General features: G+C 43.3%; 5 protein-coding genes and 2 long non-coding RNA genes across 7 annotated transcripts; 6 read left to right on the top strand and 1 right to left on the bottom strand.

Moving 5' to 3' along the window:
- Positions 1–3,231: 3,231 nt before the first annotated feature.
- LOC121845759 (zinc finger protein 177-like) lies at positions 3,232–6,587 on the bottom strand. Its single transcript, XM_042317648.1, has 4 exons — positions 6,230–6,587; positions 5,836–5,922; positions 4,145–5,803; positions 3,232–3,300 (listed from the first exon to the last, which is right to left on the bottom strand). The coding sequence occupies exons 3-4, from the start codon at positions 5,435–5,437 to the stop codon at positions 3,232–3,234; spliced, it is 1,362 nt and encodes a 453-aa protein (XP_042173582.1). The 5' UTR covers positions 5,438–5,803; positions 5,836–5,922; positions 6,230–6,587.
- Positions 6,588–8,234: 1,647 nt separating this feature from the next.
- Positions 8,235–11,906, top strand: LOC121845755 (oocyte zinc finger protein XlCOF19-like). Its single transcript, XM_042317644.1, has 2 exons — positions 8,235–9,098; positions 11,667–11,906. The coding sequence occupies exons 1-2, from the start codon at positions 8,297–8,299 to the stop codon at positions 11,768–11,770; spliced, it is 906 nt and encodes a 301-aa protein (XP_042173578.1). The 5' UTR covers positions 8,235–8,296; the 3' UTR covers positions 11,771–11,906.
- A 6,335-nt stretch (positions 11,907–18,241) lies between these two features.
- LOC121845758 (zinc finger protein 345-like) lies at positions 18,242–25,437 on the top strand. The gene is made up of 6 exons (XM_042317647.1): positions 18,242–18,509; positions 21,436–22,018; positions 22,102–22,612; positions 22,917–23,121; positions 24,286–24,564; positions 25,229–25,437. Exons 1-6 carry the CDS (start codon positions 18,242–18,244, stop codon positions 25,435–25,437), a joined length of 2,055 nt encoding a protein of 684 aa, XP_042173581.1.
- A 1,154-nt stretch (positions 25,438–26,591) lies between these two features.
- On the top strand, positions 26,592–27,283 carry LOC121845757 (zinc finger protein 350-like). The gene has a single exon (XM_042317646.1). The coding sequence runs from the start codon at positions 26,729–26,731 to the stop codon at positions 27,281–27,283; it is 555 nt and encodes a 184-aa protein (XP_042173580.1). The 5' UTR covers positions 26,592–26,728.
- Positions 27,284–32,653: 5,370 nt separating this feature from the next.
- LOC121845756 (zinc finger protein 239-like) lies at positions 32,654–39,596 on the top strand. Its single transcript, XM_042317645.1, has 3 exons — positions 32,654–33,151; positions 36,673–36,841; positions 38,728–39,596. The coding sequence occupies exons 1-3, from the start codon at positions 33,140–33,142 to the stop codon at positions 39,594–39,596; spliced, it is 1,050 nt and encodes a 349-aa protein (XP_042173579.1). The 5' UTR covers positions 32,654–33,139.
- A 6,201-nt stretch (positions 39,597–45,797) lies between these two features.
- LOC121845751 lies at positions 45,798–52,239 on the top strand. The gene is made up of 4 exons (XR_006082760.1): positions 45,798–46,417; positions 46,803–46,953; positions 51,390–51,811; positions 51,959–52,239. It is a non-coding gene; the product is annotated as an uncharacterized LOC121845751 (long non-coding RNA).
- An 880-nt stretch (positions 52,240–53,119) lies between these two features.
- Positions 53,120–55,174, top strand: LOC121845752. Its single transcript, XR_006082761.1, has 2 exons — positions 53,120–53,929; positions 54,433–55,174. It is a non-coding gene; the product is annotated as an uncharacterized LOC121845752 (long non-coding RNA).
- Positions 55,175–60,948: the final 5,774 nt, after the last annotated feature.

Here is a 60,948-nt window from a genome sequence, read left to right as displayed (position 1 = left end):
TCCCTGTATATTGATCGGATCGGGTACTCCCTGTATATAGCTCCACATTGATCTGGTACTCCCTGTATATTGATCGGGTACTCCCTGTATATTGATCGGGTACTCCTGTATATTGATCTGGTACTTGATCCTGTATATTCCACATTGATCGGGTACTCCCTGTATATAGCTCCACATTGATCTGGTACTCCCTGTATAAACTCCAGCTTGATCTATTATTCCTGTTATCTATTAATTTTTTATATTTATTTTTTATTTTTTACTCTGCATTGTTGGGAAAGGTTTGTAATTAATCATTTCATCTGTACTCCCTGTATTGATCTGTCAAGTTGTATTCGGCACAAGTGATAAATAAAATTAGATTTTCACAAAATAATTCCAGCATCCAAACAGCCACAATTTGAAGAATATAAAGAGTTACTCAGTTGTGGTCATTAGGCCCAGGACACCTGTCGCCTGAATTGATGCATCCACTGTTGTACGTGCCGCGTTGGCAACATTTTAGTGTTCTCGGAATTACAATGCAATTTTGAGGGTTTACTGCCAGTTTTCAAGTCAAATCACTCATTTTCATGCAGCTGACATGCGGTATTGATAAATAATGGTGTAATTTTCTCTAGTTTTCTTGGCATTTCTTAGAAATGATTGTGATTGGTTCACATTTACCCGGTACGGTGTACCCCCAACTATGTATTTTCCAGGTCGCACACCGGCTAACTTTGACCCCTGCCTAGGACCCTTATTTATGCATAAAACTAATTACTCAAAGAATTAGAAAAATAATTACCCCAACAACATATCATTGTCACCATTTTATTTCCACCAGTTGAGGTTCGGCCATGAATTTTAAACACTTTTTTAAATGAACAACATATCCAAATATCAACTGTGAATACAGAAAACTCTGGAGATTAAATATGAACTTTGAGCAAAATAATTATTTTGAGACAGATGGACAAAATACCATTCTATTCCAAGCTCTATATATATACAGCATATCAATCCTCAATGACTGCAAACCTCAATAAAACCATAACAAATGAAAAGAAGTCCTTCAATTCATTTCCATCTAGTTATCTACAAGGGATTGGACAGGTTTAAGCTTACCATTCACTGAGTGCATGAGTAGGTTGGGTTTTGGGACAGACTGAGTCTAGGATCCTGTCCCAATACGTTAGAAATGCATCCTTCCTATCTGGGACCTAGTAACAGATGGGTTACCAGGTAACAGATGGGTTACCAGGTAACAGATGGGTTACCAGGTAACAGATGGGTTACCAGGTAACAGATGGGTTACCAGGTAACAGATGGGTTACCAGGTAACAGATGGGTTACCAGGTAACAGATGGGTTACCAGGTAACAGGACACCGGACAACTTGGTACGGTGTAAACCAGGTTACCATTGAATCTGTGATGGGTAGGGATAAGGGACATGCTGATTGGGTGGTAGGTAGGGATTAGGAGTCTTGGGACAGAGACAGGCAGAGTTTGCCTGTGTGTCTCCTGATGTTTCTTCAGACTGCTCAACTGGGCGAAGGCTTTATCACACAAGCGGCACTGGAACGGTTTCTCTCCTGTGTGGGTCCGCCGGTGGTTTTTCAGGACATTCCCGTCAGCGAAACACCTCCCCGCAGTCAGGGCATTGGTACGGCTTCTCTCCAGTGTGGATTCGCAGATGAAGATTGCAGTGACTCTTACTTGTGAATCTCTTGTCACAGTAAGTACAGCAGTAAGGTTTCTCACCCGCATGAATCCGGAGATGAAGTTTTAAACTCCCTGCCAGAGAAAACTCTTCCCACACTGAGGGCAAAGGTAAGGCCCTCTCCAGTGTGTATCCGCTGATGAACCAGTAAGTTACTTTTAGTGGAGAAGGTCTTGTCGCATCGGGAGCAGTGAACCCGGCTAGAGTGGGTCCGTAGATGATCCTTCAGAAGAGCCTTGGATGAGAACTCCTCCCCGCAGTGGGGGCATGGAAGAGGGTCTTGGTGCCTGTGGATGGGACCCAGTGTCTCCCCCTTGTGGTTCTCCTGGTGATGCCGTTGTAACGTTTTTGTATGACGAAACTTCATCCCGCACACCAAGCAGTGGTAGGGTTTTTCCTCTGTGTGAGTTCTGATGTGTTTCTTTAAATTTCCACGATCATTGTAACTGTTTCCACACTGAGGGCAGGAGTACGGTTTCTCCCCAGTATGGATTCTCAGGTGTCTTTTAAGACTGGCAGCCACAGGGAATCCCCTTCCACATTCAGAGCACACATGTGGGTTCTTCAGAGGATCACTTGGCGGGTGTCGTGTTTTTTATGTGCGATTCCAGCCTTCCTGCAGTTATGAAGCTCTTTCTTACATTGACCACAGCGGTGAGGGTGATCTGTGTGAAAAACCTCCCGGTGATGTTCAAGGCTTTGTTTTCCAATGAACTGTTTCCCACATTCAGAGCAGAGGTAAGGTTTCACTGTGTGTTGTTTACCCATGTGACTTTTGATGTGTTTCTGTAAGTTTCCAGAATCACTGCAAGCCTTCCCACAATGATGGCAGACGTACGGTTTCTCCCCAGTATGAGTTCTCAGGTGTCTCTTAAGACTTCCAGCCTGATGGAAGCCCTTTCCACATTCAGAGCACACATGAGCTTTCTCTGCAGTCAAGTTCTCTCTCCTTCTCTGCAGGGACTGTATGTGTAGTTTTAGACTTCTTGCTGTGGTAAAATTCTTACCACAGTGATCACAGATATGAGAGCCATCTCCGGAGTGGGCTTGTTTGTATTCTTTAGCATTACGAACGCTCTTCTGATAGGCAAGTCTCTTCACAATGACCTCCTCTCCTGGGTGAGTTTTTCTGATGTGTCTCTTTAAGTTTCCAGAATCAGTACAAGCCTTCCCACAACGAGGACAGACGTACGGTTTCTCCCCCGTATGAGTTCTCAGGTGTCTCTTGAGACAGCCGGCCTGCGTGAATCTCTTTCCGCATTCAGAGCAGACGTGTGGTTTCTCTCCAGACAGACAAGGTAAATGTGTTTTCAGATTGGTAGCAGTGCCTAAATTCTTCCCACAGTGATCACAGATATGGGAGCCAGGCCTGTCTCCTGAGAGGGTTTTGTGTTGTTCAGCATTAGACCAGCTGTGGGGTTTCTCTCCCGTCTGTGTTGCCTTGTGTATTATATGGCTACTCTGCCCCGGTGTCTTCCTGCAGTCGACCAGCCGCACAGACACCCTCTTCAGACCGCACAATAAGGCGCTACCGGGAGAGGCACCGGGGACCGCTACCGGGACTCTGGGAGGGCAAAGGGGGCGGGGGAGGTTTGTCCTAGAAAATCATAAAAAATAGAAATGGAATGAATCAGGGCGGGAAACACTCTCCAGCCAGTCGAGTCATTATTGCAGAGAAAATCAACCATCTTTCCTTGATTCCTCTCATCTGTCGATTCCTCGGCATCCTTCTTAAAATATACTGGAGGATAAAGAGAAATAACCTAGAACCTTCTCCAATGCATTTACAGGAGGTGGTCCAGGAATCAACGATGAGAGGATTCAAGGAAAACTGAAACACACTTCAAGCAGAGGTCGCATTAACGCCGTTCTTCACGCATAAAAGGAAAGATAAAAACGCAGAAAAAAATATCTTGTTTTGCATTGTTTTTTGTTGTTGTAACTCCAAATCATGAATTTAAAAACGGACACATTTTTTGTGCTTCAAGTTGCACTTCTACCTTCGGATGAAATATCTTCGCTCTCTTCTTGACCAATTACATTCCAGCACTCTGACTGCTGTTTGCTTCAGTTCACTTACAATGCTTAAAGATGAACTTCAAAGCAAAAACATCAGGAAATGTATCTGGCTCCATTCTTTCTATGATGAACATTATAAATATGTTGGTCGTGCATCGTTTTGGTAAAATATACCTTGTTTTTTTTAGTGTAAGCTCATTTACTTGCGTGGCTGCTAGCCAAATAGCTTCAGTTGGCATCTGATGAAATGCATGTGAATTAAAACTGTATTTGCATGTCTATTGATCACTCTATTGAAGAAAGAACACTTAACTTTCAATATAAAAAGCAGGGGAAATGGTTTACAACACTTTATGGTCTGTGTTTTAAAAAAGAATGCTGATTTCTAAAAGCTAATGTTAAACAGGAATTTAAGTACTCACCTCTCTCACTCTCTGCTCTGGTGTGTGTCTCTCTGGAGACAACTCCACCTCCAGCCCATCACTAGCCATCCAATCCGTGTCCTCCTCGTCCCAGTCTACAGCGTCATCGGATTGGCTGGGACTCACGGGCTCCGCCTTCAGTCCGTTGCTAGGCAACCAATCCCTGTCCTTAACGTTGCAGTCTGCAGCATCATCGTCGTCGTCGTCATCAGCACCATCGTCATCGGATTGGCCGGGACTCATGGGTACAACGCTACCATTCTCCTGTATCCCTTTGAGGTCCTCTTTCAGTTGGAGTGACCAAGATGTCCCCTGCTCCTCCGATTTAATTGAATCCGTATTGTCCTGCATTTCCTCCACATTCTCTGTAGGGATGCTCCTCTGAGTGGCGAAACTCTCCACAACCATCTCCTCTACTGGGTGAGTTCTTCTCGTGTGTTTCCTCAAGTTTCCACAGTCACTGTAGTCCTTTCCACACTGGGGGCAGACGTACGGTTTCTCCCCAGTATGAGTTCTCAGGTGTCTCTTAAGACTGGCGGCCACAGGGAATGCCCTACCGCATTTAGAGCACACGTGTGGGTTCTTCCGAGGATCACTTGGCGGGTGTCGTGTTTTTATGTGTGATTCCAGCCTTCCTGCAGTTATGAAGCTCTTCTTACATTGACCACAGCGGTGAGGGTGGTCTGTGTGAAACACTAGCCGGTGATGTTTAAGACTTGATTTTCCAATGAACTGCTTCCCACAATCCGAGCAGTGGTGAGGTTTCACTGAGGGATTCACTGTGTGTTGTTTAACAGTGTGCGATCTGATGTGCCTCTTTAATTTACTCTGGTCTGGTGTGTTGCTAAGCAACCCAGCTCCTCCCTCTTCATTCCATTCTTCATCGCAGTCGACAGCATCATCATCATCATCACATTGGCTGGGATGCAAGGGCTCTGCTGTCAGTCCGTTGCTCGACAACCAATCCCTGCCCCCCTTGTGGTGTTCTTCATTGCGGTCTACATCATCTGATTGGCTGGGACTCATGAGTGCACTGCTACCCTCCTCCTGTGTCCTCCTGATGTCCTCTTTCAGTTGGACTAACCAAGACATTCCCTGCTCCTCTGATTTCATTGAATCCGTATTGTCCCACATTTCCTCCATGACTTTACGCCTTAATAAGCGATGATTCATCCCTTTAATTTCAGATCCATCTTTGCCATGACGTTCACACAGGTAGCGTAAATTGTCCTCAGTTAAATTCCATAAACTCTTTTCGATTTCATCCATCAACCCTTCCTTCTCTGAACTCATTTTGTCTCAGCAGAGTTAGAATGTTAAAAAAAAATGTTTTTAAATAAAAATAACAACTTGCTATTGAATGGAGCTGTCACTAGTGTGAGGTGTGTCTCTCTCCTGTGTATTCACAGGTCTCCTATATCTCCTGCCAAACTGGGAGCCTCGGGAAGTGCTGCATTATGAGTCTCTGTCAAAGACAAGTTATTTCAGGGTCCGATCTTCTTCCTGTCACCAGAACTGTGGAATCCCTTGTGAGGTCACCTGTGGAATCCCTTGTGAGGTCACCTGTGGAATCCCTTGTGAGGTCACCTGTGGAATCCCTTGTGAGGTCATCTGTGGAATCGCTTGTGAGGTCACCTGTGGAATCCCTTGTGAGGTCATCTGTGGAATCCCTTTGTCCCTTGTGAGGTCACCTGTGGAATCCCTTGTGAGGTCACCTGTGGAATCCCTTGTGAGGTCACCTGTGGATTCCCTTGTGAGGTCACCTGTGTAAATAGGACCTATGGTGTAAAACAAAAACATTTTATACAGGCGTGCATTATGTATAGTGACATTCTATATTTGTCAAGTCCGTGAAATGTTGACTTTTAATTTACTGTCACTATTTCATTTGAACTTAATAGAACAATATAATAAAACAAATATTAATGACAATAAAAATATTTTTGTAAGATATACATGAAATGTCAAGGTTCCCACGACGAGGGCTTGTATTTTGAAGCTAACTAACGTTAACTAGTGTAACACGAACATTAGGTACAACAGTAACTCATTGATTATATGTACAGTCACTCAGCCTTTATTTACCAAATAGAAAACTATCGTCGTTTTACTCCTTCGTCGACTCTGTTTGAGCAGAGCTTCAAATTAGTTCGCAGGAGCTATTAGCTAGACAACAGTACCAAGCTAAACATGTATCTGTCTGATGATGAAACGTCACCTAGCTAACAGTTATGTAACCGTAACGACTAGCTAACTACACCGTTTGGACAAAACCAATACCTAATGTTTTAATGACCTGATTTATTTAAACATTTCCCCATTCTCCCCTCACCGTTAACGCAATCAAAGAATGGCCATATCCAAACTATGTGGAATGGCGTCCAGTGACGGCATCAACTTCCGGGTTAGCTGCTGCCCCGGAAGTAGTTCTAGGCGGTTCTGTCAACATTGGCTAGCCTGCTTAGATAAACCTTACTCAAAAGCATTGTAGCTATATTTATTTACAAATATATCTTCACTATAATTGGCGTAGATTATTTCCATCCCGTGATAACGTAGATATGGAACTATTAAACCAGCCAGACGTGAAGTTACAAACGACAAGTTAAGCTAACATTATTAGCTAGCTAAGTACCGTTAGCTAGCTCAGTATGCTATGCTAACTTAGCCTGCTATCTATTTTTGCAAAACAGCTGTGATTTCTCTTTGCAAAGCAACATTTGAACTGATTGCTTGCTACAGCCAGAGAACCACATTTTCTCGGCTATTTTTTTGTTGTCGCTTCGGCTCACACAATGTATGAGGTGAGAAGTGAGCTTAAGCTAGCTAATTGCCCTGAAACTAAAGCATGTTTTGCTTGAGCCCAAAGCCATATATACAGCAGGTATAGATATAGCTGGTTAGCTAGTTATGTAAATACATAGCTCTGCTTTAGTAAACTCCATTGTCAATGTCTTGTTCAAGGTTAGCTTGTCATTTGTAGAAGTTGATATACATTTGTCAAGTAGTAAGGACTATTTTATCAAGTCAGTTCGTTATTAAGACCAAAACCAATGACATGACATCTTCTAGGCCTATCTCTGACTGTACTTTTTAAAATCAGGATTTTGATGAACCCCAGGCAAACCTACTGGTTCCTGACTGTGTCCATGGTGACCAGAGAACCAGCGGCCCAGAGATGGTTCCTAGGAGCCTTGACTACTTCAGTGACTTTCTAAGATTGAGAGGTAAGTCGGGTTGAGAGATTTCCGTTAACTTTAGTAGGTGGAGGATGAGGCAGACTGAATGTTGAAACGATCTGACTGTGTTGTTTAGGTACGGTTTTAACAAAACAGTGCAACACTTACACAAGCTGGGATGTACTCACCAGGAGCCTAATGGCCGAAACAGGGAAAGAGACTATAAGAAACACTTGTTTTAGTTTGTTTCAGTGTACACAAATGAATACACCCCTTTGGTTTCCACTCGAGCAATCCTGATCAGACTCTTCCTATATCCCCACAGGAGAGACAGGAGAGAGTTCCAGCCGTCACTCTGACAGTGAGGGGACAAGTTCAACCTCAGGGAACCTGAACAACAGGAGGACAATCACACAGACAAGAACACACACAGCTGCAGAGAGTGTGGAGAGGAGTTCCCTACCCAGCATTATCTAAGAAAACATCGTAGTAACACAACACACACAGGAGAGAAGAAGACCAGTCCCAAGCCCAGGAAGAGCTACAGCTGCCTGGACTGTGGGAAGGAGTTCCCATGTCCGTCTAAACTACAACGACACCTTCTGACTCACACAGGAGAGAGGCCCTGCTTCTGTTCTGACTGTGGGAAGAGTTTCACTCGGGAGGAACATCTGAAGACACACCAGCGGTTCCACTGTTCTAATGGGGAGGGCAGTCCCTCTATATCGGGAGATCCTGAACAGGCAAAGAACTGCTGCCTGGAATGTGGAAGAGAGTTCTCTAGCGCTTACAAACTACGCAGACACCTGCTGACACACACGGGAGAAAAACCTCACTCTTGCTCCGTGTGTGGGAAGAGTTATACTTATCTACACACCTTGAAATCACATGAGCTGAAACACACCGGGAGAAGTCTTACAAATGTTCCGTGTGTGAGAAGAGCTTCAACCAAAAGGGAAATTTGAACCAACACATGCTAGTGCACACTGGTGAGAAACCTTTCTCCTGCTCTGTCTGTGGCAAGTGCTTCACCCAGAAAGCCAACCTGACTGCCCACCAGCTCTCCCACACAGGAGAGAAGCCTTTCTCCTGTTCCGTCTGTAGGAAGGGCTTCACTCAGAAAGCATATCTTAAACAACACCAGAAACTGCACACTGGAGAGAAGCCGTACGCCTGCTCCGAGTGTGACAAGAGGTTCACCTTCTGTACATCCTTGAAAAGACACCAGCTGCAACACACAGGAGAGAAACCGGACTCGCTAAGTTGTAAAGAAATACACCAGCAATCGCACTGCAAAAAAGTCGAGGAGAGTCTCTCTGCATCAGCAGCAGAACCTGAACAACACCAGGAGAATCACAAAACTAAGACGTCGTCTCACTGCTGCTCAGAATGTGGGAAACATTTTAAAAATTCATCGTCTCTACAGACCCACATGAGAATCCACACGGGAAAGAAGCCATACCCCTGCCCCGACTGTGGGAAGAATTTTGCTACAAAAGGAAGTTTGAATTTGCACCAGAGGTCACACACAACAGAAGCAGAGAAACCCGTCCACTGTGAGAAGGAGAACACATCACAGGGGCAGCAGATGGTATCTGATAACTTACAGGACCTCTGTCAAACACTGGGGCTGAAGGCTAAAGTCGAAGAGGAGGAGGAAGAGGAGAAGGAAGAGGAGGAGGAGGATGGAGAAGGGCCGACGGATAATGCAGAGGAAGTTGGAGGGCTGATTAATTCTGATGGAGAAGAAGTTGACTGGGGTTCTGTTCAACATAGTAAGTGGAGGCAGAACTCTGTTCTTTAGTTGACTGGGGTTCTGTTCAACATAGTAAGTGGAGGTAGAACTCTGTTCTTTAGTTGACTGGGGTTCTGTTCAACATAGTAAGTGGAGGTAGAACGCTGACTGTTCTCCAGTTACACAGTAATAGTCTGACTCATTATCGAACCCGGTGGTTTTAAGGAACTCAGTCCGGCTTTAAACGTACTCTTGAAAGTTGTAATAGTAGAATGCACAAGGTCATTCCATACCATAGAGAGATATTTATAACTGGTCTGAAATGTCCTGGTCAACTAGCCCATGTCAGCTAACGTTTTTTTAGCTCATAGATTTTGATGCCATGTTTGAGTCACTCAGATATCACATGAATAGACATTAGACATGACTTCAAAACAGCAACATGTTCCCTGCTCATTAGACATGACTTCAAAACAGCAACATGTTCCCTGCTCATTAGACATGACTTCAAAACAGCAACATGTTCCCTGCTCATTAGACATGACTTCAAAACAGCAACATGTTCCCTGCTCATTAGACATGACTTCAAAACAGCAACATGTTCCCTGCTCATTAGACATGACTTCAAAACAGCAACATGTCCCCTGCTCATTAGACATGACTTCTATACAGCAACATGTTCCCTGCTCCCTGATGACAAAATGTGTAGAACTGCAGGAACTTTAAACCTGGAACATCCTCTCCACCAACCAGAGGCGTGTGAACGGTGTGGCATGAACAGTGCTGGTGCCCATAGAAATAGACCTGTATCTGATGCTGTCTGGACAGTAGTAGTGTGGCATGAACAGTGCTGGTGCCCATAGAAATAGACCTGTATCTGATGCTGTCTGGACAGTAGTAGTGTGGCATGAACAGTGCTGGTGCCCATAGAAATAGACCTGTATCTGATGCTGTCTGGACAGTAGTAGTGTGGCATGAACAGTGCTGGTGCCCATAGAAATAGACCTGTATCTGATGCTGTCTGGACAGTAGTAGTGTGGCATGAACAGTGCTGGTGCCCATAGAAATAGACCTGTATCTGATGCTGTCTGGACAGTAGTAGTGTGGCATGAACAGTGCTGGTGCCCATAGAAATAGACATGGCGTGGGGGGGGCTGAGTCTAACAGAGACCCCTGGTCTAACCCATAATACCAACCTATCTCTACAGGAGAGGGTCCTGGTAGTCTCATTATAACCCATACTACCAACCTATCTCTACTGGAGTCCTGGTAGTCTCATTATAACCCATAATACCAACCTCTCTCTACAGGAGTCCTGGTAGTCTCATTATAACCCATAATACCAACCTCTCTCTACAGGAGTCCTGGTAGTCTCATTATAACCCATAACACCAACCTATCTCTACTGGAGTCCTGGTAGTCTCATTATAACCCATAATACCAACCTCTCTCTACAGGAGTCCTGGTAGTCTCATTATAACCCATAATACCAACCTCTCTCTACAGGAGAGAGTCCTGGTAGTCTCATTATAACCCATAATACCAACCTATCTCTACAGGAGTCCTGGTAGTCTCATTATAACCCATAATACCAACCTATCTCTACAGGAGTCCTGGTAGTCTCATTATAACCCATAATACCAACCTCTCTCTACAGGAGTCCTGGTAGTCTCATTATAACCCATAATACCAACCTCTCTCTACAGGAGTCCTGGTAGTCTCATTATAACCCATAATACCAACCTCTCTCTACAGGAGTCCTGGTAGTCTCATTATAACCCATAATACCAACCTATCTCTCTACATGAGTCCTGGTAGTCTCAGTATAACCCATAATACCAACCTCTCTCTACAGGAGAGAGTCCTGGTAGTCTCATTATAACCCATAATACCAACCTCTCTCTACAGGAGAGTCCTGGTAGTCTCATTATAACCCATAATACCAACCTCTCTCTACAGGAGTCCTGGTAGTCTCATTATAACCCATAATACCAACCTATCTCTACAGGTGAGAGTCCTGGTAGTCTCATTATAACCCATAATACAGGAGTCAATAACCCATAATACCAACCTATCTCTACAGGAGAGAGTCCTGGTAGTCTCATTATAACCCATAATACCAACCTCTCTCTACAGGTGAGAGTCCTGGGTAGTCTCATTATAACCCATAATACCAACCTTTCTCTACAGGAGTCCTGGTAGTCTCATTATAACCTATAATACCAACCTCTCTCTATGGGAGTCCTGGTAGTCTCATTATAACCCATAATACCAACCCCTCTCTACAGGTGAGTCCTGGTAGTCTCATTATAACCCATAATACCAACCTCTCTCTACAGGTGAGAGTCCTGTCCGTCTCATTATAACCCATAATACCAACCTCTCTCTACAGGAGAGAGTCCTGTCCGTGGCTCTGTCTCATTATAACCCATAATACCAACCTCTCTCTACAGGAGTCCTGGTAGTCTCATTATAACCCATAATACCAACATATCTCTACAGGTGAGAGTCCTGGTAGTCTCATTATAACCTATAATACCAACCTCTCTCTACAGGTGAGAGTCTTGGTAGTCTCATTATAACCCATAATACCAACCTCTCTCTACAGGTGAGAGTCCTGTCCGTGGCTCTGGTAGTCTCATTATAACCCATAATACCAACCTCTCTCTACAGGTGAGAGTCCTGTCCGTGGCTCTGGTAGTCTCATTATAACCCATAATACCAACCTCTCTCTACAGGTGAGAGTCCTGTCCGTGGCTCTGGTAGTCTCATTATAACCCATAATACCAACCTCTCTCTACAGGTGAGAGTCCTGTCCGTGGCTCTGGTAGTCTCATTATAACCCATAATACCAACCTCCAACAGGTGGAAGAGAGTCCAAACATTTTAATAGGAGATAGTCTCATTATAACCATAATTATAGACCTCACTGTTCAGGTGAACCCTGTTTTTGTTCCAACATGGTTTCTCATTATAACCCATAATACCAACCTCTCTTTCTACTGAGGATCCTGTCAATCGTGGCTCTGGTAGTCTCATTATAACCAAAGAATACCAACCTCACTCTAACAGGTGATGAACATTCATCTCATTATAACCCATAATACCAACCTCTCTCTACAGGAAGAGAAGTCCTGAAGTGAAGAGTGGTAGGTCTCAAGATAACCCATAATACCAACCTCTCTCTACAGGTGAGAGTCTTGGTAGTCTCATTATAACTGTTGAACCTTCTCTACAGGTAGAACAAGCTTCCTGGGATAGTCTCAAATGGTAGTCTCAGTTATAACCCATAATACCAACCTCTCTCTACAGGTGAGAGTCCTGTCCGTCTAGGTAGATCTCATTATAACCCATAATACCAGATGTTATTGGTCACATGGTTAGAGTCCTGTTAGTCTCATTATAACCCATGTTAACCTGGTCACACAGGTTAGAGAGTCCTTGGTCACATGGTTAGTCTCATTTATAACCCATGGTACCAATGTCTTGGTCACAGGTTAGAGTCCTGTTATTGGTCACTGGTAGTCTCATTATAACCATAATACCAATGTTATCTCTACAGGTTAGAGATGTCCTGGTCACATGGTAGTCTCATTATAACCTATTGGTCACATACTACAGGTTAGAGTTATTGGTCACATGGTAGCTCATTATAACCACATAATACCAACCTTATTGGTCACAGGTTAGCAGATGTTATGGTCACATGGTTGGTAGTCTTATTATAACCCACAATACCAACCTTATTGGTCACAGGTGAGATGTCCTGGTCCGTGGCTCTGGTAGTGAAGGAGGGTCACATTACATCAAACACCAACAAGGTGGGAGAGAATAATAACAAACATTTTAATAGGAGATATTGGTACCATTATAAACATTATTATTATAGATTTCACTGTTCTATTGAACCCGTTTTGTTCCAACATGGTTTCCATGATGTTATTGGTACTAGAACATGGTTAGCTGATTTATTGGTCACAGGATCCTGGGGCTCAATCATGGTTAGCTGATGTTATTGGTGACCAAAGACATGAGTTAGGACATCACTCAAAGACCTGGTTAACATTCATATTGGTCACAGGGGAGGAAGAAGATGTTATTGGAAGAAGAACATGGTTAGCAGATGTTAGGTGGAAGATAAGAAGGTTGAAGATGAGGTCAGGAGGAAGGGTGGAAGAGATTGTTGATCTGTTCACATACTGGTAGAACAAGCTTCCTGGGATACATGGTCATCTTGGTAAATCAAAGTCAAATCACATGTTATTGGTCACATACACAGGGTTAGCAGATGTTATTGGTCACATACACATGGTTAGCTAATGTTATTGGTCACATGGTTAGCAGATGTTATTGGTCACATACACATGGTTAGCAGATGTTATTGGTCACATGGTTAGCAGATGTTATTGGTCACATACACATGGTTAGCAGATGTTATTGGTCACATACACATGGTTAGCAGATGTTATTGGTCACATACACATGGTTATCAGATGTTATTGGTCACATGGTTATCAGATGTTATTGGTCACATACACACGGTTAACAGATGTTATTGGTCACATACACATGGTTATCAGATGTTATTGGTCACATGGTTAGCAGATGTTATTGGTCACATACACATGGTTAGCAGATGTTATTGGTCACATGGTTAGCAGATGTTATTGGTCACATACACATGGTTAGCTGATGTTATTGGTCACATGGTTAGCAGATGTTATTGGTCACATACACATGGTTAGCAGATGTTATTGGTCACATGGTTAGCAGATGTTATTGGTCACATGGTTAGCTGATGTTATTGGTCACATACACATGGTTAGCAGATGTTATTGTTCACATACACATGGTTAGCAGATGGTCACATACACATGGTTAGCTGATGTTATTGGTCACATGGTTAGCAGATGTTATTGGTCACATGGTTAGCAGATGTTATTGGTCACATGGTTAGCAGATGTTATTGGTCACATGGTTAGCAGATGTTATTGGTCACATGGTTAGCTGATGTTATTGGTCACATGGTTAGCTGATGTTATTGGTCACATGGTTAGCTGATGTTATTGGTCACATGTTATTCACACATGGTCACATGGTTAGCAGATGTTATTGGTCACATGGTTAGCAGATGTTATTGGTCACATGGTTAGCTGATGTTATTGGTCACATGGTTAGCTGATGTTATTGGTCACATGGTTAGCAGATGTTATTGGTCACATGGTTAGCAGATGTTATTGGTCACATACACATGGTTAGCAGATGTTATTGGTCACATACACATGGTTAGCAGATGTTATTGGTCACATGGTTAGCTGATGTTATTGGTCACATGGTTAGCAGATGTTATTGGTCACATACACATGGTTAGCAGATGTTATTGGTCACATGGTTAACAGATGTTATTGGTCACATACACATGGTGAACAGATGTTATTGGTCACATACACATGTTCAGCGATGTTATTGCAGGTGATGTGAAATGCTTGTGTTTCTAGCTCCCAACAGTGCAGTAGTATATAACAAGTCATATCTAACAATACACACAATCTAAAGGAATGAAATTAAGAATATATATATATTTGGACAGCAATGTCAGAGCGGCATAGACTAAGATACAGTAGGATAGAATACAGTATATACATATGAGATGAGTAATGCATAGACTAATATACAGTAGATAGAATACAGTATATACATATGAGATGAGTAATGCATAGACTAAGATACAGTAGGATAGAATACAGTATATACATATGAGATGAGTAATGTATAGACTAAGATACAGTAGGATAGAATACAGTAGATACATATGAGATGAGTAATGCATAGACTAAGATACAGTAGGATAGAATACAGTATATACATATGAGATGAGTAATGTATAGACTAAGATACAGTAGGATAGAATACAGTATATACATATGAGATGAGTAATGCATAGACTAAGATACAGTAGAATAGATAGAATACAGTATATACATATGAGATGAGTAATGCATAGACTAAGATACAGTAGAATAGGATACAGTATATACATATGAGATGAGTAATGCATAGACTAAGATACAGTAGAATAGAATACAGTAGAATATACATATGAGATGAGTAATGCATAGACTAAGATACACAGTAGAATAGGATACAGTATATACATATGAGATGAGTAATGCATAGACTAAGATACAGTAGAATAGGATACAGTATATACATATGAGATGAGTAATGCATAGACTAAGATATAGAATAGAGTATATACAGTGCTTTGCGAAAGTATTCGGCCCCCTTGAACTTTGCGACCTTTTGCCACATTTCAGGCTTCAAACATAAAGATATAAAACTGTATTTTTTTGTGAAGAATCAACAACAAGTGGGACACAATCATGAAGTGGAACGACATTTATTGGATATTTCAAACTTTTTTAACATATCAAAAACTGAAAAATTGGGCGTGCAAAATTATTCAGCCCCCTTAAGTTAATACTTTGTAGCGCCACCTTTTGCTGCGATTACAGCTGTAAGTCGCTTGGGGTATGTCTCTATCAGTTTTGCACATCGAGAGACTGAAATCTTTTCCCATTCCTCCTTGCAAAACAGCTCGAGCTCAGTGAGGTTGGATGGAGAGCATTTGTGAACAGCAGTTTTCAGTTCTTTCCACAGATTCTCGATTGGATTCACGTCTGGACTTTGACTTGGCCATTCTAACACCTGGATATGTTTATTTTTGAACCATTCCATTGTAGATTTTGCTTTATGTTTTGGATCATTGTCTTGTTGGAAGACAAATCTCCGTCCCAGTCTCAGGTCTTTTGCAGACTCCATCAGGTTTTCTTCCAGAATGGTCCTGTATTTGGCTCCATCCATCTTCCCATCAATTTTAACCATCTTCCCTGTCCCTGCTGAAGGAAAGCAGGCCCAAACCATGATGCTGCCACCACCATGTTTGACAGTGGGGATGGTGTGGTCAGGGTGATGAGCTGTGTTGCTTTTACACCAAACATAACGTTTTGCATTGTTGCCAAAAAGTTCAATTTCGGTTTCATCTGACCAGAGCACCTTCTTCCATATGTTTGGTGTGTCTCCCAGGTGGCTTGTGGCAAACTTTAAATGACACTTTTTATGGATATCTATAAGAAATGGCTTTCTTCTTGCCACTCTACCATAAAGGCCAGATTTGTGCAATATACGACTGATTGTTGTCCTATGGACAGAGTCTCCCACCTCAGCTGTAGATCTCTGCAGTTCATCCAGAGTGATCATGGGCCTCTTGGCTGCATCTCTGATCAGTCTTCTCCGCAGTATGAGCTGAAAGTTTAGAGGGACGGCCAGGTCCTGGTAGATTTGCAGTGGTCTGATACTCCTTCCATTTCAATATTATCGCTTGCACAGTGCTCCTTGGGATGTTTAAAGCTTGGGAAATCTTTTTGTATCCAAATCCGACTTTAAACTTCTTCACAACAGTATCTCGGATCTGCCTGGTGTGTTCCTTGTTCTTCATGATGCTCTCTGCGCTTTTAACGGACCTCTGAGACTATCACAGTGCAGGTGCATTTATACGGAGACTTGATTACACACAGGTGGATTGTATTTATCATCATTAGTCATTTAGGTCAACATTGGATCATTCAGAGATCCTCACTGAACTTCTGGAGAGAGTTTGCTGCACTGAAAGTAAAGGGGCTGAATAATTTTGCACGCCCAATTTTTCAGTTTTTGATTTGTTAAAAAAGTTTGAAATTTCCAATAAATGTCGTTCCACTTCATGATTGTGTCCCACTTGTTGTTGATTCCTCACAAAAAAATACAGTTTTATATCTTTATGTTTGAAGCCTGAAATGTGGCAAAAGGTCGCAAAGTTCAAGGGGGCCGAATACTTTCGCAAGGCACTGTACATATGAGATGAGTAATGTAAGATATGTAAACATATCCTGTTTACAAGTGGTGACAGAAAGGTGAGTTAAAGAACGTGTTCATCCCAAATGGCACCTTAGGGAATGCGTGGCCACTGTTTTCACACAATAGCATGTACGCTACATGCCACGGTAGTTAGGGAACTCTACTCATACTGATGAGTCCTACCTCCTGCCACGGTAAGTGAGGGAACTCTACCCATACTGATGAGTCCTACCTCCTGCCACGGTATTGAGGGAACTCTACCCGTACTAATGAGTCCTACCTCCTGCCACGGTAGTGAGGGAACTCTACCCATACTGATGAGTCCTACCTCCTGCCACGGTAGTGAGGGAACTCTACCCATACTGACCCACTGAACTCTCTTCTCTCCACAGGAATGAGTCCTAATTCCTGCCACGGTAGTGAGGGTACTCTACCGATACTGATGATTCCTACCTCCTGCCACGGTAATGAGGGAACTCTACCCATACTGATGAGTCCTACCTCCTGCCATGGTAGTGAGGGAACTCTACCCATACTGACCCTCTGAACTCTCTTCTCTCCACAGGAATGAGTCCTAATTCCTGCCACGGTAGTGAGGGAACTCTACCCATACTGACCCACTGAACTCTCTTCTCTCCACAGGAATGAGTCCTAATTCCTGCCACGGTAGTGAGGGAACTCTACCCATACTGACCCACTGAACTCTCTTCTCTCCACAGGAATGAGTCCTAATTCCTGCCACGGTAGTGAGGGAACTCTACCCATACTGACCCACTGAACTCTCTTCTCTCCACAGGAATGAGTCCTAATTCCTGCCACGGTAGTGAGGGAACTCTACCCATACTGACCCACTGAACTCTCTTCTCTCCACAGGAATGAGTCCTAATTCCTGCCACGGTAGTGAGGAACTCTACCCATACTGACCCACTGAACTCTCTTCTCTCCACAGGAATGAGTCCTAATTCCTGCCACGGTAGTGAGGGAACTCTACCCATACTGACCCACTGAACTCTCTTCTCTCCACAGGAATGAGTCCTAATTCCTGCCACGGTAGTGAGGGAACTCTACCCATACTGACCCACTGAACTCTCTTCTCTCCACAGGAATGAGTCCTAATTCCTGCCACGGTAGTGAGGGAACTACCTCAACACCAGGAGCGGTGGAACGACAACACCGGGAGAAAGAGAAGACACGGGCGACCAAACGGAAGAAGAGTCCAGAACAAAAGCAACCGAAGAAAAAGAGAAACCGAAGAAGGAAAAGAATCCGAAGCAGAAGAAAGCCAAGATGACGCACCGCTGCTTTAAATGTGGAGAGGGATTCTCCCGCGTCTACGACATGCTCTTACACCAGACCATTCATATAGATGGAACGACCATGTTCAAAACCAAGAAGGTTCACCGCTGCTCAACGTGTGGATACGAAGCATCCGATGCACATAAACTGATGATGCACGAGCGGATACACACGGGAGAGAAGCCTTTCCAGTGCTCTGTGTGCGGGAAGAGATTCGCTCAGAAAGGAAACCTGAAAATACACCAGAGTGTGCACAAAGGTGAGAAGTCGTACATCTGACCAGTTGACACAACTCTGGAAATACCTTTGTCCTCTTTAAAAGGTGGGAAGTCGTACATATGACCAGTTGACCCAACTCTGGAAATACCTTTGTCCTCTTTGAAGGGATACTTTGGGATTTGGTAATGAGGCCCTTTATCTACGTCCCCAAACTCTTGGATCCCATGTTTATGTTTCTGCTAGCAGTTTGAAGGAAGTTGCTGACTAGCGGCAGCACAATTGACTTGCCTAGCAGAAGGTGTGACTAAAAAGGTGTCAGGCAGAAGGTGTGACTAAAGAGGTGTCAAACAGAAGGTGTGACAAAAGAGAAGAGGTGTCAAGCAGAAGGTGTGACTAAAGAGAAGAAGTGTCAGGCAGAAGGTGTGACTAAAGAGGTGTCAGTGTGGGCAGAAGGTGTGACTAAAGAGATGTCAGACAGAAGGTGTGACTAAAGAGGTGTCAGGCAGAAGGTGTGACTAAAGAGGTGTCAGGCAGAAGGTGTGACTAAAGAGGTGTCAGGCAGAAGGTGTGACTAAAGAGAAGAGGTGTCAGGGTAGACAGAAGGTGTGACTAAAGAGGTGTCAGTGTAGACAGAGGGTGTGACTAAAGAGGTGTCATGCAGAAGGTGTGACTAAAGAGGTGTCAGTGTGGGCAGAAGGTGTGACTAAAGAGGTGTCAGGCAGAAGGTGTGACTAAAGAGGTGTCAGACAGAAGGTGTGACTAAAGAGGTGTCAGGCAGAAGGTGTGACTAAAAGGTGTCAGGCAAAAGGTGTGACTAAAGAGGTGTCAGGCAGAAGGTGTGACTAAAGAGAAGAGGTGTCAAGCAGAAGGTGTGACTAAAGAGGTGTCAGGCAGAAGGTGTGACTAAAGAGGTGTCAGGCAGAAGGTGTGACTAAAGAGGTGTCAGACAGAAGGTGTGACTAAAGAGGTGTCAGGCAGAAGGTGTGACTAAAAGGTGTCAGGCAGAAGGTGTGACTAAAGAGGTGTCAGGCAGAAGGTGTGACTAAAGAGAAGAGGTGTCAAGCAGAAGGTGTGACTAAAGAGAAGAGGTGTCAGGCAGAAGGTGTGACTAAAGAGGTGTCAGGCAGAAGGTGTGACTAAAGAGGTGTCAGGCAGAAGGTGTGACTAAAGAGGTGTCAGGCAGAAGGTGTGACTAAAGAGGTGTCAGTGTAGACAGAAGGTGTGACTAAAGAGGTGTCAGACTGAAGGTGTGACTAAAGAGGTGTCAGTGTAGACAGAAGGTGTGACTAAAGAGGTGTCAGGCAGAAGGTGTGACTAAAGAGGTGTCAGGCAGAAGGTGTGACTAAAGAGGTGTCAGGCAGAAGGTGTGACTAAAGAGAAGAGGTGTCAAGCAGAAGGTGTGACTAAAGAGGTGTCAGGCAGAAGGTGTGACTAAAGAGGTGTCAGGCAGATGGTGTGACTAAAGAGGTGTCAGGCAGAAAGTGTGACTAAAGAGGTGTCAGGCAGAAGGTGTGACTAAAGAGGTGTCAGGCAGAAGGTGTGACTAAAGAGGTGTCAGTGTGGGCAGAAGGTATGACTAAAGAGAAGAGGTGTCAGGCAGAAGGTGTGACTAAAGAGGTGTCAGTGTGGGCAGAAGGTGTGACTAAAGAGAAGAGGTGTCAGGCAGAAGGTGTGACTAAAGAGGTGTCAGTGTGGGCAGAAGGTGTGACTAAAGAGAAGAGGTGTCAGGCAGAAGGTGTGACTAAAGAGGTGTCAGACAGAAGGTGTGACTAAAGAAGTGTGAAGAATGAATTAATATCGTCCTGACCCCAGTCATTATCTGAGTAGGGTGATACTGGTATTGTCCTGACTCCAGTCATTATCTGAGTAAGGTGATACTGGTATTGCCCTGACCCCAGTCATTATCTGAGTAGGGTGATACTGGTATTGTCCTGACCCGTCATTGTCTGAGTAGGGTGATACTGGTATCGTCCTGACCCCAGTCATTGTCTGAGTAGGGTGATACTGGTATTGTCCTGACCCGTCATTGTCTGAGTAGGGTGATACTGGTATTGTCCTGACCGTCATTGTCTGAGTAGGGTGATACTGGAATTGTCCTGACCCGTCATTGTCTGAGTAGGGTGATACTGGTATCGTCCTGACCCCAGTCATTATCTGAGTAGGGTGATACTGGTATCGTCCTGACCCCAGTCATTATCTGAGTAGGGTGATACTGGTATCGTCCTGACCCCAGTCATTATCTGAGTAGGGTGATACTGGTATCGTCCTGACCTCAGTCATTATCTGAGTAGGGTGATACTGGTATCGTCCTGACCTCAGTCATTATCTGAGTAGGGTGATACTGGTATCGTCCTGACCCCAGTCATTATCTGAGTAGGGTGATACTGGTATCGTCCTGACCTCAGTCATTATCTGAGTAGGGTGATACTGGTATTGTCCTGACCCCAGTCATTGTCTGAGTAGGGTGATACTGGTATCGTCCTGACCCCAGTCATTATCTGAGTAGGGTGATACTGGTATTGTCCTGACCCGTCATTGTCTGAGTAGGGTGATACTGGTATTGTCCTGACCCGTCATTGTCTGAGTAGGGTGATACTGGTATTGTCCTGACCCGTCATTGTCTGAGTAGGGTGATACTGGTATCGTCCTGACCCCAGTCATTATCTGAGTAGGGTGATACTGGTATCGTCCTGACCCCAGTCATTATCTGAGTAGGGTGATACTGGTATCGTCCTGACCCCAGTCATTATCTGAGTAGGGTGATACTGGTATTGTCCTGACCCCAGTCATTATCTGAGTAGGGTGATACTGGTATCGTCCTGACCTCAGTCATTATCTGAGTAGGGTGATACTGGTATTGTCCTGACCCCAGTCATTATCTGAGTAGGGTGATACTGGTATTGTCCTGACCCCAGTCATTGTCTGTTTAGACTGAACATGAACTAACACTATCTTCTCCCATGCAGGGGAAGTCAGGAATCCCAGTTTCTGGCCTGACATCGTGGAGAGGCTTCCTACAATAGGCGTCCCAGACCAATACCATGACAACCACACAGCTAAGCCAATAGGAGTTCTGGACCAATACCATGACAACCACACAGCTAAGCCAATAGGAATCCCGGACCAATACCATGACAACCACACAGCTAAGCCAATAGGAGTCCTGGACCAATACCATGACAACCGCACAGCTAAACCAATAGGAGTCCCGGACCAATACCATGACAACCACACAGCTAAGCCAATAGGAGTCCTGGACCAATACCATGACAACCGCACAGCTAAACCAATAGGAGTTCTGGACCAATACCATGACAACCGCACAGCTAAACCAATAGGAGTCCCTGACCAATACCATGACAACCACACAGCTAAGCCAATAGGAGTCCTGGACCAATACCATGACAACCGCACAGCTAAACCAATAGGAGTCCCTGACCAATACCATGACAACCACACAGCTAAGCCAATAGGAGAGGAATGCCAAACTCCATCAACTCTACAGATACACATGAGAACTCACACTGTAGAGAACCAGTCTAATCCGCAGTGCCCTCTCTGTGGGGCAGAGTTCTCTCAGAAAGGCCTTCTGGATGATCACCTGATGATCGCCCACTCCCATGAGAAACCAGAGAAACCTTACCCTGTCCAGACTGTGGGAAGAGATTCTCCAGCAAGAGTTACATCAAGATCCACCGGAAGATCCACAGTGGGAAGATCTCTTACCACTGTGCCCAGTGTGATAAGACTTTCCTGTCAGCGGAGGGGCTCAAGAAGCACGAGAGCGCTCACCGAGGAGAGAGACCGTACCGATGCCCTGCGTGTGGCAAGTGTTTCAAACAACAATCCCAGCTGACCTGTCACTTCAAGATCCACACCGGAGAGAGGAGCCATCTCTGCTTCCTGTGTGGGAAGAGTTTCGCCAGAGAGTTCGACCTCCGGGTGCATCTCAGAGTCCACTCTGGAGAGAAGCCCTACCAGTGCCACGAGTGTGGCAAGAGCTACAGGTACAGAGCAGGCATCCGGTCACACATGCAGCAGATGCACCCTGGGAAGCCTATAGTGGAACCAACCCCACCCATCCCCACAGGCCCTCGCTACGGCAGTGGAGGAAGTGGTCTTCCTACATCCCTCATCAGAAAGGTATGTGCTTTGGTTTGCTGTGAGCTGATGCTGTTGCTTTTAGGTTTTGTTTTGGGGGGGGGGAGTCACTTTAAAATCTAGAAGTTTATGGAATTGGTTTGGGTTTATGGTTAGAATGGATAGGGGTTAGGTTAAAGTTAGGCATAGATTTAGCCAACCGCGACTTAAAATCTGCTACATATACACTTCCTGTTTGATAAGGAACAGAAAGGGGCAGAGGTTGGACGTTGCCCTGGGAAACCCTACAACAAACATTATATTACTACTGACTGTTAACCAAGAATGACTTGTGTTTTCATTGTAGGATCCTGGTGACCAATCCAGCCCCAAAGCTATAGAGGCCCAGGGTCCTGATCCAAGCCATGGCAGCAAGGCGTCCAGTCAAACACCTCGGTTGAAGGCCAGAGCTGAAGAAGAAGAGGAGGAAGAGGAAGAAGAAGAGGTGAACGTTGATGGTTCGGGTAATTCTGAAGAAGACGACGCCAGTTGGAAACCTGCTCTTCGTCTTGGTAAGTGGAGATAGAATGTCAACAGAACATCATTCAACTATATAGCCTGTTAATTTGGATGTGTTTTAAAATGGCACCCAGTCAACAGGACATCATTCAACTATATGTTAATTTGGATGTGTTTTAAAATGGCACCCAGTCAACAGAAAATTAATTTGGATGTGTTTTAAAATGGCACCCAGTCAACAGGACAAACTCAACTATTCAACTATATAGCCTGTTAATTTGGATGTGTTTTAAAATGGCACCCAGTCAACAGAACATCAACTATTGCCTGTTAATTTGGATGTGTTTTAAAATGGCACCCAGTCAAGGACATCAACTATTGCCTGTTAATTTGGATGTGTTTTAAAATGGCACCCAGTCAACAGAACATCAACTATATAGCCTGTTAATTTGGATGTGTTTTAAAATGGCACCCAGTCAACAGAACATCAACTATATAGCCTGTTAATGTGTTTTAAAATGGCACCCAGTCAACAGAACATCAACTATATAGCCTGTTAATTTGGATGTGTTTTAAAATGGCACCCAGTCAACAGAACATCAACTATTGCCTGTTAATTTGGATGTGTTTTAAAATGGCACCCAGTCAACAGAACATCAACTATATAGCCTGTTAATTTGGATGTGTTTTAAAATGGCACCCAGTCAACAGAACATCAACTATTGCCTGTTAATTTGGATGTGTTTTAAAATGGCACCCAGTCAACAGAACATCAACTATTGCCTGTTAATTTGGATGTGTTTTAAAATGGCACCCAGTCAACAGAACATCAACTATTGCCTGTTAATTTGGATGTGTTTTAAAATGGCACCCAGTCAACAGGACATCAACTATTGCCTGTTAATTTGGATGTGTTTTAAAATGGCACCCAGTCAACAGAACATCAACTATTGCCTGTTAATTTGGATGTGTTTTAAAATGGCACCCAGTCAACAGAACATCAACTATTGCCTGTTAATTTGGATGTGTTTTAAAATGGCACCCAGTCAACAGAACATCAACTATTGCCTGTTAATTTGGCTGCGTTATAAATTGCATTCTGTCCCCTATATAGGGCTCTGTTCAAAAGGTAGTGCCCTAAATAGGGAATATAGCGTGCCATTTGGGGCGACGGACAATGTATTTGTCCTTTAAACCCATTCTCTTTGGTCACACAGCCAAGACCGGTGGCGGTGGTCCCTCTGCATCAGGACCACAGAGAAAACACCGGAAGAAACAACCGGTCAAAAGGAGAACCAGCGTCAAAGAAGGCAAACGGAAGCAACCGAAAGCCAAGAGGTTTAACAACCGTCGCTGCTTTAAATGTGGAGAGGGATTCCCCCGGGAATATGAGCTGTTGCTACACCTGCAGACACATCTAGATTACAACTGCTACGTGTGTGGAACGCCGTTCGACAACCAACAGCTGCTGCAGAGACATCAGGAGGAGCACGCCGGTAACAAATCAAATCAAATCAAATTTTTATTGATGACATACACATGGTTAGCAGATGTTAATGCGAGTGTAGCGAAATGCTTGTGCTTCTAGTTCCGACAATGCAGTAATAACCAACAAGTAATCTAACCCTAACAATTCCAAAACTACTACCTTATACACAGTGTAAGGGGATAAAGAATATGTACATAAGGATATATGAGTGAGTGATGGTACAGAGCAGCATAGGCAAGATACAGTAGATGGTAAGAGAGCCTGTGATGGAGACGCACAACGTCTTACGTCATGACTGTAGCACTATTGTATAGCCTTTCTGACGGGTTACTAGTGAATTCACTGTGAGTAGGTTGTGCCTCAAATGGCACCCTATTCCCTACGTAGTGCACACTAGGGGCCCATAGGCTCTTGTCAAAGGTAGTGCACCCTGGTGCGGCAGGGTAGCCTAGTGGTTAGAGAGTTGGACTAGTAACCGAAATCCCTGAGCTGACAAGGTACAAATCTGTCGTTCTGCCCGTGAACAAGGCAGTTAACCCACTGTTCCTAGGCCGTCATTGAAAATAAGAATTTGTTCTTAACTGACTTGCCTAGTTAAATAAAGGTAAAATAAATAAATAAATAGGGAATAGGGTCCCGTTTGAGATAGACTAACTGTGTGTTTGTTCCAGAGGAGAGTCTGGGTGTGTTCTCTGGTGAGGCAGCAGGTCCAACTACAGGACAGCGGCGGGGGAGAGGGAAGAGGACTCACCGATGTCCGACCTGTGGCAAAGAACTATCCGACGCGTCCAAGCTGAAGTTACACGTGAGAATCCACACCGGGAGAAACCGTACTGTTGCTCCCTGTGCGGAAAGGGTTTCACTCAGCCAGGGAACCTGAAAACACACATGAAAACACACAGAGGTGAGAGCTGATGCTGATGTTGTGGTCCACGTTCAGTGTCTTCAGAAAGGATTCACACCCCTTAACCTTTTCCACATTTTGTTGTGTTACAAGGTGGGATTGAAATGGGTTTAATTCTTCTTTTTTTATGGTTAATGATAAACACAAAATACTCTAGTCAAAGTGGGAGAAAAATTCAAAGTGTAATTACTAACTTCACCCTGCTCAAAGGGATATTCAATGTCTGCTTTTTTATATTTTTACCCATCTACCAATGGGTGCCCTTCTTTGCGAGGCATTGGAAAACCTCCCTGGTCTTTGTGGTTGAATCTGTGGTTGAAATTCACAGCTCGACTGAGGGACCTTACAGATAATTGTATGTGTGGGGTACAGAGATGAGGTAGTCATTCAAAAATCATGTTAAACACTATTATTGCACAGAGTGAGTCCATGCAACTTATGTGACTTGTTAAAGCACATTTTTACTCCTGAACTTATTTAGTCTTGCCCTAACAAAGGGGTTGAAGACTTATTGACTCAAGACATTTCAGCTTTTCATTTTAATGAATTTATAAGAACTTCTAAAAACATGACATCATTACTCTGACTTCATGGGTTATTTAGGCCAGTCACACAACATCTCACGTGTCTCCATTTTAAATTCAGGCAGTAACACAACAACATGTGGGAAAAGTCGAAGGGGGTGTGAATACTTCCTGAAGGCACTGTACTGAAGGTACAACTCCAACCCTGTTCCTGGAGAGAAACCCTCCTGTAGGTTTTAACCCCAACCCTGTTCCTGGAGAGAAACCCTCCTGTAGGTTTTAACTCCAACCCTGTTCCTGGAGAGCTACCCTCCTATAGGTTTCTATAGGAGAGCCCTGATATAGGGAATAGGGGTCCGGTTGGAGAGCCCTGATATAGGGAACAGGGGTCCGGTTGGAGAGCCCTGATATAGGGAACAGGGTTGAAGAGCCCTGATATAGGGTTGGAGAGCCCTGATATAGGGAACAGGGTTGGAGAGCCCTGATATAGGGAACAGGGTTGGAGAGCCCTGATATAGGGAACAGGGTTGGAGAGCCCTGATATAGGGAACAGGGGTCCGTTTTGGGACCTAAATGTCAACCTTTATCATCCCTGCAGACGGAACCCCAGTTTGTTGTCCGCTGGCGGGTTAGGTCCCTCTACATCAAGAGGTCCTGAACACCACCGGGAGAATCACACCGTCGCCGCATCAGCAGCTCAGGAGAACTTCAACTGTCCAGATCTACCGCCAGCGCAGAAACACATGACGTCTCAGGACAGCGGAGAGAAGGTCTCTTTCTTCTGCTCGCTGTGTGGGGAGCAGTTCTCTGAGAAGGCACCGTTGGAAGAACACCGGTTGGCTCACAACAACAAGAAGCCTTTTCCCTGCCCTGACTGTGGCAAGAGGTTCCGCAGTAATTACTACGTTAAGATCCACATGCGAATGCACAGCGGGGAGAGGCCTTACCAATGCACCGAGTGTGGGAAGGGCTTCATCACAGAAGAAGGGCTGAAGAAGCACGAGAGCGCTCACCGGGAGAGAGACCTCACCTTTGCCCCGAGTGCGGAAAGAGATTCAAGCAACAGTCCCAACTTACATGTCATTTCCGTATGCACACCGGACAGAAGAGCCACCTCTGCTCTGTCTGTGGGAAGAGTTACTTCAGAGAATTTGACCTCAAGGTTCACCTCAGAGTCCACACGGGAGAGAAGCCCCATCAGTGTGAGGAGTGCGGGAAGAGTTTCTACTATCTACAGGGGCTCCGGCAGCACCAGAGGACCCACGCTCCCAAGCCCATCGGACCGACCCGCCAGCTAGGCAGGCCTAAGCAGTCGTCCAGCGCAGACATACCGAACCAATCACCCAGGACGGGAAGGCCCAGGCCAGCTCCTAGAGTAGAGAGACCCATGCCTCTAGGCCTACCTAGAGTTGAGAGTGATCTGGAGAGACCCATGCCTCTAGGCCTACCTAGAGTTGAGAGTGATCTGGAGAGACCCATGCCTCTAGGCCTACCTAGAGTTGAGAGTGATCTGGAGAGACCCATACCTCTAGGCCTACCTAGAGTTGAGAGTGATCTGGAGAGGCCTCACTGGCAGTACTGGCACCTTTAAATGGGAAATCTTCCATTTTCAACGGCGATACAATTATTGGAGGACCAAAACAAGCCGATACCGATTAATCGGACGATTTTTATATATATACATGAGTGTGGTAATATTTGTAATAATGACAATTACAACGATGCTGAATGAACACTTATTTTAACTTAATATAATACATCAATAAAATCTATTTAGTCTCAAATAAATAGTGAAACATGATCAATTTGGTTTAAATCATGCAAAAACACAGTGTTGGAGAAGAAAGTAAAAGTGCAATATGTGCCATGTAAGAAAGCTAACGTTTAAGTTCCTTGCTCAGAACATGAGAACATATGAAACCTGGTGGTTCAATATTCCCAGTTAAGAAGTTTTAGGTTGTAGTTATTATAGGAATTATGACGCGTCGACTATTTCTCTCTCTACCATTTGTATTTCATATACCTTTGACTATTGGATGTTCTTATAGGCACTTTAGTATTGCCAGCCTAATCTCAGGAGTTGATAGGCTTGAAGTCATAAACAGCGCTGTGGATCAAGCATTGCTAAGAGCTGCTGGCAAATGCAGTAAAGTTTGAATGAATGCTTACGAGCCTGCTGCTGCCTACCACCGCTCAGTCAGACTGCTCTATCAAATATCAAATCATAGACTTAGTTATAATATAATAAACACAGAAATATGAGCCTTAGGTCATCAATATTGTCAAATCCGGAAACTATCATTTCGAAAACAAAACGTTTATTCTTTCAGTGAAATACGGAACCATTCTGTATTTTATCTAACGGGTGGCATCCATCAGTCTAAATATTCTGTTACGTTGCACAACCTTCAATGTTATGTCACAATTATCTAAAATTCTGGCAAATCAGGCGGCCCAAACTGTTGCATATACCCTTACTCTGTGTGCAATGAACGCAAGAGAAGTGACACAATTTCCCTTGTTAATATTGCCTGCTAAAATGAATATCTTTTAGCTAAATATGCAGGTTTAAAAATATTTACTTCTGTGTATTGATTTTATTAAAGGCGTTTATGTTTATGGTTGGGTACATTCGTGCAATGATTGTGTTTTTGTTAAATCATCCCCCGTTTGGCAGGCTGTGACTCGATGATAAATTAACAGGCAACGCAGGACAAGCTAGTTAACCTAGTAATATCATCAACCATGTGTAGTTAACTAGTGATTATGTGAAGATTGATTTTTTTTTTATGTGATAAGTTTAATGCTAGCTAGCAACTTACCTTGGCTCCTTGCTGCACTCGCGTAACAGGTGGTCAGCCTGCCACTCAGTCTCCTCATGGAATTGAATGTAATCATGGCCATAATCAGCGTCCAGAAATGCTGAATATCGATTTGTTATGAAAACTTGAAATCGGCCCTAATTAACCGGCCGACCTCTAGTTTGAACTGCAGATGGCGCCTTTAACCAGCGCCGTTGCTGACAACATTTAAGGCCAGTTTGAACTGCAGATGGCGCCTTTAACCCCGCTTTGCTGACAACATTTAAGGCCAGTTTGAACTGCAGATGGCGCCTTTAACCACCGCTACGTTGCTGACAACATTTAAGGCCAGTTTGAACTGCAGACTGCTCCTTTAACCAGCGCTACGTTGCTGACAACATTTAAGGCCAGTTTCCCGGACACCGATTTAAGACTAGTTCTGCATTTAAATAGCATGTTCAATAGGGAAACCGATTGTTGCTCCTTGGGGCTTTGTATCATGTGTCTCAGAGTAGGAGAGCTGATCTAGGATCAGGTCCCCCTGTCCATATAACCGTATTTATTGGGATCTAAAAAGGGGGAAGCTGACCATCAATCAGCACTCCTACTTTAAGATGCTTCATCCAGACGGCCTTTGGACCAGGCTTAATCTATATCATCTTCATATAGACGGCCTTTGGACCAGGCTTAATCTATATCATCTTCATACAGACAGCCTTTGGACTAGGCTTAATCTATATCATCTTCATATAGACGGCCTTTGGACCAGGCTTAATCTATATCTGCTTCATACAGACGGCCTTTAGACCAGGCTTAGTCTATATCATCTTCATACAGACGGCCTTTAGACCATATCATCTTCATATAGGCTTTGGACCAGGCTCTATATCATCTTCATATAGACAGCCTTTGGACCAGGCTTAATCTATATCTGCTTCATTACAGACGGCCTTTGGACCAGGCTTAATCTATATCATCTTCATACAGACGGCCTTTGGACCAGGCTTAATCTATATCTGCTTCATAGACGGCCTTTGACCAGGCTTAATCTATATCATCTTCATACAGACGGCCTTTGGAATCTATATCAGACAGCCTTTGGACTAGGCTTAATCTATATCATCTTCAATCTATATAGACGGCCTTAGACCAGGCTTAATCTATATCATCTTCATATAGACAGCCTTTATCTCAGAATCTATATATCTTTTGGACCAGGCTTAATCTATATCATCTTCATATGCTTTGGACTAGCATCAAATCAAATCATCTTCATATAGACGGCCTTTGGACCAGGCTTAAATATCTGAATTACATTACAGGATCTCCTTGAAAGGCTTAATCTATATCATCTTCATAAAACGGCACAACAGGCTTAAGTTGGCCTTTAGTGAAAGGCTTAATCTATATCATCTTCATAGTGACGAATTTGAATACAGACAGATCTATATTATCTCTGTGACCAGGCTTAATCTAATCTATTCATAGTAGACTGCCTTTGGAATACAGACAGATTTGGACCATAAAATCTGCTTTATACAACGGCCTCTCTGTGCTGCTTTATACAGACGGCCTACCAGGCTTAATCTATATCCGGGAAACCAGACAGATATATTATCTCTGTGGTTAATCTATATCAAACTGAGACAGATATATTATCTCTGTGGTTAATCTAATATCCAGGATTCACAGATATATTATCTCTGTAGTTCAATCAAATTGCTGAATACAACAGGATCTCATCAGTGGTTAATGCTATATTCAGGATCTCACAGTAAATGCTGAATACAACAGGTCTCGCCTGTTAAAAGTGCTGAATACAACAGGATCTCACAAATGAAATGCTGAATACAACAGGATCTCACAGTGAAATGCTGAATACAACAGGATCTCACAGTGAAATGCTGAATTACAACAGGATCTCACAGTGAAATGCTGAATTACAACAGGATCTCACAGTGAAATGCTGAATACAACAGGATCTCACAGTGAAATGCTGAATACAACAGGATCTCACAGTGAAATGCTGAATACAACAGGATCTCACAGTGAAATGCTGAATACAACAGGATCTCACAGTGAAATTCTGAATTACAACAGGATCTCACAGTGAAATTCTGAATTACAACAGGATCTCACAGTGAAATTCTGAATTACAACAGGATCTCACAGTGAAATTCTGAATTACAACAGGATCTCACAGTGAAATGCTGAATACAACAGGATCTCACAGTGAAATTCTGAATTACAACAGGATCTCACAGTGAAATGCTGACTGACAAGCCCTTAATCAACAATGAAGTTAAGAAAATACCTAAAATTTAAAAAAAAAAAGTAAAAATAACAAATAATTAAAGAGCAGCAGCAGTAAAATAACAATAGCGGGGCTCTATACAGGGGTACCGTTATTTATGTGTGTTCCTCTTCTCCGATCCCCACCACAGTTACGACAGATGGATGCTAAACTAGACGCTGTTTGCCTTGAGAGTTTCATTTGTAGAGGGTCCGCACAACGAAACCAAAAACATGATCAAAATGATTTGTATGCTCTTCTCTTAATTCTGACTGAGGAGGGCCAAACACCGAGGTTCAGGCTGTGATGTCATCATCAGTGGGAGGCCACATAGAGGTGCACTGGTCCTTTACGTTCAGGTTCGGGAGCGGCTGAAAAGCCAAGCAAGTGTTATTTTACTATGAAGATTTGTGATCAACGCCTTTTTTTTTTATGACCATCCGTTGAGTCGGGACGCTTGTCTCTGGTTTACACTAAATATACTATTTGAATAACTTTAATTTTTATTATTGTCATATTACTCTGTTGAATTGTCTCTCATTCATAAGCACTTAAATGTTTTCTTCTGAAGTTCTCGCAGACGGGTCTCGGTGTCTGTGTGGAATATCACCACCTGAACAGTACCTGCGCACAGTAGTCGTAGTCATGATTAAATAAATCATTGCAATGATTTTTTTTTAAACTATCTCCATTTTTATTTTATATAATCTATGAAGCTGCTGAGCTCAAGAAGTGAAGAGTGTCTGTTTTAATCAGTAATGACTAATTAAAGTGTTACTCTATTAAGGAAGTAGGCGACCTCATGTCAGCCGAGCACCTGGCTCATGCCGGGGAGGCAGACTAATGCAATCACTTCCCACCTGGTTCAAACTCCTCCCACCGGTGTAACCCGGGCCAGATAAACAAACCCCCTCGGTGACGAGGTTGCCATGGGGACCTCCCGTGTGGTGCAGCGGTCTAAGGCACGGCATCGCAATGCTAGAGGTGTCAATGAATGAATAAAATCAGTTTCCATGTGGGGAATCGTAGTTGGTGGTCATTATAGTGATGTCTTGTTTTGACTGATGTCATGTTTATGCTAATATGGCAAAAAATTCACGAGCAAGATAACCAACAACCATAACGATGTATGTGAGACAAGTGCTCATTGTGCAAATGTATTTGTTTTCAATAAACATTTGGAGATTAAATATAGTATACATGTTGTCAACAGTCTAATGCTAAGTACAAGTGCTAGTCGAAACTATGAAATGTTCGACTTGCCAACGTGTAGTTATACACCTGCTGTATTCAACGAATCAGCAAGTCGGAAATGTCCTCCTTGTTTCTGACCTGCATGTGAACGCAGCATCAGCCAACTCTGTTTCCCCATAGTTGCGCATGCGTCGGTTTCGTTGCTAAACAACCAACCCATCTATGCCTCTTAAGGGGAAGTAAATCAGATAACATTACTGAGTTCGGGGTAATCCTACTGAGTACTATTTTGGACCGGTAACAGATTGTAACAGATTACATTTAGAAAGTAATTTACCCAACCCTGTTTATATCATACTGTGTTGTATGTACACTACTGTATTGGAGACGAAGTCCCATTGATATTGTTGCTGTTTGGACTCCAGAACAGATGGTGGCGCTAACGCGGATCGTCTGAGGAATCTAACCCGGAAGCTGACCCGGAAGAAGAAACATACTAACGTTGATAGTTAGCTAGCGGGGTTATTTTGCAAGTGTGCGAAAATGTGTCCGATATCATTTGATACGGTTTAAAGTAGATTTTGATATTGCCAAACACGGACTATAAACGTGGAACCAACGATGTTACCAACCACAATTCCATATCGTTTTGTTATCGGGTCTAGGAAAGTAAGTTAGCTTGTTAGCTAAAGCCTAGCTTACTGATTTAGCTAGTTTTCAAATAGTTCTGGATAGAAAGCAATCCGCTATCTAGCTAATGTGAACTCGTGGTGAACGGTCACTGGAATGAAAACGGTTATTTCAGAATAATCTGCTATAATTCAGTGCTCTAACTACATAATTCATAGGAAGCTATAGAAGAATTCATGATGGATGAGGTGAGACCGATGGAGGACTAGTACCATTGAGGACGTTCACCATTTTGAAGTAATCAACTGGGTGGGACTTCCGGTGGGTTAAGGAAGGATCTCATAATTCCATCCAGGTCATCAGGAGGGATCAGCCAATTAATTATATTTGTGAGAAAACGTTCCAAAACTGCAGGTGATAGTCAATTGCCAACCTTGGCTTTATATCTGTTTAAATAACACCCTCCAGGTGGCAGTACGCACCCTTTCAGTTTATTTACCAACTCATAGAAGGAGTAGAAGAAGAAAATTGACTACTTCAAAATGGAGATAGCCTCAATGGCGCTGCCCATGCTCAGAGATGCCATAAAATAACATATACAATGTTGTGTCCTCTATCTCTATGGAATGACTGTAGCTAATGTTAGGTGGGTAATGCTAAACCAGTCTGGATGGCGTTGCCTAAAGCCTGTCGCATGCTTTCCAGTCGAAACAGTGCGCACATGTATTATGACGAACATTTGTGACGTTCGAGCACACTTTTTATTTTCTTGAGGCAAGTTGAAATTTGGTAGCTGAAGTCTACGCCCCTTCGTCGGTGATTGGTCAACAGTATTACCAAAAAGATCCCAAGATCGACCAGAGCCTGTCGTTTCCGATGGGAGAAAATGTATCATAGTTTGTAGAACAAGCAAGGAAGTGGGCAGAGCCAAACACTAGCTAGTGAGAGCCTAGCATTTATTTGCATATTTGCATTAGGGAACGTCTACTCTTAAGTGTGTGTGTTCTCAATATGCCCTTCTAAACAACACCTTTTTTTTTTTTTTTACTTTGCAAAGGGTAAAGTCTACTAAACGCAGTCCACTCTGTTACAGATTATAGTTTTGGAAACAGAATACTGAATGGAGATCAAATGTTTAATCGATGAGAAAATGTGCAGAATGTCGGCCAAAATCCATCTCACTCCATCTTCTCCCCCAGCCGGCCACTTAAGTATCAAAACTAAGTGTAAATCAAAATATTTGGTATCAAAACTAAGTGTAAACGCCAAAATATACTTCAGTATCAAACAGTGTTGCAAAAGTAACCAATTTTCAAAGTTGAGTAAATGTAGAATATACCTTAATATAAAATGACTCAGGGATGTTCTCTGTTTAGTCACTCCAGCAACTATTTGGTTTTAAATGTTCTCTAAGTATCAAAACTAAGTGTAAATTCTAAAATATACTTAAGTATCAAAACTAAGTGTAAATGACCAAAATGTTTTCTTAAGTATCAAAACTAGGCAGTGTAAATGTCTCTCTATACTTAAGTATCCACCAGATCAGAGGCAGTGGGAAATTCTAAAATATACTTAAGTATCAAAACAGTAGGGATGAAATGTTCTCTGTTTATGACTCCACCAGATCAGAGGCAGTAGGGATGACCAGGGATGTTCTCTGTTTCGTACTTACCAGATCAAAGGCAAACGGTAGGGATGACCAGGGATGTTCTCTTAAGTGACTCAAAGAAAGGCAGTAGGGATGACCAAAATGTTCTCTGTTTAGTGACTCCACCAGATCAGAGGCAGTAGGGATTACAAATTATGTTCTCTGTTTAGTGACTCCACCAGATCAGAGGCAGTAGGGAGGACCAGGGATGTTCTCTGTTTAGTGACTCCACCAGATCAGACCAGTAGGGATGACGGCAGGGATGTTCTCTGTTTAGTGACTGATCAGAGGCATTTTCTCTGTTTTTTAAAATGTGAGTCCATCAGATCAGAGGCAGTAGGGATGACCAGGGATGTTCTCTGTTTAGTGACTCCACCAGATCAGAGGCAGTAGGGATGACCAGGGATGTTCTCTGTTTAGTGACTCCATCAGATCAGAGGCAGTAGGGAGGACCAGGGATGTTCTCTGTTTAGTGACTCCACCAGATCAGAGGCAGTAGGGATGACCAGGGATGTTCTCTGTTTAGTGAGTCCACCAGATCAGAGGCAGTAGGGATGACCAGGGATGTTCTCTGTTTAGTGAGTCCACCAGATCAGAGGCAGTAGGGAGGACCAGGGATGTTCTCTGTTTAGTGACTCCACCAGATCAGAGGCAGTAGGGATGACCAGGGATGTTCTCTGTTTAGTGACTCCACCAGATCAGAGGCAGTAGGGAGGACCAGGGATGTTCTCTGTTTAGTGAGTCCACAGATCAGAGGCAGTAGGGATGACCAGGGATGTTCTCTGTTTAGTGACTCCACCAGATCAGAGGCAGTAGGGAGGACCAGGGATGTTCTCTGTTTAGTGACTCCACCAGATCAGAGGCAGTAGGGATGACCAGGGATGTTCTCTGTTTAGTGACTCCACCAGATCAGAGGCAGTAGGGATGACCAGGGATGTTCTCTGTTTAGTGACTCCACCAGATCAGAGGCAGTAGGGATGACCAGGGATGTTCTCTGTTTAGTGACTCCACCAGATCAGAGGCAGTAGGGATGACCAGGGATGTTCTCTGTTTAGTGACTCCACCAGATCAGAGGCAGTAGGGATGACCAGGGATGTTCTCTTTTAGTGACTCCACCAGATCAGAGGCAGTAGGGATGACCAGGGATGTTCTCTGTTTAGTGACTCCACCAGATCAGAGGCAGTAGGGATGACCAGGGATGAATTGGAGACTGCATGAATTGAACTATTTCCCTTCCTGCTAAGTATTCGAAATGTAACAAGTACCTTTGGGTGTCAGGGAAAATGTATGGAGTAAAAAGTACATGATTTTCTTTTGGGAATGTAGTGGAGTAAAAGTAAAAGTTTAGAAAAATATAAATAGTTAAGTACAGATACAAAAAAAAAAAACGTATGTATTACTTTTACTTAAGTACTTTAAAGTATTACATACGTTTATTACTGCACATTTATGCATCCTGGCTCATTGTTCTTTCTCCTTGTCGGAACGAGATTCTTCAATGAAGTGTTTGTTGTGATTCAACGAGAGACGACTAGTTTTCATGCTCATTTTTCCACTTTAGAAATACTGCACCAAGTATCTTAGTTCGATATTTACAATTTTGCGACTAAGACCTCCTCGGTAAAGACATCTAAATTATTAATTACAGATTTTTTTATTTATCTTAGATTAATTCTGGCTATTTTGATGAAGTGTTTCTGGCTGTGTAGTTGCTACAGTAGCTCAAGAGGGACAAAGTAATTTTGCCTTTCTCTAGTTTTTCAATTAAAGGTCTTTATGGAGTTTGTGAACAGAGACATTCTCTTCGCTGATTTCTGCTTGGAGCAAACCGAACCTATGTAGGCAGACGCCTTTAAGCGTAAATCGGAGTCCACAGACGCTGCGGCGCGACATCCCATTGTGACACAGCTACGCGGCTCTGACGCACAGCGGGGCGGGGGAGGGACACAGCCCGAACGCACAACTTCCCACAATTTCAACACAATGGAACGCAATTCAAAAAGTATTAAAGCCCAAAGTTCTAGAACACTGCGGTGCGTACGCGTTTTGGAACTCTGATACACGCAAGTGGTAGCTGATGATGAGTGTCGCTATTTTATAACAAGTCATTCTTTATTTTAGGATTCTGCCGATCCATCCAACCCCCCTCTCTCCTGCTCCACTGAACCCAACCCTCCAGAGTCACTGGTTCCTGACTCTAACCTTAGAGACATCGACAACTGCAGTGAAATACCCAGATTTAACATTGTAGTCAAGGAGGAGGAGGAAGACTGGGATGTGGATAATACTGGTAAGTATTACTATAGTTACTGAATTAATAATATCAATGGGATTATATAGTTCTGTTCCATACAGTGTTTCCCCCAGGATTCTTTTCAGCAGCGGTGGGGGGTGAGGGGGGGGGTTGTTTTGTAGGACGGCTGTGAGGAGAAGGTAATTTCTGGGGACTCTTTTTAAAAGGGCATTCTATTCCAAAACGCATGATAAATGTAATAATGTTGACACCATCTGTAATAGAACAGATGCTGCTCCACTGCGCTGTAGGGAGATGAAGAGGAGCAGGCAGTGGCTGTGCCCTCGTGGCTCTCATTCCTACCACTGTTCAAATATACATTGTAACATCTCACTCTGATCTTAAAGGGAAAGTGCGAGATTTTGGGCAATCTACTTCCCCAGAGTCAGATGAACTCATGGACACCATTTGTATGTTTCTGCAGTTTGAGGGAAGTTTCATTGCACGCAGAGACATAAAAAATGCTATCCACAACTTCATCTGACCCCGGGAAGAAGAAAATGGCGTAATTGGCAGAAATATTGTAAAACATTTTAATTATAATAATTATCATATATTTTGGAGTGGCGGAAACAATTTTGCAGCATACAAATATTTCTGCCGAGACACTTTTAAATGAATATATCAAATAAAATAACATAAAATGTATTTATATAGCCCTTCGTACATCAGCTGATATCTCAAAGTGCTGTACAGAAACCCAGCCTAAAACCCCAAACAGCAAGCAATGCAGGTGTAGAAGCATATAGTGGAAACACTGCCATATATAGCAGTTTAATTCACTCGTTTGCAGAATAAAAACAGAGGACAATTACAAATAATAGAATAGAATCATGTATTTGTCGTAGTGATGCACCGATATGACATTTTTGGCCGATACCAATATCTAATATTTTCCTTGCCAAAAAAAACGAAACCGATATCAAAAAAAAGGTTGCGTTCTTTAATCATTCTAGTACAATTAAACAGTTAACACACACACATGGACACAGAGGTCTAAGGCACTGCGTCTCAGTACAAGAGGCGTCACTACGGTCCCTGGTTCGAATCCAGGCTGTATCACATCCGGCCGTGATTGGGAGTCTCATAGGGCGGCGCACAATTGGCCCAGTGTCATCCAGGTTTGGCCGGGGTAGACTGTCATTGTAAATAAGAATTTGTTCTTAACTGACCTTGCCTAGTTAAATAAAGGTTACACACTCACACACACACACAACAAAAAGTTATTTTGTTGACATTGACGTGTGTCCCCATTACCACTAAAACATAATCAAAACCAATTTCTTTCACTTACTTGCTGTGCTGTTTCATCGTTTCATTCTCAACCAGGATTTCTCATGCTATGCCAAATAGTGTTATTTGATGTGTGTCTTTTTTGACACACAAAGACCCAAACGGCCATAGTATGTCGTGAAGCTAATCGCAGTGATGCTATTACTTTGTAACTCCGGTAGGGCAACATGTGTACCGGTGCTCAACCAGTCGGCGAAAGCCAACATCACCCACGACAGAGAACGGTTGATTGTCAAGGGCAATGAATTCCATTATCTTGGCGTGAATGGATTTCGCTTTTGAGTTGTCTCGCTGAAATTGTCTTACTCTTTCAAATGACTGCTGGACTTGTTGACTGCTCGATCCACACAGCAGACATTGTGGGCTAGTAGGTTAGGAATGCTGTGTTGCACGTGTAGCGCAAACTTTTACATGGCGTCATTACGTCACCTACATTATATAGGTATGCATGCCAGCTTTGACATCAGTTTTGCACGTCGGCGCTAAACTAGTTGGCATTTTTAGCTAATATCGGCCGATTCCGATATGTTCACCGATTATATAGTGCATCCCTAATTTGTCATTGAACTTTTCTTGTCCTATTGTAACAGGAGAGAATCCTAACCCCAGCTCTAGTGAAGAGGCATCAACAGAACAACACCAGGAGAATCGTACGGCTAAGAAGCCATGGCGATGCCCCCAATGTGAAATAGAGATCGCTCACCCATCCAATGTCAACAGACACCTAAGAACACACACAAAACCTGCTAAGGAGTCTTCCATCTGTCCAGTATGTAGAAAAGACTTTGTTCACCCCTCCAAACTGAAGAGACACCGCCGAACACATACAGGAGAGAAGCCTTACCAGTGCTCTGTGTGCGGGAAGCGATTCACACTGAAGCCCCACCTGGAAAGACATCAGATGACCCACCCTGGAGAGAAACAGCCAAACGCGACAAAGAAGCACCCGTGCTCCGAATGTGGAAAGGAATGTTTCTCTGCATATGAACTGAAGATGCACATGAGAAAGCACACAGGGGAGAGACCTCACCAGTGCTCCTACTGCGAGATGAGCTTTGGCTGTAAGGGAACTCTATCGAGACATGTAAGACGCCATACAGGAGCACCCACACCAAAACCTTACCAATGCTCACAGTGTGGGAAGAGATACGAGTCACCATCGAGGCTCAGGCAGCATCAGACTGTGCACACTGGAGAGAAACCTTACGAGTGCTCTGATTGCGGGAGAGGTTTCGCTTCGACCGAAGGTCTTCGCAAACATCAATGCAGTCATGCCAGTAACCATAGCAACCAGTGTACACTGGGAATTCGAGATACGGCATCATCGGGCAGTCAAACTATGAATATCAAGATCGAAGACGAGGAACAGGAGCTGGCAATTAATGTCAAAGAGGAGGAGGAGGAAATTGGTGTTTTTGTCAATGGTGATAAAGAAACCTTACCAGTGTACCACCTGTAAAAATACCTTTGTTCACCCTAGCTCTCTAGCAAGACACAAACAATCCCACACTAGTGTCAGCTGTTCAGAATGTGGGAAGGAATTCAGCCAATCGTGGACTTTCAAGATACACATGCAACAGCACACCGGAGAGAAACCACACCACAGCTCTCCGTGTAATAAGAGTTTCTCAGCTTTTGCACTTCTCAGAAGCCACCAGATAGTTCACACTAGGGTGAAACCTTACCCCTGCTCTCTGTAGGAATAGATTCTCCTCCTCAGCAAACCGATCCAGTCAAAGACATCATGTCCTTGCCAAAAATGTAGCTGCTTCTTCCTGAACCAATCTCGTGGACGGGATCACAACAGCAGGTGTCTATGTCAAAGTGAAAGAGAAGAACAAAGATCCTGCTTTTGGTGAGCTAAAGCGTTTATTTTGTACTATTGCTTAGATATTTAATGGGCCCATACTTGCGACCTCTTGCTTAAACTTAGGCTTAGTTTCTTGAGAACTCTTGCTTGCTTTTCCCATGAAATAACGTAGCCCTTTTCCCTGATAGCATGAAATAACGTAGCCCTATGCTAACACAACCAGCTGATAGCATGAGAAAACGTAGCCCTATGCTAACACAACCAGCTGATAGCATGAGAAAACGTAGCCCTGATGCCCTATGCTACACAACCAGCTGATAGCATGAGAAAACGTAGCCCTATGCTAACACAACCAGCTGACAGCATGAGAATAATGCTAGCCATAATGTAGCCCTAACACAACCAGCTGATAGCATGAGAAAATGTAGCCCTATGCTAACACAACCAGCTGACAGCATGAGATAATGTAGCCCTATGCTAACACAACCAGCTGATAGCATGAGAAATGTAGCCCTAACACAACCAGCTGACAGCATGAGAAATGTAGCCCTATGCTAACACAACCAGCTGACAGCATGAGAAAAACGTAGCCCTATGCTAACACAACCAGCTGACAGCTTGAGAAAACGTAGCCCTATGCTAACACAACCAGCTGACAGCATGAGAAAACGTAGCCCTATGCTAACACAACCAGCTGATAGCATGAGAAAACGTAGCCCTATGCTAACACAACCAGCTGATAGCATGAGAAAACGTAGCCCTATGCTAACACAACCAGCTGATAGCATGAGAAAACGAGCCCTATGCCACAACCAGCTGACAGCATGAGAAAACGTAGCCCTGCTATGATAGCATGAGAAAACGTGCCCTACTGTGACAGCTGACCAGCATGATAATGCTTGATATGCATGATAGCATGAGAAAACGTAGCCCTATGCTAACACACTGGATAGAAACCTTATGCCTGCCCCAACTGTGACAAGAGCTTTGCTTTCGCTTCAGCCTTGAAAAGACACCATAAGTTACACACAGGAGAGAAAACCCACTCCTGCTCTGTGTGGGGAAGAGTTTTACTCAATCATCCACCTTGAAGGATCACTTCAGGACACATTCAGGAGAGGATTAGTTATCCAAGATCCTTTAAGCTCCAATGCCTGAAACACTCCAATGCCTGAAACTGGAGACACGGGTGAGGGGCATACAGTACCTCGTGGACTGGGAGGGGTACGGTCCGGAGGAGAGGTGCTGGGTACCGGTGGGGGGGACATTTTGGACCCTTCACTTCTGAGGGACTTCCACCGCTCCACCCGGATCGCCCGGCACCTCACCCCGGGTCGCGCACGGGGTACTGTCACGACTCCCACAGAAGTTGGCTCCCCTGCCTGTTCGGGCGGTGCTCGGCGGTCGTCGTCACCGGCCTACTGGCCACCACCGATCCCTTTTTTCCTTTTCTGTTAGTTTAGTCTTATTAGTTGCACCTGTTCCTATTTGTGTTTTCTTGATTTTCTAGCCTATTTTAGCTTGTTAGGCTCTAGTTTGTGCAGGATTATTTTGTGTTCACGCCTGTGTTTGGGGTTGGTCAGTGTTTTCCGCCCTGTGTTTGGGGTTGGTCAGTGTTTTCTGCCCTGTGTTTTGGGTTGGTCAATGTTTTCAACCCTGTGTTTGGGGTTGGTCAGTTTTTCCGGTGTTTGGGGTTGGTTTTTTCAGCCCTGTGTTTGGGGTTGGTCAGTGTTTTCCACCCTGTGTTTGGGCATGACCGTTTGTGCCGGAATAAAGTGCCTATTTTCTTGAACCCTCTGCTCTCTGCACCTGACTCCTACCTTCCACTCCTAGTCATCCGTGACAAAGCATTTTTCTACGACTGGCCATGCTTTCCACCTGGCTACCCCTACCCCTACCCCGGTCAACAGCACTGCACCCCCCACAGCAACTCGCCCAAGCCTTCCCCATTTCTCCTTCTCCCAAATCCAGTCAGCTGATGTTCTGAAAGAGCTGCAAAATCTGGACCCCTACAAATCAGCCGGGCTAGACAATCTGGACCCTTTGTTTCTAAAATGATCTGCCGAAATTGTTGCCACCCCTATTACTAGCCTGTTCAACCTCTTTTTCGTGTCGTCTGAGATTCCCAAAGATTGAAAGCAGCTGCGGTCATCTCCCTCTTCAAAGGGGGAGACACTCTTGACCCAAACTGCGACAGACATATATCTATCCTACCCTACCTTTCTAAGGTCTTCAAAGCCAAGTCAACAAACAGATGACCGACCATTTCGAATCCCACCGTACCTTCTCCGCTATGCAATCTGGTTTCAGAGCTGGTCATGGGTGCACCTCAGCCACGCTCAAGGTCCTAAACGATATCTTAACCGCCATCGATAACAAAACAATACTGTGCAGCCATATTCATTGAACTGGCCAAGGCTTTCGACTCTGTCAATCACCACATCCTCATCGGCAGACTCGACAGCCTTGGTTTCTCAAATGATTGCCTCTGGTTCACCAACTACTTCTCTGATAGAGTTCAGTGTGTCAAATCGGAGGGTCTGTTGTCCGGGCCTCTGGCAGTCTCTATGGGGGTGCCACAGGGTTCAATTCTTGGACCGACTCTCTTCTCTGTATACATCAATGATGTCGCTCTTGCTGCTGGGGAGTCTCTGATCCACCTCTACGCAGACGACACCATTCTGTATACTTCTGGCCCTTCTTTGGACACTGTGTTAACAACCCTCCAGACGAGCTTCAATGCCATACAACTCTCCTTCCGTGGCCTCCAATTGCTCTTAAATACAAGTAAAACTAAATGCATGCTCTTCAACCGATCGCTGCCTACACCTGCACGCAAGTCCAAAATCACTACTCTGGACGGCTCTGACATAGAATATGTGGACAACTACAAATACCTAGGTGTCTGGTTAGACTGTAAACTCTCCTTCCAGACTCACATCAAACATCTCCAATCCAAAGTTAAATCTAGAATTAGCTTCCTATTTTGCAACAAAGCATCCTTCACTCATGCTGCCAAACATACCCTTGTAAAACTGACCATCCTACCGATCCTCGACTTCGGATGTCATTTATAAAATAGCCTCCAACACTCTACTCAATAAATTGGATGCAGTCTATCACAGTGCCATCTGTTTTGTCACCAAAGCCCCATATACTACCCACCACTGCGACCTGTACGCTCTCGTTGGCTGGCCCACGCTTCATACTTGTCGCCAAACCCACTGGCTCCTGGTCATCTACAAGACCCTGCTAGGTAAAGTCCCCCCTTATCTCAGCTCGCTGGTCACCATAGCATCACCCACCTGTAGCACGCGCTCCAGCAGGTATACCTCTCTGGTCACCCCCAAAGCCAATTCTTCCTTTGGCCGCCTCTCCTTCCAGTTCTCTGCTGCCAATGACTGGAACAAACTACAAAAATCTCTAAAACTGGAAACACTTATCTCCCTCACTAGCTTTAAGCACCAGCTGTCAGAGCAGCTTACAGATTACTGCACCTGTACAGAGCCCTTCTATAATTTATCCCAAACAACTACCTCTTTCCCTACTTTATTTATTTAGCTCCTTTGCACCCCATTATTTCCATCTCTACTTTGCACATTCTTCCACTGCAAATCAACCATTCCAGGGTTTTACTTTCTATATTGTATTTACTTTGCCACCATGACCTTTTTTTGCCTTTACCTCCCTTATCTCACCTCATTTGCTCACATCGTATATAGACTTGTTTATACTGTATTATTGACTGTATGTTTGTTTTACTCCATGTGTAACTGTGTTGTTGTATGTGTCAAACTGCTTTGCTTTATCTTGGCCAGGTCGCAGTTGTAAATGAGAACTTGTTCTCAATTTGCCTACCTGGTTAAATAAAGGTGAAATAAAATAAAATAGTTAATTCAGTATAAACATAGTTCACTGTTTTATCTTTTGTTTTACATGTAATCTGGATGCTTTGGTGTGTTTGGACCCCAGGAAGAGTAGCTACGTTGGCAGCAGCTAATGGGGATACCTAATAAACCCCAGGAAGAGTAGCTACGTTGGCAGCAGCTAATGGGGATACCTAATAAACCCCAGGAAGAGTAGCTACCTTAGCAGCAGCTAATGGGGATCCCTAATAAACCCCAGGAAGAGTAGCTAAATATCCCTAACATTTGGCAAATCTAACCCCTAATAAACCCCATAATTATATCCTAATAAATACAAATACAACATTTGAAAATTCCATAATTCTATACAAGCTAAAACTAAAGCAGGAAGTACCCGTGACTCGCTCAATACGTAAGTGGTCAGAGGACGCAGATGCTACACTACAGGACTGTTTTGCTAGCACAGACTGTACACAGTGACTGTACATACATGTCCCAACCAGAAGCCATGGATTACAGGTAACATCCGCACCGAGCTAAAGGCTAGAGCTGCCGCTTTCAAGGAGCGGGGCAACACTGAAGCATGCATGAGAGCACCAGCTGTTCCTGACTACTGTGTGATCACACTTTCTGTAGCCGATGTGAGCAAGACCTATAAACAGGTCCTCACTGTGTCCTCACTGATATTTGACAGGTTGAATAAGTTGGCGTGTCCAAACTTTTGACTGGTACTGTTTATACTAGGCTGTGTCAGAGGAAGGCCCAGAAAATTGTCAAAGACTCCTGTCACCCAAGTCATCGACTGTTCTCTCTGCTACCGCACGGAAAGTGGTACCGGTGCGCCAAGTCTATGTCCATAAGGCTCCTGATCAGCTTCTACCACCAAGCCATAAGACTGCTGAACAATGAATCAAATGACCTCCCGAACTATTTACATTGTTCTCCCGAACTATTTACATTGACCCCCTCCATTATTTTACAGTGCTGCTACTCGCTGCTTATTATCTATGCATAGTCACTTTGCCCCTACCTGCATGTACAAATGGCCTTGACTAATCTGTTACCCCCACATTGACTCTGTACCGATATCCCCTGTAAATACCCTCGTTATTGTTATGTAATTTTCTTACTTTTTGAATAATTTTTTTAACTTTAGTTTATTTAGTAAACATTTTTCTTGAACTACATTGTTAGGTTAGGGGCTTGTAAGTAAGCATTTCACGGTAAGGTCAACTACACCTGTTGTATTCGGGAGGATGTGACAAATATAGTGCAGCATTTGGTAGATGCCAGGTAGAGAGAGGCTAGAGAGGCTCAGAGATTATAGAATGAGTCATGATGTATAGTATGCAGAGGCTGTTAAAACAGATTGGTGGAACTGCAATGAAGACTGATAGAACAACTGTACCTAAGGTTGGTTGTATTTCTGCTGGTTTGGAAGCCTGTTCAGAAATCTTGCTCTCATGAATGTCTGGTGTCAAAGGACACTTTGAATAATGAATAAAGTTGACTTCGTAGCTTTTATTGGTAAGACTATCAATACGACTCGGGTTGTGGAAAGAAGAAATGCCAGATTGAAGGTTACTGTGGAGACGGCAAAAGAGATATTGGGGGTAACAGATGTTACTGTTGAAATGGTTCTGAACCTGCTGAACAATACCAAGGGGGGTTCAGCATGATATAGATACAGTTTAATGGGGTAGGAGGGTTGGGGAGTGTTTTTGGTTGTTGATCTGCTGAACAATACTAAGGGGTGGGGGTTCAGCATGATATAGATACAGTTTAATGGGGTAGGAGGGTTGGGGAGTGTTTTTGGGGGGAGGGGGGTGGTAGAAGTTGGTATTTGGTTGTTATATTATTTTCATGGTAGCACAGAATTGGGAAGATCATGATTGATCGTACATTCCAGCACAGTAGATGGCGGCATGCAAATAAACGTTTGTTTGCAGACCGCCATGATACCATAGAAAAAGATGAACTGGTGGTGGCGGTACCGCAGAATGAGTCGGCAGCAGAGTCTTCGTATGGACCGGAAGTTAGGCCGGAAGGAGGAAAACACTAATGTAGCTAGCTGGTAGCTAACCATGCATATATTATTTAGTGTACAGGTAAATATTGTTAATAATTCCTCAGGTTTCTATCAAACTGTAACGTTAGTAACAATCTAGTGTCCCGTAGAGCTTTCTGCTGTTTTGCGGTAATGCGGATTGACAGAAGAATCTAACCCGGAAGCTGGCCTGGAAGAAAGAAGATGCTTATGTTGATAGCTAGTTAGCTTAGTTTAGTAGTGTCTGAAATGTGTCTGATATCATTTGATGTCGTTTAAATTAGACATGGATTTTGCCCAACTCGGACTATATACGTGGAGCTAGCGATATTTTCAACGACCATTTCATACAGTTTTGCTATCTGGTCTAGGAAAGTAAATTATCTAGCTACTGTTGGCCTAGCTAGTTAGCTATCTGAGTTGTATGGGAAGTAATCCGCTAGATAATGTGACCTCGTGGTGAACTGTCGGGGATTTGAGAAGAATCTGCTTTAGTTTAATTCAGTGACCCAACTCTTTCATAGGAAACTATTTCTGAAGAAATCACGATGGATGAGGTGAGAATGACTATAACTAATGCTGAACCAGTCGGGATGGCTATATGCCTAAAGTATTAGCTAGTTAGATCATTCATTTAGCTCTGTATTAAAGCTTCAATTAGTAGTTGAAACGATCACAAAGGGTCTTGCCTCCCCTCTTAGAAGCTAATAAAAAGCTGAGAGGTGGCCTGAAGAAATGTAACCACTCTCAAATTCATAAACAGGGCTATTGATGCAAGGACTGACCATTCATGATGTGACAATAATAGTTTTAACCATGTTTTGAGGTTAAATAGTGTTTGTTTACATTTACTTTGTTTACAAACATCGGAGTAAAACAAGTTTATATTTTGGGTTCTGATGGGTATATATATAACTAATTCAATCTTATTCTTTATTTTAGGATTCTGCCGATCCATCCAACCCCCCTCTCTCCTGCTCCACTGAACCCAACCCTCCTGACTCTAACCATAGAGACATCGACACCTGCAGTGAAATACCCAGATTTAACATTGTAGTCAAGGAGGAGGAAGACTGGGACGTGGATGATACTGGTAAATAAACATGCTTCATTAAGTCTCAGAGATTATACAGTTCCATTCTATGTATAGCAGTTTAATTGGTAACACTTTATTTGGATAATCCACCTGTAGATTTTCTACAGACATCAGTAGCATGTCAACTAATACATTTACATTGTAGTCATTTAGCAGACTCTCTGATCCAGAGCCACTACAGTAGTGAGTCATTTAGCAGAGACTGATCCAGAGTTAATACAGTAGTGAGTCATTTAACAGACTCTCTGATCCAGAGTTAATACAGTAGTGAGTCATTTAGCAGAGTCTGATCCAGAGTTAATACAGTAGTGAGTCATTTAACAGACTCTCTGATCCAGAGTTAATACAGTAGTGAGTCATTTAGCAGACTCTCTGATCCAGAGTTAATACAGTAGTGAGTCATTTAACAGACTCTCTGATCCAGAGTTAATACAGTAGTGAGTCATTTAGCAGACTCTCTGATCCAGAGTTAATACAGTAGTGAGTCATTTAATAGACTCTCTGATCCAGAGTTAATACAGTAGTGAGTCATTTAGCAGACTCTCTGATCCAGAGTTAATACAGTAGTGAGTCATTTAGCAGACTCTCTGATCCAGAGTTAATACAGTAGTGAGTCATTTAACAGACTCTCTGATCCAGAGTTAATACAGTAGTGAGTCATTTAATAGACTCTCTGATCCAGAGTTAATACAGTAGTGAGTCATTTAATAGACTCTCTGATCCAGAGTTAATACAGTAGTGAGTCATTTAACAGACTCTCTGATCCAGAGTTAATACAGTAGTGAGTCATTTAATAGACTCTCTGATCCAGAGTTAATACAGTAGTGAGTGCAAACATTTTCAAACCTTTTTGTTGTTGTTGTTGTTGTACGGGTCCTCCGTGGGAATAGAACCCACAACCCTGGCGTTAGAAGTGCCATGACCTACCACCTGAGCAAACTATCTACTAGTCGTAACCTTACCCTTATTCTAACCCTAACCTTACCCTTATTCTAAACATAACCCTAACCTTACCCTTATTCTAAACATAACCCTAACCTTACCCTTATTCTAACCCTAACCTTACCCTTATTCTAAACATAACCCTAACCTTACCCTTATTCTAAACATAACCCCAACCTTACCCTTATTCTAAACATAACCTTACCCTTATTCTAAACATAACCCCAACCTTACCCTTATTCTAAACATAACCTTACCCTTATTCTAAACATAACCCCAACCTTACCCTTATTCTAAACATAACCTTACCCTTATTCTAAACATAACCCCAACCTTACCCTTATTCTAAACATAACCCCAACCTTACCCTAAAACATAACCCAACCTTACCCTTATTCTAAACATAACCCCAACCTTACCCTTATTCTAAACATAACCTTACCCTTATTCTAAACATAACCCCAACCTTACCCTTATTCTAAACATACCCCAACCTTACCCTTATTCTAAACATAACCCCAACCTTACCCTTATTCTAAACATTAACCCCAACCTTACCCTTATTCTAAACATTAACCCCAACCTTACCCTTATTCTAAACATTAACCCCAACCTTACCCTTATTCTAAACATTAACCCCAACCTTACCCTTATTCTAAACATTAACCCCAACCTTACCCTTATTCTAAACATTAACCCCAACCTTACCCTTATTCTAAACATAAACCCAACCTTACCCTTATTCTAAACATAAACCCAACCTTACCCTTATTCTAAACATAAACCCAACCTTACCCTTATTCTAAACATAAACCCAACCTTACCCTTATTCTAAACATAAACCCAACCTTACCCTTATTCTAAACATAAACCCAACCTTACCCTTATTCTAAACATAACTGTAACTGTGGGAGGCAGTTGCTAAGCAACATATAGTCCATCTGTAGCTGCTGTACAGATGGACACACTATTCGTTTAGATAGTCCATCTACAGTTAGTGTGACCATCTGTTTAATTCAATAAAAGGTTAATTGTTTATGGAATAAAAACACAGGACAGTGACCGATAATAGCTATAAAATAGTAATATGTTTTGTTTACCCCTTGAATTCCATGTCATTTCAGGTAGCCATGACAACCACCATCACAATGATTCTTATGAAATTGTGTCTGTAGTTGGTAACAGATAAGATTCGCTTTCCTGCAAAATTATTATTTTGTTGAAATTACATTTAATCTCTGAGAAATGAAGCTCATTGATTGAATCCAAATGGGCCCTTTTGATTTGTAGGATTCACATAATAGTCAATAAATATCCACATCTGATCTGGATCAAACTTAGTCCTTCCATTGAGTAAGATACACTACGTGGACAAAAGTATGTGGACATGCGTCATATTAGTGGATTTGGCTATTTCAGCCACACCCGTTGCTGACAGGTGTGTAAAATCAAGCACACAGCCATGCAATCACCATAAACAAACATTGGTAATAGAATGGCCCGTACTGAAGAGCTCAACTGCCCCGATCAACTCTAAGTGCTGTTATTGTGAAGTGCAAACATCTAGGAGCAACAACGGCTCAGCCGCCTAGTGGTAGGCCACACAAGCTCACGGGAACGGGACAGCCGAGTGCTGTAGCACGTAAAAATCTTCATGTCCTCAGTTGCAACACTCACGACCGAGTTCCAAAACTGCCTCTGGAAGTAACTTCAGCACAAGAACGGTTTGTCGGGAGCTTCATGAAACGGGTTTCCATGAGCCTAAGATCACAATGTCAAGCGTCGGTTGGAGTGGTGTAAGGCTCGCTGCCATTGGACTCTGGGGCAGTGCCAACACGTTTTCTGGATTGATGAATCAGGCCCGAATGCATAGTGCCAACTGTAAAGTTTGGTGGAGGAGGAATAACGGTCTGGGGCTGTTTTTCATGGTTCGGGCTCCTTTAGTTCCAGTGAAGGGAAATCTTAGAGCTACAGCATACAATAACATTCTAGACGATTCTGTGCATCTAACTTTGTGGCAACAGTTTGGTGAAGGCCCTTTCCTGTTTCAACATGACATTTCCTCCGTTCACTGTTCCTCACCCCCAATGCCAATTCCTCCTTTGGCCTCCTATCCTTCCAGTTCTCTGCTGCCAATGACTGGAACGAATTGCAAAAATCACTGAAGCTGGAGACTCATATCTCCCTCACTAACTTTAAGCATCAGCTGTCAGAGCTGCACCTGTACATAGCCCATCTGTAAACAGCCCATCTATCTACCTACCTCATCCCCATACTGGTATTTATTTATTTATTTTGCTCCTTTGCACCCCAGTATCTCTACTTGCACATTCATCTTCTGCACATCTATTCATTCCAGTGTTTTAATTGCTAAATTGCAATTCCTTTGAAACTACTGTCTATTTATTTACCTCCCTAATCTTAGCTCATTTGCTCACATCGTATATAGACTTTATACTGTATTATTGCCTGTATGTTTGTTTTACTCCATGTGTAACTCTGTGACGTTGTATGTGTTGAACTGCTTTGCTTTATCTTGGCCAGGTCGCAGTTGTAAACTTGTTCTCAACTGACCTACCTGGTTAAATAAAGGTGAAATAAAGGTGAAATAAAATAATAACAAATAATAATAATTTAAAAAGTGAGGTAGGCCATAGAGGCGAAATAATTACAACTTAGCATTAATACTGGAGTGATGTGCAGATGATGTGCAATTATGTTTATATACTGTTTTACCGAGTTCATATGTATATACCTATTTAACTGCTGCTGTACACACCTTTTCTATTCATATACTGACCTTACTGTCTATACACACCATTATATATATATATATACATACATGGGGGTGGGCAGGGTAGCCTAGTGGTTAGAGCGTTGGACTAGTAACCGGAAGGTTGCAAGTTCAAACCCCGAGCTGACAAGGTACAAATCTGTCGTTCTGACCCTGAACAGGCAGTTAACCCACTGTTCCTAGGCCGTCATTGAAAATAAGAATTTGTTCTTAACTGACTTGCCTGGTTAAATAAAGGTAAAAAAAATCAATTAAAATTAAAATATATTCCGGACTGTTCTGATACATACATAAAATCCCACCAAAATGTATTGTTCGGTAACACTGATACATTTGTATGTATTGTTTTATATTCTTTTATATTGTTCAGTAACACTGCACTGTTGGAGCTAGAAACATAAGCATTTAGCTTCGCCTGCTATAACAACGGCAGAATACTGTGTGTACACGACCAGTAACATTTGATTTTAAGTGGAGCAACCTTGATTTGGAGGTTCAAAATATCCCTCTGGTGGTTAGCTTAGTGCTAACTGTGCCAGGTTATCTCAAGGAAAAAGCTAACATGTAGCATTTTCGAGAAAAGTATGGACCCTATAATTTTACAATATTTATTTTCTGTTTCGTCAGGAACAAACATTTTGACTTAGTCAGGGAGTTGACTAATTTGAGTTAATCCATATTTATGTTGTTACCACAGAAGAGAGACCTGACCACTGTTCTGAGAGTGAAGGGAGTCCCTCTACATCAGGACTACCTGAACAACACCAGGGAATCACACAGTTAAGAAGATTCACTGCTGTTCAGTGTGTGGAAAAAACTGTCACAAGTTATCAAAACTACAAATACATATGAGAACTCACACAGGAGAAAACCCTTACTCCTGCTCTGTCTGCGGGAAGCAATTCAGTGAGAAAGGAAACCTGAAAAAACACCAGACGTTGCACACAGGAGAGAAGCTGTACAGTTGCTCCGTGTGCGGTGAGAGTTTCTCTTCATCGTCAATTCTTACCAATCACCAGAGAACACACACAGGAGAGAGTCAAGTGTCTGTAGAAGAGTGTGGTTTTACACCACCATTGGTTATCATAGTGAAAGAGGAGGACGAGGATCCTGCTTTTGGTAAGTTTAAGGTACTTATTCTGTAAGGGCTTGAATTTCAAAACATTTGTTTTTATCAAACTTTGTAATACTTTGTTATTCGAAGGGAAAAATATATAGTTAGTTCCACATTTTCGCATAGTTTATCCATCCCATCTTATCCCACAGCAGAGAGACATGACCACTGCTCTGACAGCGAAGGGAGTCCCTCTACATCAGGACTACCTGAACAACACCAGGGGAATCACACGGCTAAGAAGAGTCACTTTTGTTCAGTGTGTGGAAAAAACTGTCACAAGTTATCAAAACTACAAATACACATGAGAACTCACACAGGAGAAAAACCTTACTCCTGCTCTGTCTGCGGGAAGCAATTCAGTGACAAAGGAAACCTGAAAAAACACCAGACGGTGCACACAGGAGAGAAGCTGTACAGTTGCGCCGTGTGGGGAGAGTTTCTCTTCATCGTCAATTCTTACCAATCACCAGAGAACGCATACAGGAGAGAGTCATGGTTTTACACCACCACTCGTTATCATAGTGAAAGAGGAGGAAGAGGATCCTGCTTTTGGTAAGTTAAAGGGACTTATTATTTTTAAACCAATCATTGCGTTACTTTCAGTTATTCAAAGGGGAAAAATATATATAGTTCCACATTACACATGGTTTATCCATCCCATCTTATCCCACAGCAGAGAGACCTGACCACTGCTCTGAGACTGAAGGAAGTCCCTCTACATCAGGATTACCTGAACAACACCAGGGGAATCACACAGTTAAGAAGATTCACTGCTGTTCAGTGTGTGGAAAAAACTGTCAGAAATTATCAAAACTACAAATACACATGAGAACTCACACAGGAGAAAAACCTTACTCCTGCTCTGTCTGCGGGAAGCAATTCAGTGACAAAGGAAACCTAAAAAAACACCAGACTGTGCACACAGGAGAGAAGCTGTACAGTTGTTCCGTGTGTGGGGAGAGTTTCTCTTCATCGTCAAATCTTACCAAACACCAGAGAACACACACAGGAGAGAGTCAAGTGTCTGTAGAAGAGTGTGGTTTTACACCAGCACTGGTTATCAAAGTGAAAGAGGAGGATGAGGATCCTGCTTTTGGTAAGTTAAAGGTACTCATTCTGTAAGGGCTTGAATTGCAAAAATGTTTTATTAATAATTATTTATATTACTTTCAGTTATTCAACGGGAAAAAACTATGGTGACAATTCCACATTTTCACGTAGTTTATGCATCCCATCTTATCCCACAGCAGAGAGACATAACCACTGCACTGACAGTGAAGTGAGTCACTCTACATCAGGAGAACCTAAAAAACAGGAGAATCACACAGCAAAGAGCTCTCACTGCTGTTCAGTGTGCGGAAGAGATTGCCAAAAGCTATCATCACTGCTAATACATATGAGAATACACACAGGAGAAAAGCCATACCCTTGCTCTGTGTGTGGAAAGCAGTTCCGTGTAAAAAGACATCTTCAAGACCACCAGAAAGTGCACACTGGAGAGAAACCTTACGTCTGCTCCAAATGTGACAAGAGGTTTGGTTTCGCCTCAGCCTTGAAAAGGCACCAGTGGTTACACGCGGAAGAGAAACCTTACTCCTGCTCTGTGTGTGGGAAGGGTTTTGGCCGTCCAGATCAGTTAAAGGACCACTCTCTGCAACACGCAGGGAAACCCCACTGCTGTTCTGTGTGTGGGAAGGGTTTCAGCCGTCCAGATCAGCTAAAGGACCACTCTCTGCAACACGCAGGGAAACCTCACTACTGTTCTGTGTGTGGGAAGTGTTTCAGTGAGAAGGGGTATCTTGAAGACCACCAGTCAGTGCACACTGGAGAGAAACGACACCCTTGCCCTGTCTGCAATAAGAGTTTTGTAAGATTAGCAGGCCTTAAAGTCCACCACAGATATCATACAGGAGAGAAACCTTACAGCTGTCCTAAATGTGGCCAGAGCTTCATTAGTTCTCAAAAACTTCAGAGACATCAGAAAACTCATGCTGGTTTACCACCTGTTGAGTTTCAAAACCCTGTTACAATTGAAGGAGAGCGGGAGGGAGAAGATGAGGAAGTTGGTGGTCTGATTAATTCAGATGGAGAAGAGGTTGGTTGGGATCTTCATCGTCTCGGTAAGTGGAAGCAGAACAGCCATGAATTACATGAATACAATATTGACTTTGAATGAACATCGCTCTTTTATTTAAAAATCCAATGCAGCCATTTTTTGTGAAATAATTTCTGGGTAAAAATGAAGTACCTTGCTGTGATTGTTTTCAATTAAAATGGTCAATGATAAACAAGCAACATCTCAAGCAAGAATTTTGCTAGGACTGTCTGGGAGTTGTCTGAGTAGGGAGGGGAAAAATGAAAATGAGCTGTTATTAGCAGAGAGGTTTGGAACTCTCTTTCTTATTGGTCTGTTAATTACTTTACCGCCTGGTGATGTCACCAGGCAGGCCAAAACTCCATCCCACCAAAACAGATTGAAATTTCAAAATTCAAACAGCACTTACGCTAAAAGGGTATTATCATAATTTAAAATAAACTGTATTTTGTGTGTAAATGTGTATGAAAGACAGGAAATCACATCATTGCACTGAACCTTCTAATCTATGTTGTCTCATTCACACAGACGAGAGTTCGGAGGGGAGAACCTCTACATCAGGAGAACCTAAAGAAACCTAGGGGAATCTCAAAGCTCAGAGATACAGTTGCTCTGTGTGTGGGACAGACTGGCAACGGTTATTTGATCTGAAAAAGACAAAATGACAGTGCACACAGGAGAGAAATCGTACAGCTGTCCTGTATGTGGAAAGAGTTTTAAACGAGCAGACCTCGTGAAACAACACCTGTGGACACACAAAGGAGACACATGGGGAGAAACCTTACCCATGTTCTGTCTGTGGGAAGACTTTAAGCAAGATCATCAGACCTTTAAAATGCACAATAAGAGTTCATACAGGAGAGAAACCTTACAGCTGTGCTGAATGTGGCCAGAGCTTTTTGCCATAGTTTGTACATCTGCGTTGTTATATTGCTTATATAGGTCTATCTCATTAGTAGCTTATTAATCATTTTAGGTAAAGTAAGAATGATGCATTTAATTGTTTATTTCTTTACTTTGTGTGTTATAATTATATCTCTGGTGATTTTCTCCATGAGGGTGGTGAGATAGAGACCCAACAACACATTATATTATAGTATCCCTTCCTCATAACCATGTTTGCCAGTGACAGTCTCTTCCCATTCAAATATTTTTGTTCATCTAAAAGTTCTGTTAATAGACCCTTGTAATTCCAGCTCCTATTGCGAGGGGTTGTTTTCCCAATGCTTTTTCAGTGCGTCTGTCTGTCTATAAAAGTGAATCTTCGTGATTGTATCGTCCTGTACTCTTTTCGTAACCTAGAGTGAAGATGATTCATTCTGTTCTCTTTTCGTAACCCACAGTGAAGATGATTCATTCTGTTCTCTTTTCGTAACCCACAGTGAAGATGATTCATTCTGTTCTCTTTTCGTAACCCACAGTGAAGATGATTCATTCTGTTCTCTTTTCGTAACCCACAGTGAAGATGATTCATTCTGTTCTCTTTTCAACCCACAGTTCACCCACAGTGAAGATGATTCATTCTGTTCTCTTTTCATAACCCACAGCCTGTTCTCTTTTCAGAGTGAAGATGATTCATTCTGTTCTCTTTTCATAACCCACAGTGAAGATGATTCATTCTGTTCTCTTTTCATAGCCCAGTGAAGAATTCATTCTGTTCTCTTTTCATGATTTCATTCTGTTCTCTTTTCATAGCCCAGAGTGAAGAGGATTCATTCTGTTCTCTTTTCATAATCCACAGTGAAGATGATTCATTCCTTTTTAGCCTAATAAAATACTTAAAATAGTAGGCTAACCGTTGAGTCTGGGTTTCTGTCTTTCTCTGTGAGGCCTAAACATCATCTGAATTTCCGTCGCTGTCCATTTCGGAATTGCTGAACGAATAGGCCTGCCTCATCGCAGCTCGTTTTCTTGTAGTTACCTATACTTAAGAGCTAAGTGTTAATTATAAAAGAACAATCATTTGTGAATGTAATAATGTGTGTGTGTGTGTTTTGGCTTCAAAAGTTAAAACTCATGTCGACATTCATTATTTTTATTGAAGGAGAATGCGGTTCTTATCCAGTTACACAAATCCACAAGGAGTCAGTAGAAACCTTATTGAAGCTCGTCGGCCATCAGCTCCACTCTCTGTGACAGGTTCATGTGTAGACCCTAAAAGTTTGTCACCGTTTATAGTTCATATTTAATGTTTTTTACAGTTATAGTGTCGTTTTGCTGGCATTCATCTAAACGATGGTGTTTCCCCTATTGACATGTTCATTATTTGAGACCTGTTTTGTTTATATATCCAATCATTATCATTGAGACCTGTAGCTACACGTGGCATGTTTATATATCAATCATTGATCATCCTGTAAACGATGGTGTTTATATATCCAATCATTATCATTGAGACCTGACTATGCTGAAATATCACATTATCATTGAGACCTGTAGCATTATATATCCAATCATTATCATTGAGACCTGTAGCTACACGTGGCATGTTTATATATCCAATCATTATCATTGAGACCTGTAGCTACACGTGGCATGTTTATATATCCAATCATTATCATTGAGACCTGTAGCTACACGTGGCATGTTTATATATCCAATCATTATCATTGAGACCTGTAGCTACACGTGGCATGTTTATATATCCAATCATTATCATTGAGACCTGTAGCTACACGTGGCATGTTTATATATCCAATCATTATCATTGAGACCTGTAGCTACACGTGGCATGGCATGTTTATATATCCAATCATTATCATTGAGACCTGTAGCTACACGTGGCATGTTTATATATCCAATCATTATCATTGAGACCTGTAGCTACACGTGGCATGTTTATATATCCAATCATTATCATTGAGACCTTGTCCATGATGAACATGTTTATATATCCAATGGATCTTTCAAATCTCCACGGTAACAGAGCAGGAGGTGCCATTTGACAGAGGAGCCTTGAGCGAAAGAATGGAGTCTTTCTCGTGAATGTCCAAACCCCATTAATATCTCAACCAATCATGGCTGCTTCTTCTTCGATGAGGTTTGACGGCGGTTGGCATCCAGTAAATGCTGCATTACCGCCACCTACTGGACTGGAGTATAACTCCCTTATACTTTGCTTGGAAAAAAAATATACAAATACCCTATCCCATCTAACACTCAGTAAAATAAAAAAGGAAACATCCCACTACTGAGCACCGAATTCTGATTGGCTCAAAGCCATGGTATATCAGACCGTATACCACTGGTATGACAAACCATTTAGTTTTACTGCTCTAATCACGTTGGTAACCAGTTTATAATCGAAATAAGGCACCTCGGGGGTTTGTGATATATGGCCAATATACCACAGCTAAGGGCTGTGTCCAGGCACTCCGCGTTGCGTCGTGCTTAAGAACAGCCCTTAACCGTGGTATATTGGCCATATATCACACCTCGGGCCTAATTGCTTAATTTCACATTATAATGTGCATCCCTCCGCCTACTGTGCGGGATGGAAACAGGATTCCCCCCAGAACAACTGAATCAAACAGCAGGTAAGATCAGGCCCAAGGGATCCTGGGAGGGCGGGCCGTGTCAAACAGCAGGTAAGATCAGGCCCAAGGGATCCTGGGAGGCGGGCCGTGTCAAACAGCAGATAAGATCAGGCCCAAGGGATCCTGGGAGGGCGGGCCGTGTCAAACAGCAGGTAAGATCAGGCCCAAGGGATCCTGGGAGGGCGGGCCGTGTCAAACAGCAGGTAAGATCAGGCCCAAGGGATCCTGGGAGGGCGGGCCGTGTCAAACAGCAGGTAAGATCGGGCCCAAGGGATCCTGGGAGGGCGGGCCGTGTCAAACAGCAGGTAAGATCGGGCCCAAGGGATCCTGGGAGGGCGGGCCGTGTCAAACAGCAGGTAAGATCGGGCCCAAGGGATCCTGGGAGGGCGGGCCGTGTCAAACAGCAGGTAAGATCGGGCCCAAGGGATCCTGGGAGGGCGGGCCGTGTCAAACAGCAGGTAAGATCGGGCCCAAGGGATCCTGGGAGGGCGGGCCGGTCAAACAGCAGGTAAGATCGGGCCCAAGGGATCCTGGGAGGCGGGCCGTGTCAAACAGCAGGTAAGATCGGGCCCAAGGGATCCTGGGAGGGCGGGCCGTGTCAAACAGCAGGTAAGATCGGGCCCAAGGGATCCTGGGAGGGCGGGCCGTGTCAAACAGCAGATAAGATCGGGCCCAAGGGATCCTGGGAGGGCGGGCCGTGTCAAACAGCAGGTAAGATCAGGCCCAAGGGATCCTGGGAGGGTGGGCCGTGTCAAACAGCAGGTAAGATCGGGCCCAAGGGATCCTGGGAGGGCGGGCCGTGTCAAACAGCAGGTAAGATCGGGCCCAAGGGATCCTGGGAGGGCGGGCCGTGTCAAACAGCAGATAAAATCGGGCCCAAATCCTGGGAGGGCCCGTGTCAAACTTTAAGATCTGGCCCAAGGGATCCTAGGAGGGCGGGCCGTGTCAAACAGCAGGTAATCGGGCCCAAGGGATCCTGGGAGGCGGGCCGTGTCAAACAGCAGGTCTTAGGCCCAGGGATTTGGGAGGGCGGGCAGTTTATAACAGGTAAGATCAGGCCCAAGGGATCCTGGGAGGGCGGGCCGTGTCAAACAAGGTAATGGCCCAGTTTCGGGCCGTGTCAAACAGAGGTAAGATTCCTGGGAGGGCGGGCGTGTCAAACAGTCATAAAGGGATCCTGGGAAATGAACACCACAATAATGTCCAGTTTCTTATAGATTTGAGCCGTACAGTTTATAACTGTGGTAATCAGGCCACAATAATCCTGGGAGTTTCTTAGAGATTTGAGCCGTCTTTCGTTTATAACTGTAAAAGTCCCTGAAACTTTTCTGCACAATAATGTCCAGTTTCTTATAGATTTGAGCCGTGCAGTTTATAACTGTGGAAATGAACACCACAAAATGTCAAGTTTCTTTGAGATTTGAGCCGTACAGTTTATAACTGTGGAAATGAACACCACAATAATGTCCAGTTTCTTATAGATTTGAGATAACTGTGAAATGCCGTACAGTTTTATAACTGTGGAAATGAACACCACAATAATGTCCAGTTTCTTATAGATTTGAGCCGTACAGTTTATAACTGTGGAAATGAACACCACAATAATGTCCAGTTTCTTATAGATTTGAGCCGTGCAGTTTATAACTGTGGAAATGAACACCACAAAATCAACTTTCTTTGAGATTTGAGCCGTACAGTTTATAACTGTGGCAATGAACACCACAATAATGTCCAGTTTCTTAGAGATTTGAGCCGTACAGTTTATAACTGTGGCAATGAACACCACAATTAATGTCCAGTTTCTTTTGAGATTTGAGCCGTACAGTTTATAACTGTGGAAATGAACGCCACAAAATCCACCTTTTTAACACACCGGGTATCTTTTGACTGGTAGTAAACATTTACTACAGGCTGTGGTGAGTCCACCACCACACCTTCACAAGCATCACTTGTTTAATCAATTATTTTAATTTGCCTCAGCATAGGAGATTCGATTGGCCACTCTATATTTTGACACCTTAATCTCCTTCACCCTTACAGGACACTCCAGGAACTCAGCATCGTGATTCCCCACCACAATTACCACACTGTCGTCCTTCTACACACCGTTCTTCATTATACTCCGTCAGTCTGCACACACTTGAACCGTGATCCTTTACAGCACTTCCTCTGCAGTGGTTTGGGAATGAAAGCACTTCCTCTGCAGTGGTTTGGGAATGAAAGCACTTCCTCTGCAGTGGTTTGGGAATGAAAGCACTTCCTCTGCAGTGGTTTGGGAATGAAAGCACTTCCTCTGCAGTGGTTTGGGAATGAAAGCACTTCCTCTGCAGTGGTTTGGGAATGAAAGCACTTCCTCTGCAGTGGTTTGGGAATGAAAGCACTTCCTCTGCAGTGGTTTGGGAATGAAAGCACTTCCTCTGCAGTGGTTTGGGAATGAAAGCACTTCCTCTGCAGTGGTTTGGGAATGAAAGCACTTCCTCTGCAGTGGTTTGGGAATGAAAGCACTTCCTCTGCAGTGGTTTGGGAATGAAAGCCAGTGGTTTGGGAATGAAAGCTCTTCCTGCAGTGGTTTGGGAATGAAAGCACTTCCTCTGCAGTGGTTTGGGAATGAAAGCACTTCCCCTGCAGTGGTTTGGGAATGAAAGCACTTCCTCTGCAGTGGTTTGGGAATGAAAGCACTTCCTCTGCAGTGGTTTGGGAATGAAAGCACTTCCTCTGCAGTGGTTTGGGAATGAAAGCACTTCCTCTGCAGTGGTTTGGGAATGAAAGCACTTCCTCTGCAGTGGTTTGGGAATGAAAGCACTTCCTCTGCAGTGGTTTGGGAATGAAAGCACTTCCTCTGCAGTGGTTTGGGAATGAAGGCTCTTCCAGTGAATCTGACATAACCAAGCTTCACATGTGTAGGTAGATGCTCTTCATCGTAAAACAACAGGACCGACAGACTTCTGTTTCTCCATTCACCCAGCGGGTCAGACGCCGGGAACCAATCACACCAGGATTTGTCTTTGTGTATTCAACTTGAACATCCTGTCTTCACCCCCAGATGACTCCTCTGAGATGATTCGGGGGTTCTACTGGCAAGTTCAAAGCACGATACTTCTGTTGTCCGGATTCTCTTGAAGCCCACTGCAAACTTCCTCTGTTCTTCACAAATACAACGATCAAAAAAAGACCACTCCTGGTCACTCTGACAGACTCCACTTTTCCCAGTGCGTACTTCACTATTTTCAACTCCTCAAACAGGTTTCCTACATATGCATCCTCACTCAACAAATGCACCCAAGAAGCGAAACGTCATCATTCATAGACATTTACCTCCACTTCAATTTTAAACAATTTCATTGTTGTTCCAGTTTTTTTTTCCGACACTACTGTTGTCCATTCAGGACATTAATCTTCACCAATTTCGAACTTCGAACTCAGCATCCACTTCCCCCAATTTAATCCACCTGCTAGCGTTTCCCTTTTTGACAGATTGTTGGGATGAAGTGCTACGACGAATATCACC

This window comes from Oncorhynchus tshawytscha, unplaced genomic scaffold (assembly GCF_018296145.1).
Source record: "Oncorhynchus tshawytscha isolate Ot180627B unplaced genomic scaffold, Otsh_v2.0 Un_contig_1019_pilon_pilon, whole genome shotgun sequence".
NCBI classification, from domain to species: Eukaryota; Metazoa; Chordata; class Actinopteri; order Salmoniformes; family Salmonidae; genus Oncorhynchus; species Oncorhynchus tshawytscha.
The sequence above is the reverse complement of the archived record's forward strand: the minus strand, read 5'-3'. Positions and strand labels throughout refer to the sequence as shown.

What these genes read in the sequence shown, in the direction of transcription:
- LOC121845757 (XM_042317646.1), top strand. Translation starts at nt 26,729, where the DNA reads ATGACGTCTCAGGACAGCGGAGAGAAGGTCTCTTTCTTCTGCTCGCTG.
- LOC121845756 (XM_042317645.1), top strand. An exon ending in CTGGGATGTGGATAATACTG is followed by an intron (nt 36,842 to 38,727) that starts GTAAGTATTACT and finishes CTATTGTAACAG; the next exon opens with GAGAGAATCCTAACCCCAGC.
- LOC121845759 (XM_042317648.1), bottom strand. Translation starts at nt 5,437, where the DNA reads ATGAGTTCAGAGAAGGAAGGGTTGATGGATGAAATCGAAAAGAGTTTA. An exon ending in CAGAGCAGAGAGTGAGAGAG is followed by an intron (nt 3,301 to 4,144) that starts GTGAGTACTTAA and finishes ATGATTTTCTAG; the next exon opens with GACAAACCTCCCCCGCCCCC.
- LOC121845755 (XM_042317644.1), top strand. Translation starts at nt 8,297, where the DNA reads ATGCTAGTGCACACTGGTGAGAAACCTTTCTCCTGCTCTGTCTGTGGC. An exon ending in CTGGGGTTCTGTTCAACATA is followed by an intron (nt 9,099 to 11,666) that starts GTAAGTGGAGGC and finishes CTCTCTCTACAG; the next exon opens with GTGAGAGTCCTGTCCGTGGC.
- LOC121845758 (XM_042317647.1), top strand. Translation starts at nt 18,242, where the DNA reads ATGACGCACCGCTGCTTTAAATGTGGAGAGGGATTCTCCCGCGTCTAC. An exon ending in GAGAACCAGTCTAATCCGCA is followed by an intron (nt 22,019 to 22,101) that starts GTGCCCTCTCTG and finishes ATGAGAAACCAG; the next exon opens with AGAAACCTTACCCTGTCCAG. An exon ending in ACATCAGGAGGAGCACGCCG is followed by an intron (nt 24,565 to 25,228) that starts GTAACAAATCAA and finishes TGTTTGTTCCAG; the next exon opens with AGGAGAGTCTGGGTGTGTTC.